At 36.8% G+C, this 72,089-nt stretch overlaps 1 protein-coding gene and 1 non-coding gene across 2 annotated transcripts; one reads left to right on the plus strand and one right to left on the minus strand.

Moving 5' to 3' along the window:
- Positions 1–39,134: 39,134 nt before the first annotated feature.
- On the minus strand, positions 39,135–40,045 carry LOC133828864 (uncharacterized). The gene has a single exon (XM_062258940.1). It carries the CDS (start codon positions 39,981–39,983, stop codon positions 39,204–39,206), a length of 780 nt encoding a protein of 259 aa, XP_062114924.1. The 5' UTR covers positions 39,984–40,045; the 3' UTR covers positions 39,135–39,203.
- Positions 40,046–46,469: 6,424 nt separating this feature from the next.
- Positions 46,470–46,557, plus strand: LOC133833318 (small nucleolar RNA R11/Z151). Its single transcript, XR_009892706.1, has one exon. It is a non-coding gene; the product is annotated as a small nucleolar RNA R11/Z151 (small nucleolar RNA).
- The last annotated feature ends 25,532 nt before the right edge of the window (positions 46,558–72,089 follow it).

The following is a 72,089-nucleotide window of genomic DNA, read 5'->3' on the forward strand; positions in this document are numbered from 1 at the left end:
TGGGTATGGAAGGATTTGGTATCAAGGATGCTATGAGGAATGATATTAGGTTGGCTTAAGGAATTATTAAAAAGTATGCGACTTACAAGTGAATTGGGCAGAATATTGTGTTGTGGGGCTCGTGGATATTGCCTGCTGGGAATGAAGAGTTTAAATGCCTCGTTACAAGACAGGATGACGTCTTCTGGAGTTGGTCATCGATCTGGTTATTACTAGATAAGGACCAAAGAAAGAGACATCTTAGGAATTATTACTTGTACCGAGAGGAGTGTGATGTATTAATAGTAAGGATTCCTAATCGCTTGGTACTTCAATGACATAGGCAAGTCTGACAGGCAGAGAATAGAGAAATGACATGGATGGGTTGCAGTCAGATTCACTGGTGATGAGGTAAACTACTCCCCAGTTGGAGGTAGAACATGAACGAATACTATACTGGTGATATCACGACTGAAGCAGCAGGGTCAGAGGTAAGGTTTCAGAGGGTATTAACTTCACTCTTCAAAGGTATTCAAGTTTAAGCTACAGGAAGGGAAGAGAACATGTACGAGGAGATTTGATCGGAAGCACACTAAGATCGATGAACGTATTAGCTACTACTTGAAGTATCCTTGAAGACAATTTCAACGTAAGGATTTTGAATATGAGGAGTTGGTCAAGTATGGGGAACGGTGATGGGTTGTGGGAAAGGAGAGGTAACTCCTGAGTTTAAAAGGGGAAAATCCTTGCAGTGGTTAGCATTTGTACCTGGAGTGGGAGATCTACTGCAGGGGTAAGATTAGAACCTTAGCTAATATGATGAACACTATTTGAGTTGTATCAGTGGGACAAGAGAGACTGGATTAGTTTGTGGGATTCCAGATAAGTATCCAAGAAATTTGTCAAGGAGTACGTCTGCGTACAGAGATGGAATGGTGATAAGATTGTTGTCAGTGATGGAATCAGATCTAAGACGCTGTATTGAACGGTTTTAACAAGGCAGTGAGAATTAAGGTCTCAATTGCTGAATAGGATGATATTTTTCAGGAAGGATCTTAGATTTGGTTATTACCAGCTAGAGATCAGGAATAGTTAAGGGTCTTTGATCTGGTTATTACCAGCTAGAGATCGGGTACAGTTAGGGATCTTTGATCTGGTTATTACCAGTTGGAGATTAGGTAAGAGGATAGGCAGGAGGTTGCTATCATGTTAAATAAGGGCACCGAGGATGCTGAGTCATGTGTTGAGGGTTTGGTCAATGCCAAACTATTTTTGTGAAATTGGTGAAAAGAGTATTCAAAGATTATCTGAATTGGACTTGTGATTGTCTTGATCGACGGCATAGTGATGTATTCTGGTTAGAACTTTGTCAAGGTTAAAGAATGCCTTGGAAGTAAGAGTTTCCTTCCTTAGGCAAGCATGGTGGTACATGTATTTGGGTTGAGTTCTACGTCTTTTTACAGATTAAAAATTAATTGTTGAGTTGTTATGATACTCCAAGACAGGAGGAAGTGGTGGTCTATGTATGATGTTGGTTAAATGATCCGACTAGAACTAGAATGAAGTTTCTAGTAGGCTTAATAGCCAGTTGATACTTGGAATTATTATTTTATGAAGAATTAAGAAAGACAGTTAAGGAAATCCCAAATGAAAGGAATTAAAGGCAAGTCTTAATTAAGTTAGCTAAGGATTTTACAGTGTTATGTATAAGTTTATCGTGATATAAGGACCAAATCTGGACTCTGATGAATTCTGGATGAATCTCGTATTACTCTCTTGGTCTTTTCATCCGGATATCAGGAAAAAGGTACCATAAATTGAAGGTTTTGTGTTGGAGGCCTAGGTGGAGAGGAATATAATGAATGAGGAACAAAAATTCTTAACCTGATAGCATATCGTGATAGGTAACGCAGCCTGTGAGTATGATATAATTGAAACAAGGAAATACCGTGATAGGTATCGCAGAGAGGCTGCCAAGACGGTTGGGTCGTTATGGACCAGCATCTGGGGAGAACTTGCTTTTATTAGTAAGGATAATTTATACAGCTGACTAGTATTCAGAACTCTAAGCAAGATGGATAGTAAGTCTCCATGGAAATTCGGGGTTAATTTCATTGAATGAGGACTTTGTTTTACTCTAAGGTCTTGGGAGGATTAAGGAAGGCGATGAATAAATAATCGGTATATGATGAATTTTATTATTTTCAGACTGATGGTAAATCAGAGAGAGAGAGAGAGTTACCCAGTTATTGGTAGAACACTTGATAAAATGAAGAATAATAAGGATTGTAGATCATCCATTCGTTTGAATGAGATAAGTGAGATGTTGTATTTGGATCTGGAGATAGTTCAGGGGATCATTGGGATTATTAAAAGGTTAGAGCATGGAAACTCACTTTTCAAAGTAAATGGAAAAGCTTTACTGAATTGGGAAACAGGAGTATGGATTTCCAAGTGGAAAATGGTGTCTTCCTTAGGATATCACCAAAGATAAAGGGGTGAAGAGCTAGTTGAACCCCAGAGTATTAAGACTGTTCGGATCCGGGCAAGGATCAGTGAGACTGCTTTTAAGTTGATCACTGTTTTGGTCACTGTTGGCCGTACGCGGTGTATTCTGTACTCCATGTTGAGGACATGGGTTGGAGAAACTCATGTGTTGATTGATAGGAATCTGCAGTTAAAGATGGAGTTATTCCATGTGGAGTGATCAACTCAGTTATGAGATGGAAAGAATAAGGTTTTAAGGAACAGGATTATACCTTGGGGTAAGGTAACGCTCCAGAAATGGTAGGGTCGAGGAATGATCGGGGTAACTGGAATCAGTTGTGCGGAATTTATGTTCCGGGCAGTTTAGATAAAATTTCGAGGACGAAATTTCTGTAAGGAGGGGATAGTTGTAACGACCCAAATTTCCTAATAAGGTTTAGGACCTTGATTAGGAGGCCGGGAGGGCCATAATTGATTTACTGTGCTATTATATGATTATATGCATGATTATGTGGGTCATATTATTATATGATGATAAAGGCATGCATGGGGCTATATACTCTGTTGTGAGGGTATTTTGGTAATTTGGCTCATTGAGAGCGTAATTGTGTACTTGTGTGTATATTGGTAGGCTAATGTTGAGACCACATTATTATGTGGATATATCTGTGATCTGTGACTCGAGACGATCCTAGTGAGCAGATTAGCGAAAAAGTCATGGCGGGGATTTATACCCGGCTCGGGGTGAGCCTGGGGGTATAAATGGGAATTTAGTGAGTATATTGGGGGGGGGGGGTCTACTTCTTCGAGCTTGACCTCTTCGAGCTCTTCTAATGGCTCGAGATCGGCTCTTTCCTCTACCCTTGGATCAATTTCTTCGTCTATCTTGAAGACTGTCCTATCCTTATTCTGAATTAGGACAAGTGTTTGTGCACTTGTCTGTTTCTTTCCTCTAACGGAAATGCTGTAACATTTCCTTCCCGCGAGCTGGTCTCCTTTCAGCGTCCCGATGCCACTAGAAGTCGGGAACTTGATGGCCAGGTGCCTAACAGATGATACTACCCCCAGCCCTACCAGGGCGGGTCTCCCGAGCAATATGTTGTAGGCTGATGGAAGATCCACTACTACAAACTCCATCATCTTAGTTGTCGAGACTGGGAAGTCTCCCAAGGTCACTGGGAGTTCAATGGATCCAACACAGGCAATCCCTTCTCCTGAAAAATCGTACAATGTCGTTGTACAGGCTTTTAGGTCGCGAAGCGCGAGTCCCATCTTTTCTAAGGTGGCCTTATAAAGGATATTTACTGAGCTCCCGTTATCAATCAAGACTCTGTGTACCCTCTTGTTCGCGAGCTGAAGGGTGATGACCAGTGGGTCATTGTGAAAGAATTGTACATGAGACGCATCATCCTCAGTAAATGTTATGGGTTGAGATTCAACCCTTTGCTGTTTTGGAGCTCTAGGCTCGGGTTCGTAAGGAGACCCATCACCTATTTTCAGCTCATTCACATATCGTTTCTGGGCGTTCCTGCCCGATCTTGCGATATGTGGTCCCCCTGAGATGGTTATGATGTCTTCTCCATCAATTGGAGGGGGTCGTTCGTCCTCCCTTGCTCGGGAGTTGCTGTTCTGGGCAGGTGGTGCTGCTGCTGCCCTTTGGCTGGTAGAAGCCTGACTAGGGTTTTGATTTCTAATATATTGCCTGAAATATCCTCTCGAGATCAGGCCTTCGATCTCATCTTTTAATTGCCTGCATTAATCGGTTGTATGTCCGATATCTCTATGGAATCTGCAGTATTTGTTGGAGTCTTTTTCGCTCTTTGGTTTCTCATGGGGTCCGGACGTCTGAAAGGGACCTGGTTTTCATTAGCCAGGTAGATATTCTCCCGAGACTCATTGAGCTCGGTATACACTTTTTATATGGAGAAATATCTTTCCCCTTTCTTCTTCTTTCCCCCTTCCGCCTCTGGATTATTCCATTCATTCTTCTTTCTTTTAGAAGGGTTGTCCCCTGGGGGTTTTGAGGTCGTAGGATCCGCCGAGGTCGAAGCATAGTTTGCGTTTGTTGTTGTAGTTATGGGCTGAGAGGTCATATTCAATGCTGACCTCGCCTCTTCTACATTAACAAACCTCTGTGCTTGTCGATTGAACTCGGTTAATGACCTTATGGGTTTCCTCTGCATGTCCTCCCAGAGAGGACTTCCAGGCATTACTCCGGCTCGGACAACCATTAAATGGCCACTGTCGTCTACGTCACGAAGCTCAGGCGACTTCCAAATTAAACCTTGTTATGTAACTTTTCAATGTTTCATTCAGCTGCTGTCAGACATTGGTCAAGGCAGACGCCTCGGGCCTAATTCCGACGATGGCTTTGAATTGCTTTTTGAAATCTCTAGACAATTGATCCCAAGAAACGATCGAATGTCTCTTATACTTCTCAAACCAATTTTTTGCTGGCCCTGTGAGCGATGTTGGAAACAGCATGCATCTGAGCTCGTAGCCCACATTACTTGCTCGCATGATTGTATTGAACGTACTCAAATGACTATATGGATCAGAATTCCCATCAAATGGTGGGACATGAGGAATTCAGAATCCCTGAGGAAATGGGGTGCTGGAAATATGGGGGACGAAGGGCTTGAGTTCTTCGTCGAACTCTTCGTCTCGATCCCGACCTCGTTCATTTTGTAAGAGCCTAAATGCTCTTTACAGTTGTTCAATCCTTTCTTGGACTGGATCCACGGGGGGTCTGACTTGAAACTGGTTATCGTTGATCACAACCCCAGTTTCACGCCTCCGCATAGGGTTCTTGCGTCCATTGAGATGATCCCTCAGATCTGGATTCGAGGGGTTATCATTACCCCAATTATGGTTCAGGTGTTCTCGTAAATCTGGGTGATCCCTTCGATTCCCAGTATTTCTGCGTCCCTAGTCATACATATTGACCGATCTAGTGTCTCTTGAGCCTTCACTGACATGGCTCATCACGCACTTGTCTTGAGATGGGCTCCTTGCTGGTTGCCTCATCTCAATAGTATAAGACCGAGACATTTGGGTTCTCATGGGTTGGGTACCTCTATGCTCCCTAGCAGTCTCCCCATTCCCATGTCTTTGCCCAACTCGCCTTTCCCTATCACCCCGAGTCGGTTGCATGTTTCTCTGAGTTGGTGAGGGATACCTTATTGGCGATGGTGGGTGCCTTATGGGTGTTGGTGGCTGCCATCCATTACGAGGCCTAGAAGGTCCCGAGTTTTCTTGAATTGGTTCAGGAACGCTCTGTGCGTTACCAGGATTTTGGGTCCGAGCTTCCATGGGGGCTCGATTATTCTCTATCTCGGTCGGTACCTCCACAGTTGAGTTGGCAGGAGCTCCAGCCTGGGTACTTCTCCGGGGCCTTGATGGAGCAGGTTGTTTTGCTGGTGGCAGAGGTTACTCCGTTCTCCTGGTGGCAGTGTTTTGCGCGGTCGCCCACGAGGCCTGCGTGGTGGAACATGAACGTCCCATGGAGGCGGAGCTTGGGCCTTTGGAGGAGGCTAGCCAGTCTGGCTAGCTCCTCATTAGGTTTCTTGGCTTCTTCCAACTGCTTTCGCAGTTGACGGTTTTCGAGCTCCATTATTGGGACATATCGTTCAATATTATAATACATGTACTCGTCGTCCCTGGGGGGCGGTGGTCCCCGAGAGTCGGATGACCCACTCCTTTCATCAGGGTCTGAATTCACCATAGGCTGCTTTCCAGGGCATCGGGGGTAGTCAGCTTCATCTAAAATTTCCTCCTCTGGAGCGTTGGGATCATTCACTGCGATTGTTGATTCAGGGAGGCTTTTTGACTAGACTCACACACGTACTGCTTAATGCTCTCAATGAGAGCAGCAATCTGTTGACGTCGTTTTTCGTCAACTTAAATAGTAGAGCAATTAAGCAAATGGAAAATGGAGCAAATGAATTCAAATAGGAAGATAAGAAGGTTTTTACGTGGTTCAGCAGTTGATTTTGCCTAGTCCACGAGTCTATGTTATTAAGGCTTGGAGTTTTCTAGAAATTCCTGAGAGACGAATTACCTAGAGCCTTTCTCCCAAGAAATCAAAATTCGATCCCTCACAAGTGGTGATTCCTTGTTTATTTATAGAGAAGGTTACATAGTTCGTTCCCACATATTTTGAGAAGATATTCTGTATATCAATTGAAATAATGATATTAAATGCATTATCACCTATATACACGGAAACGTCCCATGAAGATCGGGAACAGATAACAAATTAAATGATATCCCTTAAATTAGGGGATTAAATAACAATAAACACGTTCACACGTAATGGGTTATTTCAAATGAATTATCCAGTCTTCGAGATCAGCCCTTAGCATTGGTTCTGACGAGACCATGAGTCATTCACGAGCTTGCCACCCAACTTCGTGCTATACTTGGGACATGTAGATGCCGACGAAGCTACTACATTTGAGCTTGTACTTCCCAAGTTCGAGTTATCTCGCTTGAAGGCAATTGGTGAAAATTATATCTAAGTGTCATGTCGTGCGAGCTCAGAAACATATTCGAGGCTACATATCTTCGAGCTTTCGAGGTCGACAATTACAGCAGAGCGGTCTGACTAAAGGATAAAATGACGATCATGCGTACTTCGAGCTCACACCTGATGAGCTCGGCTTTTGGGATCATGACTCCTTATCTCGAAATCTGGGTGTAACAAAGTCAAACCCAAAAATTCCATCAAAATACAAAATCCAAATTAGTGTCTTTGCAAAAAACAAGCCATTACTAGATACAAAACCCAAATTTGTGTCTTTTTTTTTTCTTTCTCAAACTTGTATTCATTCAAAGTAATAAAACAAATACAAAAAATCTAAGTCAAATTCAACTTAAACAAAATCAAAATCATTAATAATTAAAAACTTCAAGAACAATACCCAACATTCTTGCCCATAACCAAATATACTCACATTTCAAATCGACTTTCACCCATACCCAAATAAGCCAGATCTGAAATCATCAATGTCATCTTCATTGTCTTCAACCCAAATCTAGCTTGTTGCTGAAAAAAAAATATGGGTTCATCATTATGATCTAAAACTAAACCTAAAAAAATATGTTCTTCACATAATTATATTTATCAAAACAGATTTATACACAAAATTCTAATGCACAAATTATAAAATTCTGAAACCATTGTTCATCTTCAAAAATTATCATCATTATTTCAGAGAAATCAAACAAAGAAAAAAGTTGTAGAAAACAAAAAAGAAAATCATAACTTTCTCAATCTTTGTGCTCATCCAAATTATACAAACCTAGTAAAATGGGAATGAACAATGAATAGACCTGCAAAATAAAGACCACAAACTCATTGACTTCAATGGTCATCATGTATGAACCGATTTGAAGAAAAAAGAAAGCAAACTCATGCCTCAGCCCAACCTCCCCCTCATCTCGCCCAGACGCATGACCTTCTTCTCCAGCCTTGCCCATCATAGCCCTGCTCGCCTAAGTGCAAGACCTTCGGATATGGAGAAAAATAACGAACCCAAACGGCAAGCAAGAAGAAAAAAACTATCATTCTCAGTTCTAGAGAGATGAACTCGTCGGGAGAAATGATGAAGAAAAAGAAACTAAAAAAAAAAGTTTTCATCTTCAAGCTTCTAGGTTTGTGTGGGACGATGGGCAAAAGAGAATACTGGGCATTTGAGAAGAAGAAGAAGAAAACGAGGCCTGGGATTCGAGATGAACAAGAGGGAGAAAGAAGGGGAGAAAAAGAAAATTAAAAAAATGTTTAAATTAGTTTGATTGATTTTTTTATTTTAAATTAATTAGATTTAAAAAAAAACAATTTTTAAGTGTTTTAAAAATATTTAATAAGTTAAAATTAATTTGACTGAATCGTGTGCTGCCACGTGTACCTCTTTATACATTTAACAACTAAAGGACCAACGACTGCTGCACCAAATTCGTAATGGTAGGCATTATTGCCGCCAAAATTTTTACATAGACATTTAAGTTTATTAAATCTAACTACATAAGTATTATTGCCACAAATTTTCCTATCTTAAAATATTAAAACCTTTAAATTTAACCACTCATAATATGCTTACTGATGTTGGCTACAATAAGGTACCTTAAAATAGTATTGAGCTACCTTAAACTTTAAATCAAACATAAAATGACAAACTTGTGCTGAATCAAGTGATTCAATAGTCTACTCATCGTTACCTTTTTTATTTAAAGGAGAGATAAGAAAGCAAATGGGTAAATAGTGAGATGTAATTATAAATACGTCTCATATATACATTTCATAGATCATACTAATAGTAATACAATCAATACATTTTTCTCTTTGAATTCTCTATTCATCTCTAATATTTTTTTCAGAAACAAAACTAACATTTCCAGACATATACGAACAAATTTAAATGATAGCTTTTTCTTTTGAAAATAAAACGATGCATCTCTTCATTCACTTTAGAAAAACACAAATATTAATTTACTTATATTAGCATATAAATATAATTGAGAATTTTTCTATAGGGACTTCACTTTAAGCCCTATTGGTGTGACTTTCAGTGTTCTCGACCCATGAACAGTTTTCGGCGTGATTTTTTTTATGACCGTGTATATTGTAGCTATTTAGAGCATCCTGCAAATTTTCAGAAATTTCTGAATAGTTTACAGTACTGAAAACTAAGTTCAAACATGTTGTTACACTTGTGACTAATTTTTTTTATGAGCGTGGAAAGCAACATGTTTGAACCTAGTTTTCAATACTGTAAACTATTTGGAATTTTCTAAAAATTTGCAGGATGCTCTAAATAGCTAAAATATATACGGTTATTAAAAAAAATCGCGCCAAAAACTGTTTACGGGTTGAGAAACACTGAGAGCCCCACCGGTAGGGCTTAAAGTAAAACCCTTATATAAAAATTGTCCTAAATATATATAGGGGAATTCTCCTATAGGGGCTTCACTTTAAGCCCTATCGGTGGGGCTCTTAGTGTTCTTGACCCGTGAACAGTTTTCGACGCGATTTTTTTTTATGACAGTGTATATTGTAGCTATTTAGAGCATTTGGTAAATTTTCAGAAAATTCCAAATAGTTTATAGTACCAAAAACTAAGTTCAAACATATTGTTGAACGCGTGACTAATTTTTTTTATGCGCGTGGAAAATAACATGTTTGAGCCTAATTTTCAGTACTGTAAACTATTAGGAATTTTCTGAAAATTTGCAGGATAATCTAAATAGCTACAATATACACGGTCATAAAAAAATCGTGCCGAAAATTTTTCACGAGTCAAGAAATACTGAGAGCCCCACCAATAGAGCTTAAAGTGAAGCCCATACAGAAGATTTATATATACTAGGTAAAAAAAACGTTTGCACGTTTGTTTATTTTTAAAGTTATAAACATTATCTATAATTTTAATAAAAAATGGTCAACTGTTTTTTTTAATATATATATAATAGAATGAATTATAATTGTATAGTATCTATAAATATTTATATCAATAATATTTACATATATGACATCTAAACATAACATTGACATACATATATTTATATGTATATATGACATATATATAAAATACAATAATATTTTTTTTTTAAAATTAATAATAAAAATAAAATAAGAATAGAAAAAGTCATAGTGTAGACAGTAGTATACATGCATCAATTATTTTTAGTTTGTAATGTATCTCACAGTGTCCTTTGGTGAAATTAATGAAGAAAAACAGTTTCAATCACTTGATAAAAATAAACTATCACACAAATTTATAAGATTAAAAATGATATGTATGCCTTTATTATTTTTAAATAAATATGATTTAATTATTTAAATTATCATAAAATATCTTAAAAATGTCATACTTTAATTAATTAATTATTATTTTTTGTTTAAGTTTACGTTTACGTTTGTTCTAGTTTTTGAATTCGGTAGTGACAACAAATGATTATATATTATATGTTTAATATAATATTAAATTTAAGTTTAATTAAATTTTATTTAAGTTATAAATTATATAGTTTTATTATTTTTAAATAATTATCATTGTAAAATATTTTTAAATATCATATTTGAATTTATTTAATTTTATTTAAGTTTAAGTCATATTTACAATCTACCGTTAAATATAAGAATATTTCATTAAAGTTAAAGAAAAATATCATTAAAATAAAAAATTTCTGGTATCTGCCAACTTTTACATAAAATAATATAAGTATGGATATATATAGGACAATTTTTTTATAGGGCCTTCACTTTAAGCCCTATTGGTGGGGCTCTCAGTGTTTCTCGACCCATGAACATTTTTCGGCGCGATTTTTTTTATGACCGTGTATATTGTAGCTATTTAGAGCATCCTGCAAATTTTCAGAAAAATTAGAATAGTTTACAGTACCGAAAACTAGGTTCAAACATGTTGCTTTCTACGTGCATAAAAAAAATTAGTCACGCGTGCAACATGTTTGAATTTAGTTTTAGGTACTGTAAACTATTCGTAATTTTCTGAAAATTTGCAGGATACTCTAAATAGCTACAATATATACAGTAAAAAAAAAATCGCACCGAAAACTATTCACGGGTCGAGAACATTAAGAGCCCTACCGGTAGGGTTTAAAGTGAAACCCCTATTAGAGAATTATCATATATATATAAATACTAGACCCCACATATTCGTTAATTTAAAAAATATTTTTTTATTAATTTTTGTTAGTTATTATATTTTAACATTTTTGTGAAAGATTATTTTATTTTTATTTGTTTAAACTATTTTAATTCAATTTTTGAAAATGAAATTATAACAAATAAAATGAGTAGTTATCTAAATAAACAATTCAATTTGTACACTTTTTTCATGTATCAGTATTGTTGATTTTATTTATTTATTCATCTATTATTATTATTATTATTGCATTACTTATACTAATTACGAAATATATTTTACAAAATGTATATACCTCAGTGTATAAAGAAATAAAATGCAAGCATTGTATAATAGATTAGTAATTTATTTTATTAGTTTATTGTAATTTAAAATTCATAAGTATATATAAAAATTATAATAAACAAATTTAAATCTAGAATAATAAAGTGTGTAGTTTGTTTAATAATATATATTGTTAATAGCTGAGGTTGTAGATTAAAAATTTGAGAATGAAAGAGATGATAAGTGTAATGCCCCGAAATTCCTAATGCGGTTTAATGGCTGGATTAGTAGGCTGGGAGGGCCATAACTGTTCAATTATGTCATTAAATGATTATGTGCATGTTTATGTGAATTATATTATAATATGATGTTAAATGCATGCATGTGGGCCCACATTTGATTATTAGGGTGCTTTGGTAATTTGGCCCGTTGAGGGCATATTTGTGTATTTTGGTGCATATTGTGAGTTATGGATGAGATCCCATTATTATGGAGATATATTCGAGCTATTCGGCATGAGACGGTCTTATATGGTGAATTAGCGGTTTTATCTTTTATTGGGATATTGAGTAATGAGAATGCTTATTTGATGATAAATTGGGAATTATTGAGATCAGGAGGGAATTCTGGGAGTTTTGACTATAATGTTCCCGAGAGTGTTTTTGGGACCCCGAGCACTAGGTTTTATTTTAGGTTACTTAAGCTTGAAGTAGCTTGTCAGATAGAACCGTACGTTAGAAAAACTATTTTCTCTCTTCCCGTTAGTTCATTTTACCGTTCGAGGCATTTTCGAAGAAATCTTGAGTTCTAGGAGTCGGAATCAAGCGAAGATCGAGGCATATCGATCCTACGAAAGATTAGAAGCTTCTTGACCGAAGGATTTGGCGAGAAACAATCCAATCAAAGGTAATCTAAGTTTTAAGATTTGAGTTTTTAGAGTTTCTAAGCTTCGAATTGGATTTTGTGAATCGTTGAGTTTTTGGTTCGTTTGAGCCTCGGGATTTGATGGTTTTGGATCATTGGGAAGTTTGGGAACTTGATTTTTGGATTTGGAAGTGTTTAGGTATGTTTTTGGAGGGTTTGGGATGAAGGAGATCGAGTTTGTGGCTGGTTCTAGGTGGGGGGCTGCGACCCAAGCTCGAAGAAGTAGCTGGAGGGTTTTGGCCTTGCTGGGGGCCGCGGCTCAAGGTGCTAGGGCCGCGGCTCTTGGGTGGTTTTGAGCCCATTTGAGTGTTTTGACCTCGAGAACTTGGTTTTAGGCCTCGGGATTGTTCCTACTACCCGAATTAGTGGGGATTAATGTCCTGGAGGCTAGATCTTGGTTGAGAAACCTTTGTTCCTCATTTTATTGATGGTGTCCCATATTTGGTTATGACTAGGTGACCGTTAAAGGGCTAAAAGCCATATCGTTCTCAATGGTCGTTCTATTATTCATTCTTGCTCGAATTAGAGGTAAGAAAACTACACCCTGTGTATATGACATGCACGATTGTTGTTGAGGCATGTTGGTTGATAAATGTGGACATTGATTGCATATTAAATGCTTAGCAAAGCTTGCTTACTTGTGTATGGCACTAATTAGTCAGGGATGGCACTGGCCGCATATTACTGACCTGAGAGTCAGAAATAGCATAAACGTCTTGCACGCAGGGCCGATTAAAGATTAGATCTAATCGATATCAGCGTTGAATGACTCTAGGGCATTAATGTTGGACCGGCCCTAAGGTCGATGAAACTTATAAGCGCTTGACTAGTCTAAGCTAGTTACTTAGAGCCAGGGCCTAAGGCCTAGGTGACTGCTTGTCACATGGCTAGGGAGCGGAATCCCATGGTAATGACTCTATGGTCATGAGGTAGGTTATGTTGGTGACTAGTCATCATGCACCTATCTTGTTTAAGCTAGTGAAAGGTTCACTTATTTGTAAAGCCCCGGTGACCCTATCGTCACATGGCTAATGGGAACGAAACCCACCTTAGTGACTTTTGCGACTGTCACTTATCTGTTTTGAACTGAAAGTCCTGAATGATTATTATGATCATTGTTGATATTGTATTCATGATATATTGTGTTTTCTTGCCGGGCCTTGGCTCATGGGTGCTATTTGGTGCAGGTAAAGGGAAAGAAAAGCTCACCCAACCTTGAGTGGAGAGCTTAGGTGGTGCTGTGTACATATGTGGCCGCTTGACCACCACGGCCAAGGAGTTCTCAGAGGAACTAGAGTGTAATGCCCTGGATAACCAAGACCGCTATACTATGTACTTATAAGGTGCAGGACTTGCTAATCAAGTCATTTAGTTAAAAACGTGTCACTAACCATGAAAGTGCTAGGGTTAAAAAGGTTTTGGTCTCAAAAGTTACACTTTATATAATTTAATAGGTTTATACATGGGATCCCAAAAAGAAGCCGTGTTTAAAAGTTGGTTTACAGAATCTCCAAAATACAGACAACCATCGGCCATACTAAGGAAAAATAGACATTTTTGGTTCTCATGTTCCTGCCTTTCCTCCAACTGTGGTGGCTGAGCAGCTGGTCATGTACATTAAGCTCACAGAGCTCTCCAAGTCAGGGCTGGTCAAGTTTGCCCTTGCCTTTACCTGCACCACGTAGCACCCGTGAGCCAAGGCTCAACAAGAAAACATAATATGCAACACAAACAACAATAACAGATAGTCAATTCTTTAAGCATGATCAAACACTTAATACTCCACAATAACCACTCAACACTTATTCATAACCAATGACGCAACTAATCACAATTAACAATTAGGTCACATAATAGTTAGGGACGACAACTTAGGCCGCACCCTCTGTTTACCCCACTGACTTCGGCCCGCTTAAACCGAGCTCAGTGCATAATAAGCTATCCTCGGCTACCAGTGGCCAAGCCACACCCTGTGCGCTAGTGTAACCCTTGGCACCCTTAGGTCGTTGGTTCTCTGTTTACATGGCATAATACCATCCTTTCAAGCATACATACCTTAGTCCCATTGCAAGTATACAACCGGGTGCAGTTTTCTTACCTTTAATTCCTACGTTCACTGATTACGAGCGACGTTCCTCGAGCACGATCCGTTTCCCGAGCCCTAGCTTTAACACCCAGTCACAACCAAGGTATTAGATTCCATTAATATTCAAATAAAGGTTTCTGGGTACAATACTAGCTTCCGGGACATCGAATTCCACCAAGCACGGTGGTGAAATTGATCCCGAGCACCCTAGGCTAGATTCTCGCACTTAAAATCCCCAAATGTTCAAGAATGTACCTAAGGGCTACGGCCCTTGAAACCTAGCCGCGGCCCATCCTTAAAACAGAGCCCAAGGCCCCTAGCAAGCAGACACGCGCCGCGGCCCTGCCTAAGGGCGTCGCGGCGCTCTCCCTTGGCCGAGCCTCCCTAGCTCTCCTGCTTCGTAGGGCCGCAGCGCTCTAGAACAGAGCCACGACCCTCCCCTTCGTGCCCAGAAAATCCACCATTTCTAGCATCCTAACCCCATCCCAAAGCACCCTAACTCAAACCCATTAATCACAAAACTTTTAACATGACTCTAACAACATAATCCAACAGAAATCCAACATAAAATCCTACTAAAATCCATTTTTGATTTCTGAAACCCAGCAACTCAAACACCAAAACTAGTCATGCAATACTCAAATTTAAACCTCTAAATTACGAGTTGAAGCTTACCTCTTTTGCTGAACCACTTTCTTGACAAATTCCTGAGCTAAAATCCAAGCTTCTTGGCTTTAATTCAACCCTTAAACATCAAAACCATAAACACCCTTAATACCCAGCCAAAACTCAAAATTCAAATGCTCAGAGGTATGATTCAGCCCTTACCTTAATCTTGGTTGAGTTCCCTTAGCTGAGCACTAGATTCAACCTACTAGTTTCTAGCCCAAATCACTAAATTCCCATCTGGTTTTCCTTGAATTTTCTGTGTTTTCCTTGAAAGAGAAGAGAGAAGGAAAAGAATAGCTGAATAGGTCGGTTTGTGTTTTTGTTATACTGCTTTCCATCAACTTAGTCTAATCTTAGCAAGTTAAGTCAATCCTGAGGCTCAGGGTACCGGAAACATCCCCGAGGGCAAAACAGGAAATTTTCCCAATATTCCCGCCTAAGCTTTCTATCCTCAAATATATCTCCATATATTTATTTCCATAACCCGATGGTCTAAATAACTACCCGATACCTAAAATACCCCTGACTTATCCAAAGTCAAATACTAACCCCCGTTGTGACTTCCCGCTAATTGGCTCCCTAGGATCGCCTCAAGTCGCACGCTGCAAATCTACCCACATAATAATGTGGTTCACACAGATATAAAATTTAACCACATTTACATTCATATAATCATGCATTAAATCAATAAATTCACTCATAAGTCAATTATGCCTTCCCGGCACACTAATCAGGGCCCTTAAGCCATATTAGTGATTTTGGGTCTTTACATAGGGGGTTTACCCTATTTTTGTCGCTTAGGTCGGCGGGTTTGTAAATTTGAAACAGTTGTTGACGCTGTTTTTCGTCAACAGTGAAATAAGAGCATGAAAACAATAACTGGTTATGGCCAAAAGTAATATGATAACACAAATGGGATTTTTTACGTGGTTCAGCAGTTAACTTTGCCTAGTCCACGAGTCTTTGTTATTAAACTTAAGATGATCTCTGAAAATTCTTCAATAATGAATTCTCCAGAGTTTTCTCTCAAGATCACCAAAATTCCCTCCTTTACAATGGTGCATGACTTCTCTATTTATAGAGAAGATTTCAGAATACTATCCCACATATTTCGGGAAGTTATTCTGTATATGCAAATAAATTTAATGGCATTAAAAGCCTGCAATCCTATATACAAGGAAACTTCCCTTGAAGATCAGGGGGTGTATAACTGAACAATTAATATCCCTTGATTATAGGGGATTTACAGCAATCAATGTAGACCGTGTCTCTCATTGATGATTCACTAAGATATTCAAAGTTATTATCTTATATCGCCAATGCCATATTCACCCAGGTCTCTTATTGACTTTCGAGCTATAGCATCTTCCCGAGATCATGTGACTTCGAGCTCATACTTGTGTCAGGCTCGGAGTCCCTGATCCGAGGCCATCCCGAGAACAGACGTACTTCAATGTCTGTCTTTCGAGCTTGTGAGGATCTCGAGGCTACCATCTTCGAAGTCGTCTCTGCTTCGCAGGCTCGGTGCCTAGGTTTCGGACACGTTCCAGACATTACGAGTCCACTCATTACAAATCCAGCTTTCGAGATCACAATTCTTATGGCTCGAAATCTGGGTGTAACATTTTGCCCCCTCAAAAGTATTTGTTCGAATTCTATGAGAAGGAAACTTTTGAACTACTTTCTTCGGGAACCGCACCGTCACACACTTGAAAATGGACACGTGTCAGTTGGGTATTGCTCATTCAAGGTACTCGGGTACCTTGGAAATCCGCCCACGATCGTTCGCCTGCCACCTTTTCGGTACCATCATGTCATCAATCCCTGACCGTTGGATTTTATGAGGATTCTGGCCAATGGCTCAGATTAATCCTTTTTTACCATCTATATATAAGACCCCAGTCATCGTCTTCCTCTTATTTTACACGCATCAGAGACAAAAGAAAAGGGACGAAACCAGAAGCCATTTCAGAGAGCTTTTTGCTTGTGTATGTTTTCCCAGCCGAAGAAACAAAGGACCACTAGTTTGCTTGAGACCGTAAGGTTATACCTGCAGCCTCTCCTTCAATCAACAATTTCTCTGAAATCGCCGTCATTGTGTAAGTATTAGATGATCTTTTTATTTTCCTTTATGCCAGTTTTTGTCTGTGTTGTTCTTTTATTTCTGGGAATGCACTAGTTTATTTTCTTAGTTTGACACGCAAGGAAGCTTTTGACCGATAGGCTTTCACGTTTAAGTCTCCATGCTAGGTTTAAGTCACTGGTCCCAAACCCAGTTTTGATGTAGAACTAGGTCTCTTTTTTCTGGGTTTTCAAAATTTAAAAGACATATCTTACATGCCAAGATATCGGGTGCAAAATCTTGGTTTTAAAGAATGCACGATACCCAAGATTACCATTTCTGAATAACCTCACCCTTTTTCTCTGATATTTCAGGATTTTAAAAAAATTTATCCACTCTCCTCCTTTTTCTCGTAGAATACACGTTCCGACTCTTTAATCGGGTTTTTAGTATCGAGCTCGTTTCGTTACCAAGCATTCTCCGAGCTTGTCTTGTCAAGCTCGCAATTCTTGAACCCTTGCATGCATGGCCCTCACCATTTTTCCTTTCTCACTAGATGTCACAGAATCTGGAAAGACGGTGGGGGTCGTTGCTGACAATCCCTTACTCACCAAAAACCCTGAGCCCAGAGTCACTGTTTGCTTGGAATCAACATCTGATTCGCGAATACGATCTCGCGTGCGAACAGGAGGAGACCCGAGCTCACTATCGCCGCCAAATCGTTGAGGTCATAGAAAGGAAGAGGAGAACCCTTCGAGAGGCCCTTTATCCAGAATCTGATTCAGGACCCAGGCCGATCGCCCTCGACCCTAAGTTAAAAGTGACCATCGCGTACAGTCCGGGAGAGCTCCAATTTTCACTGATGGGGGAGCCTTCTACCTCGCAACCGAGGAGGGATTTCTTCGAGGTCGAGCACTACTGGAGCTCGGTTATTTCACTAGGTCAGATAACTGATATCCTGGCCTTCCACGGTCTCAGGCTGTCAAGCACCCTAAGGTGCCAAGCCCCTACCCCCAGCGAGCGAAGCTGTCGTGCCCCAGGAGATGGAAATCCTGATAACAAACTGAGGTACGCGGCTTGGAGCCAAGAGCATATGAAGTCAGGAGCGTTACTGCCTTTGAAGTCATTCTTCAAGGACTTCACGGTCTTTGTTGGGTTGGCTCCATTCTAGCTCAACACCAATTCTTACAGGGTTCTGTCATCCCTGAGGTCGTTATACCACAAGTTGAAGTGGAAAGGACCTTCACCAAAGGAGATTCTGTATCTCTTTTGTCTGAAAAGCAATCCCTCCCGAGCTCGGGGAGGAGATGGCTTCTACTATCTTTCGAGCTACCCCAAAGAGAAAAAGGTGTTCAAGGACCTCCCTAACCATCCACCTGACTTTAAGAAGGCCTTCTTCTGGACAGATGGCCTGTCCCCGTCTCGATATTACTCATTCAGACGGATTCGTAAGTATCCCAACCTTCTTTATCTCTGTGCTCGGACTTTTGTCTGTAGGTTTGTACTCAGTTGAAATGTGTTTTATTTTCCAGCCAACTTTCACCATCCTACTCCCGATGACGCGATGAAGGAGCATAGAGAGGCTCTGCTCCAACTCCCTTATGGCAGGAGGTCCCTCTCATATCTTTTGCATGAGAGTAAGCTCCGAGCTTGCGGGCTTTTGGGAGATGGCCAGTCCACCTCGGATTGGTCCAACAAAAAGTATGACCTCTGGGAGCTCGTACCTTTGTCAACAGGCGTCCTCCCTCCAAGGAGAGAGGTGAGGCCTCCACCTCCGGTTCGTCGGCGGAGCCCGCAGTCGGGGAACGAGGCCAACGATGAAGCCTCGAGCTCGGGCTCGGATGATCAAGGTACAGTCATCCTAAGCTCGAAAATGTGGTCCCCTTCCTTATTAAAACACAAACCCGATAGGTTAGTATTATGCAAGGACGATAGGGACCATTTCTATATATGGACGTGGGTAGATGATCGAGTACATAGGTTTGATAGTTGGCTCGGGAAGTATGACACCATGTATAGTCTGAACGAGGTGTGGGACGGAATAGCCGTTCAATATGGGACCAATGACTATAGGGACCTTTCGAGGTTGACGTCCACCTATAGGGCAGGTACTCCCCCCACCTCTTCTGAAGATGGGGGAATTTCATGGTCTCCGAGTTCGAGCTCGGAGGAGAGTTCCAGTTAGGTTTCTTCTTTCATTGCTTTGTATATCTACGCGATGTTGAATCACTTTGTATACTTTTTCTTTTTTGTTATAACTCACATTGTGGCGTGATTGTGTAGGCAAGATGGATTCCGACCTTGACAACATCCTTGAGAGTGGCAGTGCCAAGAGGAGCAAGCGTCCCAGGGGGTCGCGAAAGGTTGACCGGCCTGCCAAGGTCCTCAAGAGGACCGAAAAAACACCTCCTCCCCCGGCTCCGCCTGTCATGAGCTCCATGGTGGTGCCGACCTCACAGGTCGGTGCCTCCATTATGGCCGAGCCCCAACCTCCTGTAGTGGTTCACCCGACACTTGGTCCACCTCCCAGAAAGCCTTCTACTTCTCGAACTCACAAGCTGTCAGTTTCTACTCACGTTGAGGAGTATGTAATTGACAATGCGGCTGGATCCCATGGGTCTATGCTGGGCTCGGACGTTATGTCCCGAATCGGCCAGAGCTTTAGCAGTTTCGATGCTCCTCAATGGAAATTTTTGAGCAACGCCCGAGACTGCACCGCCCTCTACGAGAAGAGTATCGAGCTTGCCGCCGCGGTAACTTTTCTTCTACTTCTTAGTTATATTTATAGACAGTCCTAGTCTTAATGAAGATTTTTTTTTGTCAGACTCTTGCTGTTATTGCCCAGCTCAACTATAAGTTGAACAACGAGATCCATTCGAGCAAGTCTTATGCTCAGGAGGCGAAGGATCTTAAACTCAAAGCAAGTGATGACCTGAGGGCAGCAAATGCAAAGCTTAAGGTAGGAGCTAAGGAGCTTGAGGCTAAGGCATCCGAGCTTGAGAAGCTGAATGCTAGGCTCGTGGAGCTTGAGAAGGAGAATGCCAAGCTCGCAGAGCTCGAGAAGGAGAACACCCAACTTTAGGAGTTTAATAAAAAGCTTGAAGAAGACAAGGCCACCACTTTTGATATAATTGAGGGTGAAAAGGCTCGCATCCTTGCTGAGTATAAAGAGAAGAAGGACCAAGCGGTTGATTTTGCCATGTACAGAATGTGGGCCAATAACGAAGACCTCGATACCAGCTTCCTAGGTCCTCATGAGGCGAAGCTCCTGGATAAGTGGAATGCTCGGCTTGAGGCGGAAGAGGCTGCTCGGGAGGCCACCTTCGAGGGTGCTCAGAAGGATAGTCATGCTATTCGTCCTAAGGGGTCCAGTGCTGCTGTCGCTGAGAAGGCCAAGGAGACTGCTCCTTCTTGAATCTGATCTTGGGGAAATCTTATCTTGGGGCTGTGTCCCCTTATTTTTGTAATTTCTTTAATTTATGCCCGTAGGGCTGATACAATTTCTTTTTATTTTAATACATGTGCTTTACATTTCTTGGTTTGAAATATTTTGCACATTTTATATTAAAGAATCGTATGTTTATTTATTCATACAAACATAGCTTGGATTTAGGCTCGAGACTCAGTGCATTCATGCATCGTTTGCTCGAATTATCCTCTTCCGATCTCGTTATTTATCGAGGTCGGATATTACTTTAACCATGAACCTGAAAGTACTTGTATGGTGTGTAATGCAAACGGTTTAGTTATATCTTATTGCTTAGTTACTTTTTCTTGTCCTCGGTTATTCCTCCGAGGTTATGAGTTTGAAACTATTCTTCCATAAGATATTCCAGCCTCGATCTTAACTTATCTCGAAGTAGGTTTAGGTTCCAACTTGTCGTCGATTAGTTCTAGCTGGTTTGTTCCAAACCTTTTAAGGTTGTGATTGGTTTGTAATCCATACACTTTATTTTTTATTTTTGTAATTTGGTTATATCCAGATTATCCTAGTTCGCGCATTTGGTTACATCCAAACACTTGTACGTTACTTGACAGCTTGGTTATATCCAAACCGTCCTAACTGGCGCATTTGGTTATCTCCAAACGCTTGCATGTATTTCGTGTATGTTATTTCATTTTTCAAGCCGATGGTGTATATACCAATGATGCCCCCTTAATATCCTATGAGTGTGACCATAGGTTATTAAATTAAGAGAGATTGCAAAAATATAACATATTGAATGAAATAGATCTTTATTTGATGGAATTCAAAAGGAGACAAATAATATAGATAAACAATCATGGTTACAGGCAACATCCTTCCTATACTATTGGTAGTAAGGTCTTAGGTGTTCGCCATTCCATGCTCGCGGTACCAGGCTCCCATCCAACCTCGCTAGCTTGTAAACACTGGGCCGGATGACTGACTCTATCTGGTATGGTCCTTCCCAGTTTGGCCCGAGCACACCAGCTGCTGGATCTCGTGTTGCCAAAAATACGTGTCTCAACACCAGATCTCCCACACCAAACTTTCAATCTCGAACCCTCTTGTTGAAGTACCTGGTAGCTCGTTGCTGGTAGGCAGCGTTCCTCAACTGAGCTTCGTTTCTTTTTTCTTCAATCAAGTCTAAGGTTTCTTCAAGCTGAGTGTGGTTCGAGTTTTGGTCATAAATGTGAGTTCGGATTGTTGGAATTTCGACTTCGATAGGCAACATAGCCTCGCAACCGTATGCTAGAGAGAACGGGGTATGTCCCGTTGATGTTCGAGCTGTAGTCCTATATCCCCATAGGACTTGGGGCAATTCTTCGGGCCATCGTCCCTTTACTTCCTCCAACTTTTTCTTTAGCGAGCTTTTGAGAGTTTTGTTTACAGCTTCGACCTGGCCATTCGCCTGGGGGTGAGCTACTGACGAAAAACTCTTTATTATTCCATTCCTTTGGCAAAAGTTGGTAAACAAATCACTATCGAACTGGGTTCCGTTGTCGGATACAATTTTCCTCGGCATCCCATATCGGCATAAGATGTTTTTTACCACGAAGTCAAGGAATTTTTTGGAAGTTATTGTTGCCAACGGTTCAGCCTCCGTCCACTTTGTGAAGTAATCTACGGCGACTACAGCATACTTCACACCGCCCTTTCCAGTTGGGAGAGAACCTATGAGATCGATTCCCCATACTGCGAATGGCCATGGGGAAATTAACATGGTCAGCTCGGATGGTGGAGCTCGAGGAATCGTGGCGAATCTCTGGCATTTGTCGCATTTCTTTACGTACTCGAAAGAATCTGATTTAATGGTAGGCCAGAAATATCCTTGGCGTATGATTTTCTTGGACAGGCTATGCCCCCCGGTGTGATCTCCGCATAACCCTTCATGAATTTCTTCAATGATCTTCTTAGCTTCAGGTGGATTTATGCACCGAAGTAATGGCATGGAATACCCCCTTCTGTACAGCTTTCCGTCCGAAATGGTGTAACGGGGAAGTTGATACATTAACTTTTGAGCCTGGTTCCGATCTTTTGGAAGGACTGCGGTCTCGAGATATTCAACTATCGGGGTCATCCAGGTAGGTTCGGACTCAATCAAACACACGTCTTCCTCCTCCGGCTCGTTAATGCTAGGTGCCGAGAGGTGTTCTATGGGCACAACGTTTAGTTCATCATTCTCAGCGGAGGTAGCGAGTCGAGCTAAGGCATCTGCATTTAAGTTCCGCTCTCAGGGAACCTGTTCGATTGCATAAAACTCAAAATGTTCTAATGCGGATTTCGCCTTCTCCAAGTAGGCTGCCATTTTCGTGCCACGAGGCTGGTATTCTCCTAGGATTTGATTAACCAAAAGATGGGAGTCGCTGTAACAATGTATTGCTTTATCTTTGAGCTCTTTGGCTATACGAAGTCCCGCCAGTAAAGCCTCGTATTCGGCCTCATTATTCGATGCCTTGAAACCAAATCTTAAGGTAGAATGAAATCTGCTCCCTGCAGGGGTAATCAAAATGACCCTTGCCCCCGATCCATTTTCATTAGATGAACCATCGACGTAAAGTTTCCACAACTCGTGGGCCGGGGTTAATACTTCATCGTTGGTCATGCCAGTACATTCCACTATAAAGTTTTCCAATGCCTGTGCCCTAATGGTCATCCTTGGGTGGTAGGTGATCTCGAACTGTCCGAGTTCAACCGCCCATTTAAGAAGTCGACCTGAAGCCTCCGGTTTAGACAGGACTTGTCTAAGTGGTTGATCAGTCAACACATGGATGGGGTGTGCCTGAAAGTAGGGTCGAAGTTTACGAGACGAATGAATTAAGCTGAGAGCCAACTTCTCCATCAAGGGGTATCTCGACTCTGCCCCCAGTAACCTTTTGTTGATGTAATAGATGGGTCTCTATACCTTCTCTTCTTTTCGCACGAGCACTGCACTTATTGCGTGTTCGGTGGTGGAAAGGTATATGTACAGTACTTCTCCCGTAACAGGTTTTGTTAAGATGGGAGGTTCTGCGAGGGGCTTTTTAAGCTCCTGGATAGCCAGCTCGCACTCCTCCGTCCATTCAAATTTCTTGCCTCCTCTCAAAAGGTTGAAAAACGGAAGACAACGGTCCGTAGATTTTGATATGAACCTACTTAGGGCCGCCATCCTGCCGGTCAAACTTTGGACATCCTTGTGTCTTCGAGGTGAGGGCATGTCAATCAGGGCCTGGATCTTGTCAGGGTTGGCTTCTATTCCACGAGCGTTCACGATAAAGCCCAGGAATTTTCCTGAAGATACGCCGAAGGTGCACTTATGAGGGTTCAGTTTCATGTTATACTTTCGGAGCACGCCAAAGCACTCTTTGAGGTCACTAACATGGTTATTGTTAAGTTGAGACTTGAAAAGCATGTCGTCAACATAAACTTCCATGTTGTTCCCTATTTGTTCTGAAAACATCATATTCACGAGCCGCTGGTATGTGGCCCCAGCATTTTTTAGCCCGAATGGCATGACATTATAGCAGTATAGCCCCTTATCTGTTATGAAGCTCATATGTTCCTGGTTGGGGGTATGCATGGGAACCTGGTTATATCCAGAATAGGCATCCATGAACGACATCAGTCCATGCCCCGCCGTGGCCTCCACGAGCTGGTCAATCCTTGGTAATGGAAAACAGTCCTTCGGGCAAGCTTTGTTGAGGTCTGAATAGTCAATACAGGTTCGCCACGTCCCACTAGGCTTTGGGACCAACACCGGATTGGCTACCCAGTTAGGGTAAAAATCATCCCTAATGAATCGGTTTGCTTTTAACCTGTCGACCTCCTCCTTCAGTGCCTTCTTTCTGTCGTCATCCAGCTGTCTTCGCTTTTGTTGCTTTGGAGGGAAGCTTTTGTCTATATTTAGTGCGTGGCTTGCTATATTCGGACTTATCCCTACCATGTTTGAATGTGACCATGCGAAGACGTCCTGGTTTTTCTTTAAAAAGTAGATTTGTTGCTATTTTGTCTCTTCCTGGAGGTGTTTTCCAACCTTTACCTTTTTCGAAGGATCTGACTCCTCGAGCTGAATCTCTTCGAGCTCTTCTAAGGGTTCAAGGTCAACTTTCTCCTCAACCCTTGGATCGATCTCTTCATCAATCTCTAAGACCGTCCTGTCTTTACTTTGAATAATGACGAGTGTTTGTGCGCTCGTCTGTTTCTTTCCTCTTAAGGAAATGCTGTAGCATTCCCTTCCAGCTAACTGATCTCCCTTCAACGTCCCGACGCCACTAGGGGTCGGGAACTTAATGGCCAGATGCCTTACAGACGAGACTGCCCCCAGCCCAACCAGGGCGGGTCTCCCGAGCAGCACGTTGTAGGCCGAAGGCAGGTCTACTACCACGAACTCCATCATCTTGGTCGCCGAGACTGGGTAGTCTCCCAAGGTCACAGGGAGTTCGATGGACCCCATGCAGGCGGTCCCTTCTCCTGAAAAGCCGTATAATGTAGTCGCACATGCTTTCAGGTCGCGAAGGGAGAGTCCCATCTTTTCAAGGGTTGCTTTATAGAGTATGTTAACTGAGCTCCCATTGTCTATGAGAACTCGGTGGACTCTTTTATTTGCCAGCTGGAGAGTGATGACCAGCGGATCATGGTGAGGAAACTGAACATGGGACGCGTCTTCCTCAGTGAAGGTTATTGGTTGGGATTCAATCCTTTGACTTTTTGGAGCTCTAGGTTCGGGTTCATAGGGAGACCCGTCCCTAGTCTTTAGCTCGTTAACATATCTCTTTTGGGCATTTCTGCCCATGCCCGCGGGATGAGGCCCTCCCGAGATGGTTATTACGTCTTCTCCATCTATCGGCGGGGGCCTATCCTCTTCCCTAGCTCGGGAATTATTGTTTTGTGTGGGCTGCGACGCGGCTGCTCTCTGACTTGCGGTCGCTTGATTAGTACTCTGGTTCTTGACATATTTTCTGAAGTAACCCCTCGAGATCAATCCTTCAATCTCGTCTTTCAGCTGTCGACATTCATCGATAGTATGCCCGATGTCTCTGTGAAATCAGCAATATTTGCTGGAGTCCCTCTTGGACTTCTGATTTATCATTGGGTCCGGACACCTGAAGGGGACCTGGTTTTCATTAGCTAGGTATATGTTTTCCCAAGACTCGTTGAGCTCGGTGTACACTCTGTACACGGAGAAATATCTTTCCCCTTTCTTTTTCTTTCCTCCTTCGGCCTCGGGGTTACTCCCTTCATTCTTTTTTCTCTTGGAAGGGTTTTCCGCGGCAAGCTTTGAAGCTGGTGGGTCCGCCGAGGTTGAGGCAGAGTTTACGTTTATCGTTGTAGTTGCGGGCTGGGAAGTCACATTAAGTGTCGACCTCGCTTCCTCTACATTGACAAGCCTCTGTGCCCGTTTCTTAAACTCGGTTAGGGACCTCACAGGTTTCCTCTGCTTGTCATCCCAGAGAGCACTCCCTGGCATAACCCCAGCTTGGACAGCCATTAGGTGACCGCTGTCATCCACATTCCGAGCTCGGGCAACTTCCAGGTTGAACCTTGTAAGGTAACTTTTCAATGTTTCTCCTAGCTGCTTCCGAACGTTAGTCAGGGTTGACGCCTCAGGTCTAACCCCCATCATGGCTCTGAACTGCTTCTTGAAGTCTTTAGACAGCTGCTCCCAAGAAGTTATTGAGTGTCTTTTATATTTTTTGAACCAACTTTTGGCTGGTCTTGTCAATGATGCTGGAAATAACATGCATCTGAGCTCGTAACCCACGTTGCTTGCTCTCATTATGGTGTTGAACATACTCAAATGGTTGTATGGGTCGGACTTTCCCTCAAACGTTGGGACGTGAGGGATCCGAAATCCTTGGGGAAATGGAGTGTTGGAAATATGGGGAGCAAACGGTTCAAGCTCTTCATCAGAATCTTCATACCGATCCTGATCTTGCTCGTTTTTCAAAAGTCTGAAGGCCTTTTCTAACTGATCAAATCTTTCCTGGACTGGGTCCGCGAGGGGTACTGTCTGGAATCGGTTGTCGTCAATCACAATTCCAGGCTCGCGCCTCCGTAAGGGGTCTTTACGCATATTCAAGCGATCCCTCAGGTCCGGGTTTATCGGGTTAACATTACCCCGACTTTGATTCAAGTGTTTTCGTAGGTCGGAGCGATTCCTGCGGCTCCTAGTATTCTTTCGACCTTGATCATGCATGCTGACCGATCTGGTATCTCCAGAGTCGTCACTAGTAAAACTTGTCGCATGGTTATTTCGAGATGGGTCTTTTCCATGCCGCCTCGTTTCTGCCGTGCGAGACCGAGATGTTTGACTTCTTTCAGATAGGGCGCCTCTCTGCTCCTGGAAAGCTTCCCTGTTTCCTTGTCTCCTCCCCGCACGCCTTTCGTCATGATCTCGAACTAGTTGAGCATTCCTGCGAGGGGGTGAATGATATCTTATAGGTGATGGAGGGAACCGTATGGGTGACGGTGGCTGCCACCCATTTCGCGGCCTAGATGGTCCGAAGTTTGCCCGAGATGGGTTGGTTGCATTCGGTGCGCTCCCAGGGACTTGAGTCCGAGCCTCTACAGGGGCTCGGTTGTTCTCAGTTCTCGCAGGTACTTCCATAAGTGGATTAACCAGGGCCCTAGCCCGAGTACTTCTTTGGGGCCTAGAGGGGGCCGACTGATCTGCAGGTGCAGGAGGTTGTTGCGGCCTTCTTGTGGCAGCATTCTTCTGTGGACGCCCACGGGATCTGCGGGGATGAACATGCACGTCCCTCGGAGGAGGGGCTTGGTTTTCGCGCGGAGGCGGGGGCTGAGCCGCCTACGCCTCGGCGGCTATCCTTGCCAACTCCTTATTCCACTTGTTGGCTTGCCAACAAGCTGTTTCAACTGCCGGTTCTCAAGTTCCACAATGGGAACATATCGCTCAGGATTGTAATACATATCCTTGTCTCTTGGTGGTGCGGGTGGTCCCCGAGAATCGGAGGATCCACTTCTCTCTTCAACATCTGGGTTTTCCATTGGCTGTTTCCCAGGACGTCTCGGATAATTTTCTGCAGGAGCGTTTTGATCATTAGCGGCCATAACTTGTTCAGGGACTGAATGCTTAAGGCTTTCAATGAAAGCACCAAACTGTTGACGCCGTTTTTCGTCAACAGTGAAATAAGAGCACGAAAATAATAACTGGTTATGGCCAAAAGTAATATGATAACACAAATGAGATTTTTTACGTGGTTCTGCAGTTAACTCTGCCTAGTCCACGAGTCTTTCTTATTAAACTTAAGATGATCTCTGAAAATTCTTCAATAATGAATTCTCCAGAGTTTTCTCTCAAGATCACCAAAGTTCCCTCCTTTACAATGGTGCATGACTTCTCTATTTATAGAGAAGATTTCAGAATACTATCCCACATATTTCGGGAAGTTATTCTGTATATGCAAATAAATTTAATGGCATTAAAAGCCTGCAATCCTATATACAAGGAAACGTCCCCTGAAGATCAGATGGCTTATAACTGAACAATTAATATCCCTTGATTATAGGGGATTTACAACAATCAATGTAGACCGTGTCTCTCATTGATGATTCACTAAGATATTCAAAGTTATTATCTTATATCGCCAATGCCATATTCACTGAGGTCTCTTATTGACTTTCGAGCTATAGCATCTTCCCGAGATCATGTGACTTCGAGCTCATACTTGTGTCAGGCTCGGAGCCCCTGATCCAAGGCCATCCCGAGAACAGACGTACTTCGATGTCTGTCTTTCGAGCTTGTGAGGATCTTGAGGCTACCATCTTCGAAGTCGTCTCTGCTTCGCAGGCTCGGTGCCTAGGTTGCGGACACGTTCCAGACATTACGAGTCCACTCATTACAAATTCAGCTTTCGAGATCACAATTCTTATGGCTCGAAATCTGGGTGTAACAACAGTAATGACCATTTTGAGTTGTAAATAACTTGTAAATGTTTTTATGGGCCCATGAACAATTTTATGTATTAAATAAAATATATCATTTCCTTTTGATTGGTTTTCCACCTTAGCCTGTTAATAATACCTAGAAGCACGTTTTTAACCAAAGAACTCGAGTAGCGAGTTAAATTTCCAGTTCATCGTAACTGTTCTGGGGTAACCAAGGGGTTACAATAAGTAATATCTAATCCCAAAGTATGATTTCCTTCTAGTTTATTAAGAAAATAAGAATTGTTTATTATATAGTAAATTAACATGTGAAAAAGTTGATAAAAGAAAAAAAGGAAAAAGATAAACAAAGAAGAACCTTATTAATAAAAAATATAATTAAATAGAAAAAAATATAACACAAGTCGCTGAGAAATATCATTAATTTTAAAAAATGAGAAAAAATTAATTTAAATATTTGTGTAAGAAAATTATATATTTAATTGACTACACAGTCCTAAAAATATAATGAATTGTGTATATTTTTTATATAATAATATGTAATTTTTAAATTCATATAATAATATTTATATAAATGTATTATTATTTTATATAATGGAGATAATAAAAAAAAAGGTATGACAAATATGTGGCATATGTATAATAAATAAAAAATTAGAATTTAAAAAATAAAATAGTAAACACTTAAGTGGAAAAAAAACACATTAAAAAGAAATGCACAATCACTATTTAAAAAAAATAGAAATTCAAAAGAACAAAAGGATAAAATGAGATAAGGAATCTTTGTATGAATGGAATATTCCTAAACTATAATCACGCACGCTTCTATATATCCTAGTTCCTGGGTACGTGCCTAGGCACGTACTCATTAATTAAAAAATATTAATTTTTATTAGTTATTATATTTTAACATTTTTGTGAAAGATTATTTTATTTTTATTTGTTTAAACTATTCTAATTCAATTTTTGAAAATGAAAGTATAACAAATAAAATGAGTAATTTTCTAAATAAATAATTCAATTTGTACACTTTTTTCATGTATCATTATTGTTGATTTTATTTATTTATCCATCTATTATATATTATTACTACTGCATTGTTTATGCTAATTACGAAATATATTTTACAAAATGTATATACCTCGGTGTATAAAGAAATAAAATGCAAGCACCGTATAATAGATTAGTAATTTATTTTATTAGTTTATTATAATTTAAAATTCATACGTAAACAAATTTAAACCTAGAATATACTGGATAATAAGTGTGTAGTTTGTTTAATAGTATATATTATTAATAATTGAGCTTGTAGATTAAAAATTTGAGAATGAAAGGGATGATAAGTAATATCTAATCCCAAAGTATGATTTCCTTCTAGTTTATTAAGAAAATAAGAATAATTTATTATGTAGTAAATTAACATGTGAAAAAGTTGATAAAAGAAAAAAAGGAAAAAGATAAACAAAGAAGAATCTTATTAACAAAATATATAATTAAATAGAAAAAAAAATACAACACAAGTCACTGAGAAATATCATTAATTAAAAAAAATGAGAAAAAAATAATTTAAATATTTGTTTAAGAAAGTTATATAATTAATTGCCTACACTATCCTACAAAGTATAATGAATTGTGTACATTTTTTATATAATAATATATCATTTTTAAATTCATATAATAATATTTATATAAATGTATTGTTATTTTATATAATGGAGATAATAAAAAAAAAGTATGACAAATATGTGGCATATGTATAATAAATAAAAAATTAGAATTTAAAAAATATAAACATGTAAAACTTTATTTAAAAAATCACTAAATGGAAAATTACTATTTAAAAAAATAAAAATTCAAAAGGACAAAATAAGAGAAGAAATCTTTTATGAGTAGGAAATATTCCTAAACTATAACATCTATGCTTCTATATATTACTATAGATATAGATATATACACTATAATAAATTTCAAATCGAGAAACTAACTTATTTTTTTAAAACTGAAAGATACACAGATAGAGAGATAGACAAGTCCAAAATTCTCACAAAGTTCAAGAAATGAGAATGGTTAGTAAATGGAGATAGGGAAACATGCATGCAATGGGTTAAGGCCATGACAGAGCAAGAGAGAGCACGTACGGTCCCATTCTCATATGGATGTCTTTCCCAATATATAGAGAATATATAATATGCTATATTTAGCTCTAGCTATATATATAATATATATATATATATTCTCATGCTTTTCTGGAGTTCTATGCAAACAAAATTATTTTTTTAAACATTAATTATATATTATATGAAATATATAATTAATTAATAAAACAAAAATACTTGTTTTTAGAATAAAAATGTTATATATATATATATATATATAAAGAAGATAAAACTACTAGTTAAAAATGTTATAAGCATTATATTAAGAAGCAATACACTTTTTAAATAAATAGTAAAATATTTATATAAGAATAATCTTTATTTTATTATAAAAAAAATTGGTTCAAATTTAGGTGAGTTATAAATATAAATAACCTCTAAAATGTAATTAGTTATAATTTTTTTAAGTCTCACATTAAAAAAGTATACCATTATATAATAATAATTATGTATACTATCAAATAAATATAAATATATATATATTATATTACTTATTTGTACTCAAATGAGAAAATTAAAGATTTATTCCACATTTGAATTGCTAAAATTACTTTTAAATATTTAATAGTTATTAGAGAGTATTTATTATTATTGTTGTTGAAGTTGATGGACATTTGGAAATCATTTTGTACTAATATCTCTATTTAGTTATAACATCTCAATTAGAGTATAATTAGTTTGGTCTCAAAACTATTCTTATATATATAGAGATTTTACTGTGTAGATATATTTATATATATTATACTAGGTAAAAGCAACACATAGAAAATATATTAATCTATTTTTATTATGTTTTTTTTATTTATCATATAAATTTTAAATAAATAAACAATCTCATATATTATAAAAGGGTGACATAAATAATTTAAGAAAAAAATTTATTAAATTAAGAATGTGTTAGATACACACTCTTTATATATAAAGATATGGTGGATTTTCGATTAAAAAATACCTATGAATTTCAATATAATAAACTATTCAAAATATCTAAAATAAAACTATGAATTAAAAAGTTTATTTGATAAAATTTTAATTATTTAATGTAAAAAAATTCAAAGCCAACAAAAAGTTATATAAAAATATATATTATTTAATTAGTGGATTGAGCAATTGAAATAAGTAATTCTCATTTAAAAGAAAAAAAATATATATAGAAAATAAGAACATAAAATATGTCTTATTTCACTATTACATATATGTTTGGATAAACAAAATACGTTAAATGACAAAATAAATAATTAATAAAAGAAAAAAATAGTAAATTTAAGCACTTAAATATTGTTTTTGTTATAGTTTTGAAAACATAATTGATAATAATTTAAATAAATAGTTATTTTTTTCCAATTTATTTACCTTATTTAGATGACTTCATTACTTTTTATTATTTTTAAAAAAATATTTACCTTATTTAGATGATTCTAAAACTAACGGTGTTAGAAAACAATAAAGAAAAATGTTAAATCTAACGGAGAACAACAATTTCCGTTAAACTTACATTTATAATATATAAAGATATAAAATCATATTCCATAATAATATCAAAAGTAATTAAATATTCATCTAATTTAAAATAACACTTATATTTGTCACAATTTAATAATTAAAAAATTCTAATGCACTTACATATTTTTTTAAAAACTAAAATTAAACAACAAATATTTCAATATTATAAAAGAGAGGTCTTCATATTTGTTTTTATACTTTTTTTCTTAAAAAAAAAAGCCTTAATATATCTATTCTATATAAAAAATGTGTAGATAACGGAAATTCTTGATTTTAACGATTTGTTTTGTTAACTTTAATGAAATATTCTAAATATTTAACGGAATATTCATTTACAATTAACTAAAATAGATATGTATTAATTATGTTAATATAAATTCAAATATTATAAAATATTATTATTATAATAATACTTAATATAAAACTACATATATAATAATATATAATACAAGACTAGATATTTAATAATTATATTAATATAAATTTAAATATTATAAATATTATTTTTATAATAATATATAATCCTAATTTTTTATACTAATTCAAATATTATAAAATATTATTATAATAATTGTTTATCCATAAAATAGTTGTTGATGATGTGACAATGATTTTCGACACGTAGCAGAGATACTGCTCGCCTATCGACCAGTATTATTTCCACATGAAAAGACCAAGTTTTATATACGACCAGCCTGGTCGTATATTCCGTTCATTTGTGTAAAGATCTGTGCAGTTGTAATGATATCCGATAATATCTCTTCATTATGACCTGCAGATCTGTTTATTAAGGATAGATATTGTTTCCTAATTCATGTAATCCTTCTTGAGCCTATAAATACACAAGAAATAGCTCAAGGAAGGGGATCGATCTTTTTCTTTCAGAATTATATTACTATTATCCATCGTTTGTATTGTTTTCTTCTTCTAAGGTCTGTGAAACTCAGAAACCCTAGCTCTTTGATCACACCTTTGAAGCTCAATACTAATAATAGTATCAAGTGGACGTAGGTCATTACCAATCACTGGGGCCGAACCACTATAATTCTCTGTATTCTTTATTTTTCCATTGATCATTTTCTCAAGCTCTATATTACTTTCCTGTCATTTTCTAGACTCCGTGTCGTTGACCGAAATCAGGGTCAACAATAATATTTAATATTAATATAAATTTAAATAGTATAAAATATTATTATTATAATAATATAAAATACATAATCTTAATTTTTATTAAAAAAATTATAATTTATTTTTAAAAAGGTTATATCATGTTATATATATTTTAAAAAAATCATAAACAATGTTTTGATTTAATTTTCATTTAATATGTTTATATCATTCTTTTAAATATAATATTTATATGATAGTGATATAAATTTAATAAATATAATTGAAAAATCTATAAATAAAACTAACACACGTTGTTTGTATCTAGTTTATATATATATATATGAATTTTATTAGGTGGACTACTTTTACTCTTACCGTATGAGTGTTTTCTATTTTGACATTTGGAGAAATTATATCCCAATTTTTTTTGCATGATAGCATATTTCGTGATTTTAACAGGCATCCTGCTAATTTTTAAAAAATTCTAAATAATTTATGGTGCCGAAATTAAAGTTCAAACAGTTAGTTACACATGTGCCTGATTTTTTTTATACGAGTGAAAATATTCTATTTGAACTCTGATTTTGGCACTATAAATTCATCGAAATTTCCTGAAAATTGGTGGGATGCCTTCTGAAGACCAAGAATTTTTTTTTAAAATATTATATATATTATTTTGTAAGTGGTGGGACCCACCCTTTATATTTTAAAATTTTGGTCTCATTTCCCTCTCTCACTCTCACAACAACAATCTTCTTCTTCTCCCTTTCTCTTTCTTTTTCCTTTCTTTTTCTTCCTTTCTCTCTCTTAAAAATGCAACCATTGCCACCACCATGGATGGCCACTTATGGCCACCAGCTGCTGCCATGCAAATCCTCGATTCGGCAGCCACCGATGACCTCATCCATACCAAGCGGTGTCGCCTCACTCGCCCCTAACTGTCTGGAGTCGCTAGTCAAAGTTTTGGTCTGTCAACTTAGGATAAACGTGATATTAAAATTGGACTAAATCACTCTAGGACTATCGTTAAGCTTAGGGGTGTCTCTTTGGACTCAGATTGAAAATTCTAAGGAGGTAGGGATTTAACTTGACTATTGGACTTATTTTACTCGTATTGAATTGCACTAAACATATTCCAATTTTGATATTTATAAATTGTTTGAAAAAATAGAAAACTTAATCTGCATATGTTCTGATCTGTTCTGAGGGCACTGAATGCTAAATATATTTTTGTTCACTTATTTATGCAGATTATGATTTTTGAGTTTTATTCAAATGTAGCCGTTATGCTGCCCAATTTTCTAAAATATAAAGGGAATATGTTTCTTTCTTTTCATGTTTACTTACATTTGGTTATACTGATGAAAGCCATAGTGATTATGATTTGTGCATGTTGTTGTTTCACGACCTAGTTTCTGTGTCATCATAGATAGATTAGGTGTCCACTCACCTGTAGGTGTAAAGACCTAATAACATCTGTATACATGAAGTGTTCTGAGTCTTCCCCTTATGGTGGTTAACAGGTCCGACTACCCGGTTTAGTATATCGAGTTTTCTATGGTGGGTACGGGAACTAGGGATCTAGTGGACGATGTGATGTGCACATGTAGCTATGCTCTTATGATTATTTGTGGTTTATCTCTATTTTGGTTTATACATGATTTAATGCCCCGGATTCCCTAATATGGTTTAATGGCTGGATTAGTAGGCCGGGAGGGCCATAACTGTTTAATTATGCCATTAAATGTATTTATGCATGTTTATGAGAATTATATTATAATATGGTGTTAAATACATGCATGTGGGTCCACATTTGTTTACAGGGGTGTTTTGGTAATTTGGCCCGTTGAGGGCGTAATTGTATATTTGTTTGCATGACAATGATATATATTGTGAGGCCACATTATAATGTGGGTTGGTTTGAGTATTTCGGCATGAAACGATCTTTTAGTATAATTTATCGGTTTGGTCATAACAGGTTTAAGCTCGGGGTTCGGGGTGAGTCTCGGGGTGTTTTAATGATTAGAGCGTTACCGGGAATAATAAGGGTAACGGGATATAAATTATTGATGTTGGGAACATTGAGATTAGCGAGAATTGGGAAGCGTTAATTATGATTAATATGATAAGTGGAAAGTGCCAATTTTACCCTTGGAATGGTTTTAAAAGCCTTAAATGACTTAAGGGCATTTTAGTCATTTGGATGGATTTACATAACCCTTTAGTTGGCTGTAGAAGCATATAGAATAAACAGAGCCAAAACAGGGTTTTCTTCTCCAACCCGTACACCATCCTTCATCATTTCTCTTTTGGAGTTTTTGAGCTCAAAGTGGGCTTTCAAGCTAGGAAATCCAAGGGCTGGGTTTGTGGACTTGGTTCAACCATTGAAGGAGGTTCAAATCCGAATTTGAGGTGAGTTTAGCCATGATTTTCTGGTTTACACTCTGTTTTTCCTTTAGTTTTTCAGCTTATGAATTCTTGTTGATAGTTTGGATTTGAGGAGGTTTTGATTGAAGTTTTGCTTGGGGTTTGATGAGGGTGAGTTATGGATAATGTTTAGAGGTTAAATTGAGTGTTTGGAGGAGGTTTGAAACTGGTTTGAAGGCTTGGTTCCAAGGGAAAACGCAGGGGAGAGTTTACTGGTGCGTGCTGATATTTTGGCAAAACTGGGTATTGAGCCGCGGCTCATGGCGTCTGTCAGGGAAGGCCCCCTCTGTTTGAGGGGCGCGGCGCGGCGCGGCTAGGGCGGGCCGCGGCCCTTAGTGGCTTTTTGGCCAAAATGATGTTTTTAGCTTGGGGATTCAAGCCTTAGGCCTCGGTGTTGAACCTATTACCTGGTTGAGTTGTGTTTGATGTCTCGGAGGCTAGGTTTTGGTTTGGGAACCCTCTATTATCATTTTTATTGATGAATCCTATATTTTGGTTATGACCAGGTGATCGTCAAGGAATTTAAAGATTGATCGTTCTCAGGGGTCGTTCTTATAATAACTTTCACTCGAACCAGAGGTAAGAAAATAGTGTATGAATACAGTTGCACCCTGTATAGGTATATGACATGCATGGTATGTTATTAATGCATGTTGGTTGATATATGTGGACATGGATTGCATATTAAATGCTAGTGAATGTTGATTACCTGTTTATGACACTGACTAGTCAGGGACCGACCCTAAAGTCGATGAACATGCATTGAATGGCTGTATGGCATTAATGCTGGACCGACCCTAAAGTCGAAGAACTTATAAGAGCTTGCCTGGTCTAAGACCAGATGTTCTTAGCCAGGGCATATGGCCCCGGTAACTATTTGTCACAAGGCTAGGGGACGCTGTCCGTAGTTACGACTCTAGAGTCGGGAGGAGGGTTATGTTGGTGACCAATCACCATGCACCTATCCTTATCAAGATTCTGAAAGAACTACTTATCAATTAAGCCCTGGTGACCCTATCGTCACATGGCTAGAGGGAGCTGTACCCACTTTTGTGACTTTTGCTACTGTCACCTCTTTGTTCTGGACCGATAGTCCTAAAAGATTAATATGATCATTGTTGATATTATATCATGCTTTATTGTGTTTTCTTGCTGGGCCTTGGCTCATGGGTGCTATGTGGTGCAGGTAAAGGGAAAGAGAAGCTCACCCAACCTTGAGTGGAGAGCTTGGGTGATGTTGTGTACATATTGGGCCGCTTGACCACCACGGTTAGGGAGTTCTCAGAGGGACTAGGGATTTACCCTATTTTTGCCGCTTTGGCCGGCGGGGATTGTAAATTTGAAACAATAGCATCCCTTTTGTGTTGTAAACAACTTGTATACGTTTTGAAAGGCTCATGAGCAGTTTATTTACTTAATGAAATGTATCATTTCCTTTTTACTGGTTTTTACACCTTAGCATGATAATTACACTTAGATCACGTTTTTAACCAAATGACTCGGGTAGCGAGTCAAATTTCTGGTTCATTGTTCACCGTAACTGTTCTGGGGTAGCTAGGGCGTTACACATGATGATGCATGTTTCGTTTTCGAAGCTAGCCGTGCAGGGATTGTATTAAACTTTTGGGTTCTATGATATTAGTTGCTTTCCTACTGGGCTTTATAAGCTCACCCCCTATATTTCTCCTATTCTAGGAACCCAGTGATGCGAATGTGGAAGGTGAATTATTGATGGAACCAATGTGTTTAGCCTAGTTCTATTTAGTGCCATAGTTTATCTTTTGAACATTATATATGTATTTGATTTGTAACCTAATGATATGTAAATCTAAATTAGTTGTGTAATAGTTAGGAATGAGGAATGGTGAATGCTAAGTATTATTTTGGTTGTTTTTATGACTTATTAAATTTAACTGTTTGGTGACTACATAACTGTGGGGATATTATTGTTCTACGTATAATGATAAATGATCTTGATTTTATCACTAATATTTTTATATATAATTATAGAAGTTATTCCATTATTTTGACTTATAATTATAATAATATTTAATATAAACTAAATTATCAATTATAAATACTATTTTCCAACAAGGGTCAAAGTTTGATATTTGACTACTAAAGTTATGGATATTATAAATCTGCTACAGCCTAGGGCTCGAGCCGTGACATGTCTTTTATAATTATCATGCACGTTGTCATACAAAAAAATTGAGTGTTGATATTTGGCACCTTAAGGTGACTAGCACCACACGAGGTGACACCTCATAATTACTTAGCGATACCTCATAATACTTATTAAATTTAAATATATGAGACTCGATATTGAATTATACTAATAGTAATACGCCACCTCCTTATAGTGTTGGATACCACTGGTGTCCCTTAACAATTCTAAAAAAAATTGAGTTATAATTTCTCAAAATACCAACATCAGAAAACGCACACTAAAATAGGGCAAAAATAATGCCATACCTAAGAAGCTCCATATATATTTATAGAAACCGGGCCTTTAGTTAGTGGAGACCATATATGTATGATCCAGCCATTCACATTATTAGTTCATACTACACTCTGTATACATATAATTATTCACGATGACGTTCAAACATGCAATAATGCGAAACTACAATAAGTAGTGATAAGAACGTGTGAATATTTGACTGATATGTTAGAATTATTTTTTGGTATTATTATTCGATCATCATGAATATTTGAATCATGATAATGTGAATCTATTAAATTGTCGAATATATATATATTGATTGGATCATGTTACTTGAAGATGAGTCACTGACTCACGAAAGCTAGCCAAGAAAAACAATTAACAAAAACCAAGAGAGAGAGAGAGAGAGAGAGCAAAAAAGGACAATATTAACATCTGCAACTTCTTTCTCATCAAGCATTGGTATTGACACCCACGAGATTGTTTTTCTTTTTTCTTTTTGAGAGAGTACACGATCACGAGACCTTTATTATCCATAAATAGCATTTTTTCTGTTTTGTTTTTTAGCTGCTTTTAATTTCTTGGTCTAGCTAGCTGTTCATGGCCGTATAGTTTATAATATTTTGTGAACCAAACTTATCATAATGTAACCAACCAAATACACACAATTACTACTTTGAGTTCAAGCTTTTAAATATATTATACATTGTATATATCACCTAGCCGGCCAATATCTAATTATCTATATCTATATTATATAAATAGGTTTTCAGTTGGAAGATTTCTTCGTGTCCTTTATGTGAATAATAGGTTATACATAGAATAGCTTTCAATTAGTGCTTACTTTTTCATGGTGGCTATTATTATCAACCTATAATTCATTTTATATAAAATGATCACATTCGTATCCATTATATTGAATAAATATATAACTGTTGTATAAGACGTAAATATATATATATATATATACATATAGTGGCTCATGATATAAAACAAAAATTGTATAATAAATATTGAAACTAAACATTGCACGCCAATTCTTCATTTAACTAAAACAAAATAGAATAAATACATAAATTAATATATAATTTTCTTCCGGAAAATGACTTCGGTGTCGAGGCCAAAGCCGTCGACCGCTCTAACCTCCACAAGCTCGGAGGCTTTAAACAACTCCAACAAGGGTCCCACACTAAACAGATCGTTGGCCGAGTACTTATCAGTCCGTCTATTTATCGACACGTGTAGGGCGCAGATCCCTCCGGCCTTCATCGTCCGTTCGATCTCCCCAACGAACTTCCGCGGGTACAGCGCGTGGTCGAACACGTTCGAGAACTCGAAGTCGAACGTCTCGTTGGCGAACGGCAGCGCGTGGAAGTCACCTCCCACTACAAGAGGCGGATGCGGGACTAAGTCGACCCCGATCGAGTCCGAGACGCCAATGCGCCTGAGGGCCGAAACCTCCTGGCCTACGCGGGCTCCGATGCAAAGCGATTTGGAGGAGTTGGAGAGAAGGCTCCGGCGCGTGAGGCTGGCGAAGAAGGTGGCAAAGACTCGGACCTTCCGGTCCCAGTCGCGGGTGGTCCATATTTTGCGGAGCTTGGGGTTGAGGGTTTTGTTAAGCTGGTGGTGGATGTAGGATTCGTAGGTGGTGTAACCGGGTCGGATGCGGAGGTCGGAGCCGGAAGCGGTGGTGGTGGTGGATTTGGGGTGACGTGGCGTTTGGGAGGAGAGGAAAGTGAGGAAGAGTATGGAGAAGAAGAGGGAGAGGAGGAATGGTTTGAGGAGGAGGAGGGGTAGTTTGGGAATTACGGTTTGCATTTCTGCATGAAATATATGAGTATTATTATTGCTTACCATGCAGAGAGGGATTTGAGTGAAAAGAGAGAAGAGAGACTGGTACGTGAGTGTAAGATAATGGAATTTCAAAACTTGTACATTGTACATATATAACAATGGTGTATGTATATATATATACACATATTATGTATATTTAGTTTAGGGAGAGACCGTGACGAAATTTTGGCTTTTATATATAATGCTGTTCTTCACTTGAGGAGCCAAATTATATCTCTGTTGAGAAAAATCGTGGGGGGTGGGGGGGAGAAATATCTTTCAAATAGATTTTATTTATTGCTTCTATACCGTACTTTTATATATACTAGGTAAAACATCGTGGTGCAATGTACAATGTACGTACGCGTAATTTTAAAGTTGTAAACATTATATATAATTTTAATAAAAATTAGTTTACTATCTTTCTAAAAATATATATATTTTTATAATCGAATAAATTATAGTTCTATATTATATATAAATATTTATATTAATAATCTTTACACATATAATATCTAAACATAACATTGACATAAATATATATTTACGTGATTACAACATATATATAAAATAGAATAATATTTAAAAGGAAATTGATAATAGAAATAAAATAAGAATAGAAAAAGTCATAGTGTAGACAGTAGTATATATATGCATCAACTATTTTTACATTCTAATATATCTTGTAATGTTCTTTGGTAAATTTGATGAAGAAAAAAAGCTTCAATCACTTGATAAAAACAAACTATCCCACAAATTTATAAGATAAGAAAATAATATTAATGTCTTTATTATTTTTTAAATAAATATGATTTAATTATTTAAATTATCATAAAATATCTTTTAAATATCTTATTTTAATTAATTAATTAATTAATTTTTGTTTAAGTTTATGTTTGTTCTAGTTTTTGAATTTGGCAGTGACAATAAATAATTATATATTATATGTTTAATATAATATTAAGTTTGATTAAATTTTATTTAAGTTATAAAATATATGGTTTTAAATAAATATGATTTAATTATTTAAATTATCATAAAATATCTTATTTATTTTTGTTTAAGTTTATGTTTGTTCTAGTTTTTGAATTTGGCACTGACAACAAATGATTATATATTATATGTTTAATATAATATTAAGTTTGATTAAATTTTATTTAAGTTATTAAATATATGGTTTTATTATTTTTAAATAATTATCATTGCAAAATATCTAAAAAAATATCTTATTTTAATTTGTTTAATTATTTATTTATTTAAGTTTAAGTCATGTTTACAATCTACTATTAAATATAATAATATTCCGTTAAAGTTAACTGTAAAAAATTAAAAAACCGTTAAAACCAAGAATTTCCGTTATCTACACATTTTTTTATATAGAATATATATATATATTTATATATATAAATTTTTTGAAAATATACATTTTTACATTTCAGGATGTTGTATAGTAAATTTATCCTAGACCACTACAAAAATTTTCACTTTCAATTACCCCATGTAAGATATTAAATGTCTCCCAATGAAAAATGTTGGATCTCTAACATGTGTCTCAATGACAGACGATGGATGTGATCTCATGTATATACTTTTGCGCCTCCTTCTTCTTCCCTCGCGCATTACACAAAGGCGTTTTGGGAGAGATTTTGGGCGATTTTAGGGCTTGCAAAGCTACAAAATTTTCACAATTTTCACCATTTTGAGGTAATATTTGATTAAATAAATTATGGATTTTGCATTAGGATTAGATTTATTTGCGTTTTTTGTGTGTTTTTGAAAAAGATTATGAGCTTTTATAATGTATTTGTAGGGTGTTCTTGGAGTAAGATTGAAATGTGAGATTTTGACATAAAATTTCTATTTCAAGCACACGTTTGTGGTAAGTTTTTAAAATTACAAGAATAAATCATTGTTAGAATGATATTTGGTGATATTTTTATTTATTAGTTTTGATAATTATTAGATTTTGAGTGAGTTTCTAAAATAATAACTTTGTTGTGATTAAAGTATATATATTTATGATTTTTTTTAATTTATATTATTATTTAATTCAAAAATTATATATATATATTTTAAAATTTTATTAGCATTTTAGATAGGTTGATTATATATAGTTATGTTTTGTTAAAATTTATTTATTAAATAATTTTAAAAATTAGAGATTTATGAAATTAAAGTTATATATTTTTGTTGATTAATGAGTTCTTAGCTAGTGACTTAATTAATTGTTAGAGTTTATAAGTGTAAATATTTGAGCTTTATATATCACTTTTTTTTTTCCAGGTTGATTATAGTGGCCTATTGATTTTTTTTATTTGTTTAGTAATCATTTATTAATTAAATAATTTTGTAGGTTGTGGTTTTGTTGGAGTGAGATTTAGGGTGATTTTTGCCTCAAAATTTATATTTCAACCACATATTTAAGGTAATTAAGTTTACAAAATTACACGAATAAGTTATTGTTAATCTAATTATTTAGTGATATTTGTTTAGTAATCTTTTATTTATTAATTAATTTAATTTTGTAGGTTGTGGATTTAATAGCAAAGTGCATTGCAAAGTGAAGTAAATTTGCTAGCTTGGATTATTAATTGCAAGAGGTACATACATTGTCTTATTTCTACTTTTAATATTATTAAACAAAATGTTAGAGGAGTTTGAATATCTTAACTATTCATCCATAGTGAGGTATGTTTTGAGATTAAAATTATGCGTTACAATGATAACAGAAGGTTGAGAACTTGTATGCTTTAGTGAAGTAGGTTCTGAGAAATATGTTTGCGAAGCTATAAGGGAGAAACTTATTGTATGTTGTTTGAATTGTTTGTTTTGTTATTCGCATGCAGATGGTTATGTTACTATTATGTATTATTTTCTTGTATTTAAATTGTGTTGTGATTGATTGATTTGTTTTATTAAATTGATAGATGGTTAGGTTACTAATAATATAGGGGGAGTGCTGCCCAAATTTACAAAAAATTAGCTTTGTTATAGACATAAGTTCTTTCTTGTACTTATTTAGTGTTGTTTCTTTCATTTTTCATAGACACAGAAGAAGATATGGATAGAAAGTGGATGTCAGTGAATAGGTTATCTGTGAAACATAGGAACAAGGTTGATCTGTTCTTGAGGTTTTGTTTGGAAAAATGTGAAAGACCCAAATTTTACTTCTTGTCCATGTCTTAAGCGTGTAAATATTAAAAAGATGAATCTTAAAATGATCAAAGAACACTTATATTTCAATGGGATCGACAAGAGTTACACGATTTGTTATTTCCATGGGGAGATAGATCATGTTGCTCAAACTTTTCCAAGTAGACCAAAAGGAGTAAGGAGGAGTATAGTAGAGGAGAACTGGGATCCATTAGATGAAATGATTAACGACACACATTATGGATTAGGAGTAGACCCAAATAAGTTTGAGACAATCCTTAGTACGCTAAGAAACCGATTTACCCTGGTTGTACAAGATTTACAAAATTATGTGCGCTTCTTAGGTTGTACAATCTAAAAGCTAAACATGGCTTGGAGTGATAAAAGTATTACTGATTTACTTAGTTTTTGAAGGAGTTAGTGCCGGAAGAAAGTGAAATGTCAATTTTATTTTATGAGGCAAAGAAGATGTAACGCCCTGGTTATTCCAAGACAGTTACTGTGAACTTTGAACCATGCTTAACTCGCTAATCGAGTTCTTTGGTTATAAACGTGCATCTAGGTGTTATTAACACTACAAGAAATCTGATCTTTACCTACCAATATTTTACCTACCAATATATATTGGTAGGGAAAGTAATGTTTTGCCTACCAATATTTATTGGTAGATAATATTAGTAGGTAAATGCTAGTCCATTATATTATATTTCTGAACAGAGCTTTACCTACCAATAATATCAGTAGGTAATGATCTTTACCTACGTATATTATGGAGGGAAATTTTTTAACCATTCCCGCTCAATTTTCCCCCCGTTTTTTATTTTCATTATATTATTTTATTATTATAAATGCTTATTTGGAAGCTTATGTGGAGTAAATAAGCTAACATTTACCTACCAATTTCTTACCTACATATATATATTGGTAGGTAAAAATATCTTTTGCCCACTAATATTTATTGGTAGCGAATATTCACTACTACAAAATACCCCTTACGGGTCACCTTTTTAGGACACGCATCTAAATGTAAGTCCTTAAAAATGTATCTGGTGTTTTTAGGACACTTTTTGAGAGTCCTTAAAAAACACATTTTAGGACTCGCAATGAGTCTCCTAATAAAATATGTGAGTCCTAAAAAATTATGAGGAAATAAAATTTGCTAGTGACTTTTAAGGACTAGCTTTACAAGTCCTAAAAAAAACATTAAGGGGCTGTTTGTTATATGGGGAAGTGTTGGGATGGGTGGTCATTTGAAGTGTACCCCATGTTTGGTGCCATTTTTTAGGTGGGAAAGTGGTGGGTCCCACAGAGTTTTAGAGGGTAATGTAAATTCTTGTGAAAGGGTGAGTTTTAGATTAACCCACATGTGAACCCTTGCCACACATTCCCATGACACCCAAAACTTATAACAAACACCACCTAAGGGTTTCCAATGCAAGCCCTAAAACATTTAATTAAAAAAGGCACAAGGGACACAATTTTTTTCGAATTGGGACTGTTTTTTATTGAAAAACTGAATTGAGGCTTTTTAGTATTAGGGTTCATTAACTTTTTCAGCTACAAGGAAAATAGGTTGGGTTCTTCTCATTCGGCAAGGCCCTAGCCTGAATCTCCTCAGCGGCAGACGACTATGGCGCAAGGCTTCAGGTTGGGTGGTTCTCGGTGACGCAGGGGCTCAACACACTCGGTTCTTCTCGGCGATGGCTTCAGGCGACGCAATAACTCATCGACACAAGACTTCTGGCTCATCGACGGGTGGTTCTTGGCTAGCAGTGATTGGTGGTTCTTGGCTGGCAGTAACTGGTGGTTCTCATAGCCACGAGCATATTCTTTGCCACCTTCTAATGTGCTTCTGATCAAGTGGATTCACCAGTGGGTTCTATTCATCTAGGGTTCTCTCTTCCTCTCTCATTTTATTCCCTTTAGTTGTCAATCTCTCATTGGTTTGATTTTGTTTGAATGTTTAGTTAGAACTTGCTCTTGCATCTGAATATTATTAATCTAGGGTCTGGTGTTTGGGGATTTTGGACTCCTTTGTTCTGATCTCTGATATTTGTTATGTTCCTCTAGGTTTTGCTTCTTTTTCAGGGGAGTGTCAGTGATGCATTGTGGCCTTGCTGATATGTGTGATCTTCTCAGTTATAGGTTTGATTTTGTTTGAGGATTATGCTTTGTTTTTTTTTTTGTTTTTTTGGTTCCACAAGACTTCTCTATTCTTACTCCTCCTACAACTCTTGCCTTTTCTTGTTCTTGACTCATTTTGTGTACCTAAATATTTTTTATTTGAGACTAGACTAGTTAGGGACTTATATATACACATATATAAATATACTAGGAGGGCAAAACTTTATGTGGAGATCAAAACCAAAATTGGACGGGCCGGGCATTATTAACTTTATCTTTTCAATTGTTAAAAATGTAAGAGAAGAATGTAGTGTAGGAGACAAGAAAGAATGAAAACTAAAAAATGGGTTAGAGGTATGGACACCTTCCTTTAAGGTTTTATTTGGCCTCACTTCTCAAAGGTTATTAAGAGTTTTGTATGAGTAATATTACTACCAAGATACAATAGACTTGTAGGCTAATATCCAGCAAAATATTGAACAAACAAAAGGAGATATGAAATCTGTGAAACCTGAGGTATTTATAGATGTTTTGATACCTATTCATGAACCAACACATTCTTTCATGAAACATTACACTGTTTCATGAGCTATCTTAGCACCTATTCATGAATCATTACACTACTTCATGAAACATTAAATTGGTACCCATTCATGAATCATTATAATTCTTCATGAAACATTGCACTGTTTTCAGAGAAATGTTAGAGTTTCTCCAACAAATTTTTTTTGTGATTTTCCCTTACATACTCACTTTGATCATCTAATTAATAATGTCACCTAGGTACATTAACCTAGCCAAATAGTAATTATGCAATTTCAGTCAATTGTTAATTCTTTAAAAAAAATAAACAAAAAAGTCAAATGTGAATAAGATTATATTACTATTTTTAGTTCATTTTATAAATTAATTAATCAAATATTAGTGCAATTATTAGTAGTTATAATTATATATGACGATATTTGTTATTCTTGTTTGATATTGGGGATTAAATATATTTTTGAGCCTTGATGATGAGTTGATGTTAAAGTTTTATGTTTGAGTCAGCATAGCTCTCAAATTTACTGTTGGTCTTTAATTAAAGCTATTTTTGCTGATAGAAATTTACTGTTGGTCTTTAGAGAATTGATAGAAATTTATGCTGATGATGCTATTTTTGTTGACTAGAGTTTCTTATCTGGGCATATTTCTAGAATCTTATTTCAAACATTTACATCTTTTATTATTAAAATTAGGCTTATGATGATAACATTAATTATCTTAGCGGATTTCGGTGAGATTTTATAGTCAATGATTTTAATGTTACACACACTAAAAGCCCTTTTTTATTAATAGAATTTTAACAGAAAAATAATGTCTAATAAAAAATAATGTTTCTTTTGAAAAGTTGCATTTTCATGCAAAAAATAAATATTCTTAGTATATATGAGTTTTTTTACAGGGTACTCTTTAATAAACAAAAAAAGATATTAGATGAGTGATTTTCATTGTAGTATACCAATTATGGTAAGTTGCAATAACTTATGTCATTATATTTAATATCCCGTTTTAGTGTTTTAGTATCTCGGGATCGACGTACGCTGTTTGGGCTTTGGGAACAACTGGGTTTGATCTCTCTCTCTCCCTCTTACACTCACGGTAACTCACCTCTCCCATGGTATCTCTCTAAATATATAATTTTCAATTTATACGTACATATAAATACATATATATATATATATAGTACGCTATATAAATCTAAAACAAACCATATAAATAATTTAAATCATAAGGAAGAATAAATTGTTAGTCTCTTTTTCTTGTGTGATGGTTTTGATTGCTGGAGTCTTTTTTAGTAGTTCTTACTATTGTGGATTTTATTCCTGCACTGCAGCAATAACATTTAGAATATTTTTTAGCTTGAAATTGGTCTGCTTATTATAAGCACTATGAATTGCTTTTGTAAATATTCTCACCGCCTTTACTCTTCTCACGTTTGCCACTGTTAATAGGATGCTGTGGACGTCCATGACAGTTTGGCTGCTGAAGCTGAACATGGTGATGCTTCCAGAAAGGAAAGGTCCTCAGTTCAAGGTATAGAACAGGTAATTAATACCAAACATGTTTCATGTAATTAGAAATTGATTGCAGTTTTACTTTCATATATTTTAAAGATTTTTATTAGAGCTTATCTGAGTTTGAATTATAAAAAAATAGTTTCCTAGTTGAGTTAAGACTTCTTATTTATGGCTATCTGTAAAATATTTTTGTACTTAGTGGAGTTTGAATATCTTAGATATTCATCCATAGTGAAGTAGGTTATGAGAATTCTGTGTGTTGCGGTGATAACGGAAGGTTGAAAACTTGCATGTCTTAGTGAAGTAGGTTCTGAGAATTTTGTGTGCTGCGGTGATATATGGATGAAAACCTGTGTGTTGTTTGATTTGTTTGACATGGTGTTGATTGTGACATATGGCTAGACTAGTAAATTAGGGGATATGCTGTCTGATTTTCTATAGATTTTTTTGTACTTAGTTTTGTGTGGAAATATGAAAAAGATGGCTGCCACAATGGCTGCCACAATGTCCTTAGCTAAAAGATAAAAAGATAAAAAAAACCAACATCAGTTATTGCAAATAAACAAAGAATTTGATGTGCAATATAATAGTTTTAATATTTTTTTCCATCATAAGTTCTAATTACATATGATTAAGAAGTTGTTTAGGGAAATATTTTTCAAATAAATGAGGTGTTGCTTTCTATTACACAATTTTTTCCATTAAGGATTTTTGAAACTATTTCAATAAAAATTGACCCCTAGTCTAGTTCATCATCCATGATTTATGAGTTACATGGCATTATATCAAAATATTTACTCAAATCTAACGTAGCTCTTGATATCTATTTTTAAACTTAGAGTGGATAATGTCTTATTCTGAGTTTGTCTCTTAACAATAGAACTAGTAATTGATTTGGTAATTATGCTTCTCTTTGATCAAACGAAGGAATGTGTATGTGTTTATTCTCTAATTGCTTTAGTATTATACTTTAGTGGAGTTTGAATATCTTAGATTTTCATCCGTAGTGAAGTAGGTTCTGGGAATTCTGTGTGCTGCGGTGATAACGGAAGATTGAGAACTTGCATGTCTTAGTGAAGTAGGTTATGAGAATTTTGTGTGCTGCGGTGATATATGGATGAAAACTTGTGTGTTGTTTGATTTGTTTGACATGTTTGTGTTGATTGTGACAGATGGCTAGGCTAGTAAATTAGGGGATATGTTGTCCGATTTTCTATAGATTTTTTTGTACTTAGTTTTGTGTGGAAATATGAAAAAGATGACTGCCACTATTTTGAATGGATTAATATGGTAGATTTATGATCTATTTTGTTGCTGATTTTGGTGTAGTTTGCTACTGTTACTATTGTTCTTAACATCTAGCTTTTTGCTATTTTTTATGTTTTATTGAATTTATATTGTTGTATGTTTCCATGATTGTACACAAATGTCGAAATACTGCTTAGTTTTGAAATCTTGTATTGGCTATAGATGACCTCTTTGTTGAAATTTCTGTCTTTCTTTGACTGTGATACCCAATCAGTTGTTGTGTTTATTTCATTTTGGTTGTGGGAATGAAGTTTTTTCTGACTATGTAGTTGATGTAGTTAAGGTGTTTGGTTAAATGTTTGAATGAAAAATGAAAGCTAATGTTATTGTTTTGGCATCATCAACTCTTTCTGGTATTTGGCCCTACATAAACAACATCTACTCTTTCTAGTATTTTGTTTTGTCTTTGATTTACAGATTTTAGTGTTAAACTGTTCAATAAAGTTTGTAATAAATAGAAATTGTGTTGTTCAAAAGAAAAGGTTGTGTAAAATTTTTTCTAATAAATTTTATTTGGATTTATTTCTTTAGGAAAGAGCATTAAAGAATACTACCAATCGATCAAAGAGGAAATGGGAGTCGAAAAATGGTTCAGTCTCCACATCACGACATTACATTCGACGTGGAATGGTGTTAACTTCTCCTACCAGTCAAATTGAGACATGGCGTCTAAAGCATTATGATGCTGAGAAAGGATGGACTGGAATAGAGCTCGGGCCATTATACGTAAGTAATTTAAATTTTTATTTATTATATTTCGTACTAATAATTAATTAAATATATTATTAGGATAAAATGATGGAGTTAAGGGGTCAACATCCTTCAGAAGAACTGTCTAATAAAGAGATTATGGAGCGTGTACTTGGACGTGATTTGGTATACTTGTGAGGGTGGGGGCGGTCTCCTAGTGTCACAACTTCTACTTCACATCGTGAAAATATTGTGGGTAATCAACCAACTTATGAAGAGTTACTTGAACGACTTAATGATACAACTTCCCGCCTTAATGCTACTAACGAACAACTTAGTGTAGTTGTGGATATACTTCGTAATAACAACTTGAGGGCACCGCCTCCACCACCTCCAACAGACCAAGCTTCAGATGCAAATTTAAGAGAGTCTCCATCTATTTCAGTTCGGGAGTCACAAGATGATTCTTAGTTTATTTACATTAATTTACTAAGGAATGAACTTTATGAAGTTTTTTTTATTTTGGTAGGGGTAACTTTAAAATGATAACTATACGACTTATTTTAGTATTGAACATTATAAAGAATTTTAGCATTAAACATTTTATTATTGAATGGTTTTTTTTCTAGTTTATTTCTAATATAGAACATTTACAAATAACTGTTATTATCTTTTACCTACACATAACCATTAAATTTGAACAAAATATAAATTGTGTAACAAACCAATAAAATAATGCTATGTGTGCTAATAAAATGATACTACACAGGATGCCACATATGATGCCACGCAGGATGCCACCTATGATGCCACGTCATCAGACACGTAAAACTACAAAAACCATGTCAGCATACACGTAGGATGCCATGTCATCAAATACGTCATCTGACGACTCATCAATTGATTTATAACTTAGTGGGGTCCACTGATTCTTTTACCTACCAGTGTTAATAAGTGTAGGTAAAGACTCTTTCCCCACTAACTTTTACCTACCAATCTCTACCAATTCAATATTGGTAGGTAAACCATATTACCCACCATTAGGCTATTTTTACCTACACTTACAATTGGAAGGTATAGACCCAATTTTCTTGTAGTGTAATAGGTTAAGGTGAAAAAACCCATCAAAAGGAACATATATATTTTATTTAAAACATAAAATTGTTCATGGGCCCATAAAAATGTTTATAAGTTACTTACAATCCAAAATGGTCATTACAGTGTAAAATTTACAACCTGCCAACCTAAGCGGCAAAAATATGGTAAACCCCCTAGTTCCTCCGAGAAACTCCTTGGCCGTGGTGGTCAAGCAGCTGCATATGTACACATCACCACCTAAGCTCTCCACTCAGGGCTGGGTGAGCTTTTCTTTCCCTTTACCTGCACCACATAGCACCCATAAGCCAAAGCCTAGCAAGAAAACTCAGTACTGCATGTATATAATATCAAATGATGATCATGATAATCATCCAGAGCTTAAAGCCCCAAACAAATGAGTGACTGATGTTGTAAGTCACTAATGTGGGTTCCACACCCTTGGTAATTGAGTGACTGAGTCACTAGCTTAAACTAGATGAGTGACCGATGAGCGAGTCACTAATGTAAACCAAATGAGTGACCATGGAATCACTAGCGTGGGTTTCGTACCCTTAGCCATGTGATGATGGAGTCACCTGGGCCTTCTGGCCCTGGGTGTGAGTGACTAGTCATGGAACTAGGCAAGCGCTTTTAGTTTTTCATCAAACTTGGGGTCGGTCCGGTATTAATGCTCATGGTGAGTCATTCAATGCTGATATCAACTAGATCTAGTCTTTTCGACTTTGTGTTCATGACGCTTATGCCACTCCTGACTCATAGGTCAATAACGTACGACCAATGCTCAATACTACTGTTGAACTTGACTAGTAAGTCACAGCTTCACAGTCAGTTCTGACACCACTGCCGATTCTGAATAATAAGTAAGTGCCATTCACAAGTAAGCAATATTTGCTAAGCATTTGATATGCAATCAATGTCCACATTCAAACACTCAACATGCCTCATGAATAACCATGCATGTCACATATGGGGTGCAGTTTTCTTACCTCTAGTTCGGGCGAGAAATAGTAAAAGAATGGCCCTTGAGAACGATCAACCTTTCGATTCCTTAGCGGTTACCTAATCATAACCAATTATAACTTCCATTAATGAAAATCAACAATAAAAGGGTCTTGAACTAAACCTCACTCTCGGGACTCCGAATTGTACCCAAACGGTGAGTAGATTCGATCTCGAGCCTTAGGAATTGAAACCCCGAGCCAAAAACCCTTAAAAATGCCCAAAACAAGAATTTGAAGAAATAGGGTAGCGTTGTAGCGCTATCCCCCTAGCGCCCTAGCGCTTTAGACAGATTGAAACCCCCTTGAGTAGCGCTGTAGCGCCCACTTGTAGGCGCTGTAGTGCTACAACCAGCCAGACTTACCCTGAATCTTTCCCCCTTCGACTCTACCATTTCCAACCTGAACCGAAAGCTTCCAAACCTCATTTTAAGTCCCAAATGAATCCAAAATCCATCTACATATGTCCTAGGCATCACAACCCAAGTAACCCTAATAAAAAACTCCCATCAATTCCCATTAACCAACTTAGAAATCCAAGCTAAATTTCAAAACAAAAACAGAGCAAAGCTAGAGTTTTAATGGCTAGAAACTTACCTTAAGCTCAGTCTAGTATCCTCTTCAATGGTGGAACACAATCCTAAGCCCTCAAGATCCACTTCCCTAGCTTGAATCCTCAAATGAAGCTCAAAAATCCAAAAGAAAAAGGAGAGAAAATGAGGTACGAGTGAGATGTTTTTATGCTCTGTTTTAGCTAACCTTCCACAGCCTTCAATGGCTTAAACATATCCTAGGGGTGAACAGACTAAATTGCCCCTAGGTCATTTAAAGTTTTCTAAAGGCTCCCAAGGGTAAAACCGTCATTTTCCACCTATTTTGTTAATCATAATTAACATCCTCCAATTCCCATTATTCAAAAATTCTCAAATACTAATAATTCATATCCCATTACCCTTTAATTCTCGGCAACGCTCTAATCACCAAATTACCCCGAGAATCACCCCGAACCCCGAACTTAATCCTGTTATGACCAAACCGCTAACTTGCACTCAAAGATCGTCTCATGCCGAATGACTCGAACAAATCCACATTATTATGTGGCCTCAACAATGATTCACCAACATGCATGAAAATATACAATTACGCCCTCAACGGGAAAATTACCAAAATGCCCCTATGATGAAATGTGGACCCACATGCATGCATTTAACATCATATTATAATATAATTCACATAAACATGCGTATAATAATTTAATGGCATAATAAATCAGTTATTGCCCTCCTGGCCTACTAATCCAACCATTAAACCGCATTAGAGATTTTGGGGCATTACATAAGACATTATGCTCATTAGGCATGCAGTATGAAAAAAACCATGCATGTCCTAATGATTGCATATAATATCAGAAAAGCTTTGCAGAAGCAAAATCATGTCCTACTTGTGGTGAGTCACAATGGAAAAATAAAAGAAATGGTGATGATGTCAAGGAAGGAGAACCCGCCAAAGTTTTGTGGTACCTTCCATCAATTTCTCGTTTCAATTGATTGTTTAGAAATATTGAACATGCTAAAATTTTGGCATGACATGCTAATGAGAGAATAAATGATGGTAAACTAAGACATTCAGCTGACACCCTAGCTTGGAAGAGAGTTGATTTGAAGTGGCCTTGTTTTGGAAATCAATCTTGCAATATTCGTCTAGGTCTTTTGACTGACAGGATTAATCAACACACTTCTCTTAGTAATAAGTATAGTTGTTGGCCTGTTATGCTTGTTATCTACAATCTACCCCCATGGTTGTTGTAATGCCCCAAATTTCCTAATAAGGTTTAGGACCTTGAATAGGAGGCCGGGAGGGCCATAAATGATTTATTATGATATTTAATGATTATATGCATGTTTATGTGAATTATATTATTATATGATGGTGAATGCATGCATATGGGCTCATATTTATAATGCAAGGGCATTTTGGTAATTTGGCCACAGTGGGCGTAAATGTATATTTTGGGTGCATGGTTGAGATTAATTAATATAGCCACATTATAGGGTGGATTGGTTCGAGCTTTTCGACATGAGACGATCATGAGATGTAAGTGTTCGGTCTAGTCATAACGGGTTTAAGTTCGGGGCTCGGGGTGAGTCTCGGGGTGAATTTATTGATTAGAGCATTACCGGGAATTAAAGGGTAATGGGATGTGATTTATTGGTAATTGAAAATATGGAGATTAGTGGGAATTGGGAAGCGTTAATTATGATTAACGGGATAAGCGGAAAGTACCAATTTTACCCTTGAAATGGTTTTAGAGGCTTTTGATGGCTTAAGGGTATTTTGGTCATTTAGGGTTTTGGATATATATGACATGAAGGCTGTAGAAAATACAGAGATAAAACAGAGGTTATCCTCTTCCCTTCCCGTACACTACCTTCCCTTCATCCTTCTTTGGTGTTCTTGAGGCCATCATGAGGTTTTGAGCTAGGAAATCAAAGGTGGCAGCTAGGGGACTTGTTTCACTCATTAAAGGGGATTCAAAACCGTGTTTGAGGTGAGTTCCAGTTGTGAATTTACTGGTGTACTCTGTTTTTCTTATAGTTTTCAGCTTTAGAATTTGATGTGGGAAGTTGGAATCAAGGGGAGTTTTTGGTGTGTGTGTGATTGGGTTTTGGTGAGGAGGTGATGTAGGTGAGGTTTAGGGGTTGAATTGGATGTTTTGGTAAGGTTTGGGATGTGTTTGGAAGGTTGGTTTCAAGAGGAATCGCAAGAATGGAGTTTCAGTGCAGCTGCTGGTCTGAAGCTGGCGCCCCAGCGCCAGCCCTAGCGCCCCAGCACTACTCAGGGCAGAGAGCAGCCCTCTCTGTTTCTGGGACAGCGCCCCAGCGCTGGTGGGTGGCGCCTAGGCGCTAGGCCAGTTTTCAGGAGGTGTTGATTTTAGGGTTCGGGATGGTTTCTAAGGCTCGGGGGTTGGTTCCTTTGCTCCTTTTGAGTAGTTTGAGAGTCCCGAGAGTGGGGGATTGGTCCCGGGAGTGTATTTTAGTTTGTAAACCATTCATTGATTTATTTTATTGATGAGATTCCATATTTGGTTATGACTAGGTGACCGCTAAAGGACCAAAGGATTGATCGCTCTCAAGGGTCGTTCTTTTACTAATTCTTGCTCGAACCCGAGGTAAGAAAACTGCACCCTGTGTATATGTGACATGCATGGCTATTACGATGCATGTTGGTTGGCTATTGAGTATGACATGCATGGCTATGATTGATGCATGTTGGATGTTTAAACGTAAACATTGTTAGCATAATGAATGCTTGGCAGGCCTTCCTGTTTGCATATGATTATTATTGAGGCATGCTGGATGATTAAGTGCGATGCATGTGATGCACGAGAAACATATGATTAGGGCATGCCATGGGTGATGAATATGAGATTGGCCAGAGCTTGAGTCTCTGAGTTTGTGCATGATCATGATTATGCTAGCAATTGTTTAGTAAGCATGTTGAATGCCCTATTCTTGGATAACTGGCATATGATACATATTGATAGCATTGCTTACTTGTGCATGGTACTGACTAATTAGTCAGATTTGGCAAAGGTGCTAGTATCAACTGTGAAGCTGTGACTCATTAGTCAGGTTCGGCGGTGGTACTGGGCACTGGTCACGTTGCACTGACTCGTCAGTCAGAATTGGCAAAGGTGTTAGTATCAGCTGTGAAGCTGTGACTTATTAGTCAAGTTCGGCAGTGATACTGGACACTGGTCACGTAGCGCTGACTTATTAGTCAGAACGGTTTTAGCGTGGTTCATGCAAGCCAACGGAAATTAGATCTAATCGACCATCAGCATTGAATGACTGAAGGAGCATTAATGCTAGACCGACCTCTCGATGAATGAAATAAGTGCTTGGAGGCTAGTGGCTTACCTAGCAGCCACTCCCCCTCTTGAATCATATGATGTTCACTCATCGGTTTGGAAGCTTTATGCTCCGTGTGATTATAATGATAATCTTTTGATAATGCTTATGTATAGTGTTATGTTTTCTTGCTGGGCTTCGGCTCACGGGTGCTGTGTGGTCCAGGTAGAGGCAAGAGGAAGCTGGACCATCCTAGAGTTGAAGAGCTTAGGTGATGATGTGTACATAAGCAGCTGCTCGACCGCCACGACCGAGGTTTAAAGTGGAACTAGGGTTGAGCCCTGTTTTGACGCTTAGAACGACCTGTTATAAATATTTTCTGTAATAAACTCTAAAACTTTATTTTGGGGATCCCAATGTATATATTAAACGTTCTAGTGAAACGTTACATCTTAACCAAATTGTTTAAACCCTAAGCCGCTAATCATACTTAGTTACACGATTTGGCCAAATGACTAGATTAGCGAGTTTAGCACTGTTTACAAGGCACACCGTAACGGTCCCAGGAGTTGGGGCGTTACAGTTGTGTATGAAGAAATATTTTACGTTGTTGACCTTGTTGATATCAGGACCTATACAGCCTGGTAATGGCATTGACGCCTATCTAGCTCCTCTTATATATGACTTGAAAACTTTGTGGGATGAAAGGGTTAAGGTTTATGATGCGTATAGGCAGGGATAATTTAATCTTAGAGCGATCTTGTTTTGGAAAATTAATAACTTTCATGCTTATCAAAATTTATCTGGGTTTAGTGTGAAAGGATATAAGGCTTGCCCCGTTTGTGAAGAAAAAACATGTTTCGAATACTTGAAACATTCTCGAAAAATATGTTAAATGAGACATAAGTAGTTCTTACCTAATACGCATAAAATTCAGACTTGGAAGAAAGCATTCGATGGTAAATAAGATTTTATGGAGGCTCATGAGCCGAGAAGAAGCATAAAGTCAGTACACCTACAAAGATGAGAGGTAGTCGAAAGGCTAAGGTTGTGGAGGAGCCGAAAGGGTGTTATAAAAAAAATATATTTTCTTCGAACTTGAATATTGGCTTTTCTTACTTGTACGCCATAATTTAGATGTTATGCACATAGAGAAAAATGTATGTGATAGTTTTATTGACACTTTGTTGAGTATTCCTGGGAAAACTAAGGATGAAATTAAGGCTAGACAAGACTTGGTTGCAATGGGTATAAAGGATGAATTAACTCCAAAACCAGATAAGGATGAACATATTTACCTCATGTTGCTTACACCCTTACTAAAGAAGAAAGAATGGAAGTTTGCAAATGTTTGTTTAATATAAAAGTTCCAGACAGATATTCCTCAAATATAAGGTCATTGGTAGACATGAAAAGTTGTATTCTGACTGGTATGAATTCTCACGATTGTCATATTCTAATGCAACATTTACTACCAGGGGCCATTGGATCTGTGTTACCTAGGAAAGTTTGAAATGCAATCACAAGGTTATGCTTATTTTTCAAGTCATTGTGTTGTAAGGTCATTGATCTGTTATATTATTTTATAATATAATGAAAAATTATATTATATTATAATATAATGTTTTAGATTAAATAAATATGAAAAAGTGTGTCACATATTGTAACATATAATATAGAGTTACAATATTTAGATATATGAGATTTATCCAAATAATGTAACATATTTGGTGTTACAAATTTGTAACCTCCAAATATTACCCTTTATTGTGTAAATTGTTGTTACACAATATTGAGATGAATTTCATAAAGCCATATGTGATATGGCTGTTAGAGATATGATTTTAACCCCAATAATGTGTTTTGGGAGTTACAAAATCATTTGGGAGGGTTTGGAACCGTTTGGAAAAACAGCACATTTTTTGTGCTAAATTTGGTCAGTGGCCATGGCCACCAACTTTCAGTGGCCACGGCCTGTGGGTCAGAGACCAGTGGTCGCGGCCACTAATGTCTCTGGCCGCGGCCACAGGCCAAAACTGACCAAATTTTCAGTTTTTTCAATCTTTGTTGAACGGCTCAAAAAACCCAAATAACTCCCAAATCTCATTTTTAATTCCATATTAATCCAATTAAACATTGGTAACAGCCATGGGAGTTGGTGGAATTTGAAATTCAAAGGGTGTCTCTAAACTCTATAAATAGGAGCCTATAGCTCACTTGTAAGACACAACATTTCTATCCATTAGAGCACTTGGCTAGAAACACCTTGAGGCTTGATAATTCCAGAAAGCTTTTTCGATATCTGAGAGAGATCCCTTAGTGCTTGAGTTAGGGGGAAATAAGCTTTTGGACAAAGGTTTTAAACCTTGTTCAAGTTGGTGATCCCCAACCCTCTTCACTTAGGTTGTGTAAGTGAGAGTTTGCTTGTGTTTCTGTTCTTCTTTTTATTCTATTGCTTTTCTTCTTATTCTCTTGTTCTATTTACTTGTATATTTTGTTTAAGAGTTGTAATCTTTTCTTTTGGTCTAAACACTTTATTTTACTTGTAATCTTTTGCTTAGAGTTGTATTCTCACTATTCTCTTCTTCATCATCATCTTCTTCCTTTTCTTTGTTTATTTGTAATTTTCAGTTATAGAGTTGTAACCTTATTTAATCAATCTATTTTTATTTGTAATATTATTGCATAGAATTTTAATATTATAATCATTTCCATTGAGGCAAAACAATTTTTCCTAACATGATCTGCTTAAGTTACCCAAGTTAAGAGATGAAATTGCTAATGTATTGTGTGAGATGAAGAAATATTTCCCCCCGATATTTTTTGATATAATGATCCATCTGTCAGTTCACTTGGTTAGAGAACTAAGATACTGTTGTCCTATTTATTTAAGATGGTTATATCTATTTGAGCAATATATAAAGATTCTTAACGGGTATGTCAGGAATAGAAGTCGGCCACGGTCCAATGCCAACAATTAAGAAAATACATGCAACCACAATGCTAACAAGCATTTCAATAATAGTAACATATAGTAGCAATGCTAATAAGCATGCCTTTTCATGTACACATAGCAGTCATGGGCCAGGCCCTATCAGTATATCTCATGCTTCCTAATAAATAGGCTCATGTACACATAGCAGTCAAGGGCCAGGCCCTATCAGTATATCTCATGCTTCCTAATAAACAGGCATATAAGGCATTTATATCTTATTTAAGCAGTTAAACACACATAACCACATGAATAGTTACCAAACCCTGAGTCGAGCTTGTCTTTAGCAATGAATGTACATGCCCAACCAGTCTTTAAGAACCCTTAAGCCTAGACCGCTCTGATACCAAGTTGTAACGCATTGGATAGCCAAGACCATTACACTATGTATTTTAAATAGTGCTAGACTTGCTAATCAAGTCATTTGGATATAAACGTGTAATTAAGGGTAATTAATGGATTAGGGTTTAAATTATTTTATCATAGGAATAATTATTTTCATTTAAAAGTTTTAGTCTATACATGGGATCCCAAAGTAAGTGTTTACAACTCCAAAAGTAATTACAACATAAGCCGACCTAAGTGGCAAGCGGAAAAATTAAGGTTTGGCTCTAATCCCAATTGAATCCTCGGCCGTGGTGGTCGACCAGCTGCAAATGTACACGCCACCCCTTAAGCTCTCCAACTCATGGCTGATCTAGCTTTCCTTTCGCTTACCTGCACAACATAGCACCTGTGAGCCAAGGATCAGCAAGAAAACTTAAATCCACAGATACAATTAAACAACATAAAATAAACAACAAGCTTAGCAGTAACAACCCTGCTCAAACAAACACATAACTCAACTTAAACAGTCAATGAGTTAGACAAGTGCAGACTGCACTTTTAATTATTTTGGAGGTGTTCGGGCTAGACAAGTGCATATTGCACTCCCAGGTTGCCCTAGCCAAAATGGCCTTCGTTCCGAACGCTTATTTCCGTCCCCGGTGCCCTTAGGCCAAGATTTCAGATTAGATATAATCAAACATATAGATTGCATAACATACAATCAGATGCAGCATATACAAGCATGCCTAATTAAATAATCATTGGTATAATCATAGTCATATTCATTAACAGGGGCCTGAGCCCCGATTACAACCAGAGGTGCAATTTTCTTACCTCGAGTCTTGAGTAGATAGCGTATGGCGATCCCGAGCGCGATTCTTACTTCCGAGCCATAATAGTATAACCTAGTCACAAGAAAATAATGGATAACCATAAAGCAATAGACTATTTAAAAAGCTTCAGGGTTAATTCCTAGCCTCCGGGATCCCAAATACTACTAACCCGGGTTGTAGAATCCTTTTCGAGCCTTTAGGTTTGAATTCTCGAGCTTAAAAACCCCATTTGGCCAAAATCCTCATTTTGAGTTGCGACGCCCTCAAAAGCGTTGCGGCCCTCTACAAGTCAGAGAGCCTCCCCCCTTGCTACCTTGGACAAGTGCCGCAACGCAGTCCGCCCAGCACCGCGATGCTAAGGAAATTCAGAGAACAACCCTAGCCCTTGGGTTCATGTGGGTCGCGGCACTCCAAGAACAGAGCCATGGCGCGACCCCGCGAACCCAAAAATTCTGGGTTTTTCCTGCGTTTTTCCCCGAACCAAAACCTCTCCGAAAACATTTACAAGCCTAAGCCTAGTCAGATATCAGTAATACAACCCCTCCTTACCTTAAAAACAACATTAAATGCTCCAAAACCCCACAAAACCTCAAAAGTCAGAAATTCAGACTCTCTCCATAAACTCAAAAGGAAATTTAGAAAAGCTCAAGAATTTAACTAACCTCTGCCAAATTGAACTCCCTAGCTGATCATCCTAGTTTAACAACTTCTAGACTCACCAAAAGAAAACTTCAATCTCACCAAGCTGCCTTCCAAACTCAAGAATCCTAGGGCTTTTCCCAAGCCAAAGTTAACTTTCAACCAAAAAGAGGGAGATAGAGAAAGCCACGAGAAAGAGAGAGAGAGAGCGAGAAATGGGAGAGCTGAGGTGTTTTGTTCTGATTTTGTTTCCTTAGCTTCTACAAAATACTAGTACTAAGTTAATTCTAGGCTAAGTCTATCCCTTTGACACAAAAAGACTAAAATGCCCCTTGATCAAAACCTTACTCTTTAATGCCCCCAAGGGCAAAATCGTCATTTAACACTTTTTCCACTAAACATCAAATACACTATAAATTCCCAATTAATCCCGGCACACCCAAATAATCACCAAATAACTACCCATCACCCGACAAATCTCGACTACACACTAAATTACTAAAATACCTATAGGTTCACTCCGAGCTAGGTATTTGACCCCGTTGTGGCTTTTTTCCAAACTCGCTCACTAGGATTGCCTCATGCTGAACATCGCAAATATATCCACATAATAATGTGGTCTCAATCACATAACATATATAATTACAATTATACCATCAACGGTTCAAAATTACAAACATGCCCTTATTAACGAAAATGGGGCCACATACATATTTAATACACATAAACATGCTTAAATATTCATATCACCATATAATTCATATATGCCACATAGTCACACATATATTCAATTAATTTCAAATAATTCGCATTTAAATCCAATTATGCCATCCTGGCACACTAATAAGGCACTATGCCTTATTAGTAAATTTGGGACGTTACACAAGATATACTAGATGAAGCACATCGTCTTGTGTTGCAGAATATAAATGAAATTCAACCTTATATCGAGTAAGTTATATTCATATAATGCATTAAGTTTAAATTGTGTAATTTCTTACATTCAATTGTCTAACAACATATATATATTTAAGGGGACATTTTAACTGGATAAAGACCAAATTTCCATCCAAGTCAAGGAACCCAATGTTAGGATTAATGCTCTAAAAGCATGTAAAGACATTTTATTGGTTTTAAATAAAAGTACAATTTTATTATATTTGAATGTTATAATTATTGTTTGAATTAATTATATATTAAATCAAGAAAATTCCATATTCATTCATGAGAATATGATCTTGTATTAGTGCGAGAGAATTAAGATCATATATAATGAATAAAATAACCAGTATTGTATTAAAGTAAGTAATCTTTAATGAATGGTTACTAGTACGGTTTGTTAAGCATACGGGATGCAAGTACTCTAGATTTAGATTACTGATGTGGATAGACATCTTAGTAAATATGTTGTATATAATAGAGATTATAAACGACAAGATCGATGAGAAGTAATTATCTTTATAAACTTGTCGTTTGACGTAAAGATTTAATTCTTATCATAATAGATGATTATTTATAGATCAGTCTAAATCCTGAGTATTCATGAACTCTTGTTTATGTTTAGTGGATATTTTGATTCACTCGTTAAGGTCTCTTATAATAATGAGGCTAATGACTTTTTTTTTTGGAGATTCAATATCATGGATGGTTGGGAACATGAATTACAATAATGGAATTCATGTTTCCCTAACAGATTGAATATTGGTTCCCTTAAGGGTTGATTCTGGAACTGAATAGTTATTGAGCTCAAATCTATAATTAGATTATAGATTAATTATTCGCTACTGAATTAATGGTACTTAAGGATCAAGAGGTAATTAGAAGGATAAAGCGGTAATTTTGACCAACTTTAATTAACTAACCAATAATGGAGGGCAGAACTACATATATTGATTATATCAATGGACTACTAGAGAAAACTCTGTAAATATAATTCTATAAATACTTAGAGTGCAATTCCATATTTATAGTAAAGTAATCATGGAACTAATAAATATTAGATTAAAGAGTTTAGATAATAATTTGGTTTTTTGGAGCTTCGTATTATAGGTCAATGGTCCCCAGATCACCTCAGTCCTACACTGTCAAGGGTAAGGATGTCAAAAGAAAGATTTGTAAAGAGAAATGACTAAATTGCAATGGAATTAATTTTTCAGGGCAAGGAAATGATTATGTGATAATTATGGGTAATTGATTAATTGTGCATTAATAAATTATTTAACTATATAGTTTTTATTTTGAAACACTATAGGTTTAAATGAATATTAATCTTATTTGGATTAATATAAAGAGAGAAAATAATAAATAACTTATTTATAATATGATATTAATTTATTTAATTTAAAACTGATATTTTAAGATAAAGTTAATTTTGAATTAATTGATATTTATGTTGGGATAAATATATTGTCTTAAAAGTTGAATAAATAAACAAATGAGAAAATTAGGGAAACCCTAATAGGGCTAGGCGACACACACTGTACAATACAATGTGTGGCGCCTAACTCAGGGATTTTTATCCCTAGGATTTGAATTTTGAATTTCAACTAATTTTGTTTAATCAGTTTTTCAATTATTTTTTTAAAATATGATTTGAATAAATAATTAAATGAAAATATCTAATCAGTTTTAATTTGAATTATATTTTAATTAAATACATATTATTTAATTAGATTAAATATCTTTATAAATCTGATAGTATGTGACTTTCAAAATAAGGATTGATTATTATTTTAAAAAAAAATAAAAATACAGACTCTCTCTCTAAAGCTATAATTTTCTTTAAACCTGAAAAACTATTCTAAACCTTCTCTTTGTCAAAAATCTCTAGATCTCATGTGTTGAGTACATCTAGGGAATCACATAAATCAACATTTTGAAACCTACGTGCCCACACACATCATTGTGTGTTTGAGTATTGGTCTGGAAGATCAGGGTGTGAGATCTCAAAACACTAGATAGGAAGATCGTTAATTTATACAAAAAGACTCAATGACACTTGATAGGCTACAAGAGGTAATTATTGATCTATTTGTATGTGATTTAATATTTATATATGTGTATGATCCTGGCTGGTATTAATATTTATTAAAATAGGTCCATATATTCGATTGCATACATTTGATTTGATCATTTACCAATAATTGGTACCAGAGCAGTCTATACATATATATATTAAATACAGGCTTCTTGCATTTGTTATATGTATGTTGATATATATATATACATATATTGAATGGATGGATATATTTTTTGAATGTATGGTTGAATGATGGATTGTTAATTATATGGTGCTATTGGGTTAGGAATTCTATTGTTTTTCTAGATCTTGTGTAAGCCATAAATGGCATAGGATTTTTGTAAATTTATTTGAGAAATATGTATTTTAAAAAAAATATGTACACAAAGATGAGGAGGAACCCGAGCCATGCACCTAAGAGATACACGGTTCGAGCCCCTACTCACCCATGCGCATGCCTAAGCCCGAGTCTCATCCAGTCACACGCCAGACGCAGCCCCGCAGCTCCCTGCGTGCAGCCCTGTGGCTCCCTGCGTACTGCCCCGTTGCTCCTTGCGTGCAGCCCCGTGGCTCTTGCGCACGCCATGCACTAGCCTACCTCCGCGCCTGCTGCGCTCGTGCGCCAGGCCCCTGGCCGAGCCCCTGCACGCCAACCAGTCACCTGAGCTTGGCACCTTGTGCCACCGGCCCTAGGGCACCATCTTGGTGCCCAAAAACCCTAATTTCTAAGTTGTTGCAAATATCTTTTATTTAATTAATTTTTAAATTATTTGAATTTAAAAGTTTAATTATCTTATTTTATTTTATTAGAAAATAAAATATATTTTAGTTGGTTAAGATATTTTAATATCTTAAGTTTAAATAATTATTTAAATTTGATTATTTAATTATGTAAATCCAACTAAATTAAAAAGATGACAAAAAAAGTTATTTAATTAAAAGTTAGTTTTAATTAAATAAATTAATTTGAAAATTTGTTTCTAATTAATAAGTTGGGAAAAACAAAATTCCTAAAGTTCAGCAAGAAAGCCTAAAGAAGAGAATGAGTATTCTTGGAGAGTCTTGAAAGCTACATAGGCTTAGATTGCAATTTTATTTCTAATTTTTTCAAAGGGTTGTAAATTTTAGAAATACCCATTAGTACTCAGTTCATCATTTATTGTTTATTTATTGTATTTATTTAAATAAATGTTCATTGATTGATAAAATGATCATGCATTAGTCAATTACATACCATTCATGAAACCCCACACAATTTCTCATTAATCATGAATTTTTTAGAAACATGATTATCTAGGATTGTCCTATTTATTTATATGAATTGTTTTTTAGAAACCAATTGGATGTAAACTACTAAGTATTAAATTAACTACAACTTGGTAACTCACACCATAATAACATAATAAAGGCAATAGATGTTATAGGCCTTTAAGATAACCAACTTTATGTAAAAAGTGTTTTTAGTAAAGTTAGATGAATGTAATGGGTAATTATTTAGATCACATTAATTATAGAAACAATCTCTTTTATAATTATGAATTTTGTAATTAATTACATTCATAGGGTTATTAATAAACTAGAAATTAATTTGGAATTAATTGATTAGTTTAATAAAACACATTTAATCTAAAATAGTAAGTGAGAGAATGTGAACATCTCAATGTGACCTATGATCTCCATTGTTAGTACAACACCATGAGATATGAATAGGGCCTTGAGGCCACTTTTTTTTCGTCCCCCTAAGGAAGGTTTCTAGACATATTAATACCAAGGTTGGCTTCTTACGAAGATAGGAAGAAGTGATGTATTTTAGGCTTGACCGACCCTAAGGCGGCACTCTCTAAGTTAAGTCATGAATTCTAAAATAATGGGTTACACTTACAAAGAGAAAATAAAGAGTTATTTTAAGTTTTAAATAATAAATATAAGATTGTCTTATAAGCTATCTGAATTTAACTTGACCGACCCTAAGGCGACACTTTATTTGTTGGGTAGTTTTATCGTGGAAAAGTAAATGTTAATTTATTTGTTGGGTAGTTTTAATTGTTGCATTCATGCATCATGTTTACTTTCCAAAACATTGATATTTTTCCAAATGATAATATTATTGTATTTTATTTATTTCAGTTAAAATGTCTGAAAACAACTGTAATGTAGTGGTTGAACTTAATGATGAAAATATAGTATTTTGGAGACACGATATGTCTATATTATTGTTAAGAGAGAATTTGATGGAGGCTATTAAAACTCCACCAATTGATGAACCAACAATAGATGCTTCAGTGATTGATCAGTTTGAGTATGCCAAGTGGATAAGAATAAATCATATGGCTAGGTATTATTTACTCCAATCAGTGAATATAGAGACCAAAAATACTCTACAAAGCCTTAAATCTGCATATGATATATGGGAGGTCATCCATGCTATGTATGGATACATATATGATAAATGGTTTTATGAGAATGAAATCCTATCGGTCAAGCGTGAAATAATCACTGAATTTATGAAGAATAAGAAAGGTAAATATGATTTATTTATTCTTATAACTAAGTGGAAAAAGATTTGTCATTCTGAGCTCTTAACTCAGGGTCCACTAACGATGTTTATTCTTTTGTGTAGATGGATGAATCTAACGGTTCAAGAAGGTTGTTGATGAAGATCATGAAGTGGAAAAGAGGAAAAGCGTCTAGTTCAGGAAAGCATTGAAGAAAGTCCATTTATTTAAAATTCTTTAGTTTTATTAAAAGAAAACTTTATTGTTGTTTGGACAATGTTTAGTTCTTTTTCCTTTTATTTTATTTTAGAATTTTATTGCATGTAATGACTTTAGAATATTTTATTATTAATTTTTTCTTTAGACATGGAATTGAACATTTGGACTTTATCGCTTTCATTAAAATGAACTAACACTCAATAGTTCAGAATTATTTAAAGTAGCAAAACTGCAAGGTAACAAAAGGCAAATAGTTTCAAACAAGGATGACACATATCTTTGACATCTTAGACTTGGTCATATAGGTCTAGATAGGATAAACCGGTTAATAAAAGATGGACCTTTGAGAGAACTAAGTGTAGGAACTCTTCCTGTGTGTGAATCTTGTCTAGAAGAAAAAATGACTAAACGTCCTTTCTCAGCGAAAGGAAATAGAGCCAAATAACCTTTGGAGCTTGTACACAGTGATGTATGTGGTCCAATCAATGTACAAGCAAGAGGTGAGTATGAGTATTTCATCACTTTTATTGACGATTACTCAAGATATGGTCATACTTACTTCAAGCTTAGGAAATCTGAAACCTTTGGTAAGTTTCAAGAATTCAAAGCTGAGGCTGAGAAGCAGTTAGGTAAGACTCTAAAGACACTTCGATCTGATCGAGGTGGAGAATATTTGGATTTAGAATTCAAAGATTTCTTATTGAAGCATGGTATTCTATCCTAACTCACATCACCAGGAACGCCACAACAAAATGGTGTTTCTGAAAGAAGAAACAAGACCTTGTTTAGTTTTGATTTTTGTAGTGTGCTGACTGATTTTGGTGCCATGTTGTTCTTTGTGTGTTGCATCTAGAGAAGCATAGGTTTGATATGCAGATTACATGGTTATGTTGTGAGGAGTTAGTTATGGCAGAAAGGACTCATCGGTTATTTTGATAAAGTTGGTTATGATTGACTTCAGTATAATCCTAGATATGGATTGGTTAACCAAGTGTGGGGCAATGTTAGCTTGCAAGTAAAGGATAGTAACTCTTGGGTTTGAGAGTGGGAGACCCTTGTGGTAGCTGGCACTGTGCATGGATCTTGTATGCTTATGACATCTGTATTTAAAGCTAGAAAGCTATTGCAGGAGGATCCATAGAACTCTTAGCTAGTGCGGTGGATACCACTTAGGTTGTGCTAGTGGGATTAGGACAGACTGGATTAGTCTGTGAGTATCTAGATGTGCTTCCAAGGGATTTGTCAGGATTACTTTCATATAAAGAGATAGAATGGTGATTGGATTGGTGCCAGGAATGGAATCAAGTCTAGGGCACTATATTGAACAACTTCAGCAAAGTTGCAAGAACTAAAGGACTCAGTTATTAAGTAAGATGGTATTCTCCAAGGTGGATCTTTGATCTGGTTAGTACCAGCTGAAGATTAGGGAGAAGGATAAACAGAAGATTGTTTTTATATTAGATAAGAGCACTAAGAGTGCTGAGTTATGTTTTGAGGAACTAGTTAAAGCTAAGTTATGTTTTGATGAATTAGATGAACAGGATATTCAAGAATTATCTGAATTGGATTTGTAATCGTTTTGATCGATAGTATCGTGGTATATTCTCTGCGGAGATATTTCCAAGGTCAAGGAACGCCATAGAGGGCAGGAGTTTCCTTGGATGGGAAGGATATTATATGTGTTTTGGGAAAGAGTTATGAGTCTTCTTGCAAATTAGAATCAGTTTATAGGTTGTTATGACACCTCAGTGAAAGGGAAAAGGGATTGCCTATGCATCGTGTTAGTTAAAGGATATGACTAGAACTAGAGTAGAGTTACACTTGAGTTTAATTTTTCAGAGAGGATCTAAGGGAAAACAGTTAAGTAAATCACAGATGGCAGAATTGACGGGAATGTCTTAGCTGGATTAGTTAAGGAATATACAGTGTCATGTATGAATTTATTGAGGTATAGAGATTGGATTTGGAATCCGATGGACACTGGGATTAATTGAGAGATTCTGGATGAATCTCATACTACTCTCTTATTCTCTTCATCCAGGCATAATGGAAAATGTACATAGTTTGAAAGCTTTATATAGATGGCCTGGGGTGGAGAGGGACATAATGGTATACATGACAAAGTTCTTAACCTGTTAGCAGGTCAAGACAGAGTATCAGAAACCAGTAAGGCTAGTGCAACCTTTGTGTAGTCCATAGTGGACATAAGGAAACATCACAATAGGTTTCGCAGTGGGGCTGCCCAGGATAGTGGGTCAGCGTGATTTGGATTGGGTCATTATGGACCAGTATTTAAATTGAATTCACTTTTATCAGTGAGGACAAGTAACACAGTTGATCAGTATTCAAATCTCTATGTGAGAAGGGTAGTACACCTTCATGAAATTTGAGGTCTATCTTATCAGATTAAGACTCTATTATTACTTCCAAGTCTTGAGGAAGATTGCAGAAGGCAATGAGTATATAGATGGAGTTTAGTATAATTGATTATCCTCAGACTAATGGTAAATAAGAGAGAGAGTTATCCAGTATTTGAGAGGCACCTTATGAAATGTTGTATAGTAAGGAATGTATATCACCTATTCATTGGAATGAGGTGGGTGAGATGTTATATCTAGATCCTGGGGTAGTTCAGGGGATCATTGAGGTTATTGAAAAGGTTAGAGCTTGGATGCTCACTTCTCAGAGTAAATGGAAAAGTTTATTGAATTGAAAAGCAGGAACATGGAGTTCCAAGTAGAAGATTGTATATTCCTTAAAGTATCACCATGGAAAGGGGTGAGGAGATAAGGGCAAGTTGAGCCCTATATTAGTAAGACCATTTGAATCCTGGATAGGATCGATGAGGTTGCCTTTGGATTGGGCTTATCTTTGGCATTGTCAGCTGTATACAGTGTATTTTATATTTCCATGTTGAGGACATAGATTAAAAGAGACTAATGTGTTGAGTTATGAGAATCTGGAGATTGAGGCTAAGTTATCCTTTGAGGAGTAGCCAGTCCAGATATGAGACAGAATGAACAAGGTTCTAAGGAACAAAGCTATACCTTGAGTTAAGGTATGTTACAGAAGTAGTGAGATCGAGGGAGCGAGCTAGGAAATTGGAATCAGTTGTGCGGAATTTATATTCTAGGCGGTTCAAATAAATTTCAAGGACAAAATTTCCATAAGGAGGGGATAGTTGTAATGCCCCCAAAATCCCTAATAAGGTTTAGGACCTTGATTAGGAGGTCGAGAGGGCCATAATTGATTTATTATGTTATTAAATAATTATATGCATGTTTAGGTGTATTAAATATGCATGTGAACCCATTTATGATTAATTGGGTGATTTTCATATTTTGGCCATTTCGGGCATATTTGGCATATATGTGACATGTGTGTAGTGCTTCATTATTATTTGGTTATGCTAGGGTTACCCAACACAAGAAGATCCTAGGAGGTAAGCTAGTGGGAAAGTCACAACAGGATTTATACTTGACTCGGAGTGAGTCAAGGGGTATTTAGCACATTACCGGGATATTGGGTAATGGGAATAAATATTTGATGATAAATTGGGAGTTAGTAAGATCAGGGGGAAATTCTGGGAGTTTTGACTATTTTACCCCCAGGGGCGTTTTCGGGACCCCGGGCATTAGGATTTGCTTGAGGCTACTTAAGCTTGAAGTAACCTGTTAGAATCATAAAAGAACGTTCAGAATGTTCTCTCTTCCTCAAAGTTCCATTTTGACACCCAATCGCATTTTCGAAGAAAACTTTAGTTCTAGGACTCAGATTCAAGCAAGGATCGAGCCATAGTGGTTCTAGGGAAGATTAGAAGCTTATTACCCAGAGGATTTAGCGAGAAACGACAAATCAGAGGTAATTCAAGTTTTAAAATCTAAGTTTTTAAAGTTTTTAAGCTTGGATTGGATTTTGTGTTTTGATGAGTTTTTTTTTTATGAATTAAAGCTTGGGTTTTATTGATTTTGGGAGATTAGGATGTTTGGGAACTTTAATTTTGAGATTTGGATAGGTTGGGGTCAGATTTGGAGCTCGAAGAACACAAAGCTGAGAACCCAGAATTCTGGGTTGGGCGTTGTGGCGCTAGGGTAGCAGCGCTACAACACTAGGTGCCCTATTTGGAGGAGTTTGGATCTGTCTGTAGCGCTACACAACCTTTAGAATGTGGTTTTTTTTGGTACTTTTTGGGGTTTTAACTCGAGGGCTTGGGGGATGTTTCCACCACCTTGTTTGGTGGAATTGGAGGTCCCGAAAGCGCAGGATTGGTCCCAGGATTGGGTTTTAGAACTTGAACTCATTGAAACACCATTTATGGTTGTGACTAGGTTATCGCTAGGGGCTTGGAAGCAGGATTGTGCTTATGACTCATTTATTGGTAACCTGTGCTTGGACCAAAGGTAAGAAAACTGCACCCAGTATGTGATGCATGTGATGCATGACATGAATATTGAATATAAGATTGATCAGAGCTTGAGTCTCTGTGTTTGTGCATGATCATAGCTATGCTAGTGATTATTAAGTAAGCATGCTGAATGCCCTACATTTGGATATTTGACATATGATATATGCCTGATTGTCGATAATGGTGTTAGTATTAACTGTGAAGTTGTGACTCATTAGTCAAGTTCGACAGTAGTATTGTGCACTGGTCGTATGGTATTAGCTTAAGAGTCAAGAACGATCTTAGCGTGTTTAACGCAAGCCAAAAATATTAGATCTAATCAACATATGCATTGAATGACTCATCGTGAGCATTAATGCCTGACCGACCTCAAGTTCGATGAAAATTATAAGCGCTTGTCTAGCCCAATAGCTAGTCACTTAGAGTCAGGGCCAGAAGGCCTAGGTGAATGCATCGTCACATGGCTATGGGTGTTGAGCCCACGTTAATGACTCACTCATCATGGTTATTAGAACCTCAAGTGTTAAATCACTCATTTGATTAGGGCTATACGCCCCATCTTGGTTATCAGAACCTTAAGTGTTAAATCACTCACCTGATTAGGGCTATACACCCCATCATGGTTATCAGAACCTCAAGTGCTAAATCACTCATCTGATTAGGGCTATAAGCCCCATCATGGTTAACAGAACCTCAAAGTGTTAAATCATTCATCTGATTAGGATTGACTTGATAGTCATCCATTCAGGAGGGCAGGATCCCCCATCATTATCTGAACTTATTTGCATGCATGGTTAGGGCTATTATTGCTAGGCATGCCTAATATGATTTTGTAACATGTTATTATTGGTCATGAGCATATTGAGCTTTCTTGCTGGGCTTCGTCTAACGGGTGCTATGTGGTGCAGGTAAAGGCAAAAGAAAGCTGGACCATCCTTGAGTTGGAGAGCTTAGGTGATGATGTGTACATATGCGGCTACTTGACCGCCACGGTCGAGGGTTTAAAGAGGAACTAGGGTTAAACCATATTTTGCCGCTTAGGTCGGCTGGTTGTAAATATTTTATTGTAAATAACCTTTAAATTATATTTTTGGGATCCCAATGTATACAGTAAACCTTTTACTGAAACGTTATATCTTAACCAAAAATTTTAACCCCAAACCGCTAATCATACTTAGTTACACTATTCTGGCCAAATGACTCGATTAGCGAGTTTAACACTGTTTAAAATGCACACCATAACGGTCCCCGGAGTTTAGGGCTTTACAAAAGTCGAGCATGAGGAACCTTTAAGAATGACCATGCTACGACTAAAGGAGCACCAACTTTACGCCAAGTTCAAGAAGTGTGAATGTTAGCTTTCGCAAGTAGCATTCCTCGACCACATAGTATCCAAGGACGGAGTTGCAGTAGACCCAGCTAAGGTAGAGGCTGTGAAGGATTGGCCAAACCTAAGAATGCGTCAGAGGTTAGAAGTTTTCTGGGGCTAGCAGGCTATTATCAGAGATTTGTAGAGGGCTTCTCTAAGATAGCCACTCTGCTTACCAACCTAACTCGGAAAGAGAAAAAGTTCAACTGGACGGATATATGTGAAGAGAGCTTCCAGTTGCTAAAGGATAAGCTATGCTCAGCACCAGAATTTTGTGTACCGACACCCAACGACAATTTTGTAGTATATTGTGACACGTCGAAGCAAAGTTTGGGTTGTGTGCTGATGCATAATGACAAAGTGATAGCCTACACCTCAAGGCAGCTGAAGGAATACGAGCAACGCTATCCAACACACGATATGGAGTTGACAGCGGTGGTCTTCACATTGAAAATCTAGCGCCACTATCTTTATGGAGAACGGTGTGAGATTTATACGAACCACAAAAGCTTAAAGTATTTCTTCACACAGAAGGAGCTCAACATGAGGCAGC

This window comes from Humulus lupulus, chromosome 4 (assembly GCF_963169125.1).
Source record: "Humulus lupulus chromosome 4, drHumLupu1.1, whole genome shotgun sequence".
Taxonomy (NCBI): Eukaryota; Viridiplantae; Streptophyta; class Magnoliopsida; order Rosales; family Cannabaceae; genus Humulus; species Humulus lupulus.

Coding starts and splice junctions, on each gene's coding strand:
- LOC133828864 (XM_062258940.1), bottom strand. CDS start 39,983: ATGGTAAGCAATAATAATACTCATATATTTCATGCAGAAATGCAAACC.